Below are 72,089 nucleotides of genomic sequence, written 5' to 3'. Positions count from 1 at the left end.
GAAAACGGTCACCAAAAGGTGGGCTTCCAACCCAAAACATTTTATTCAATCCCCCAAATGTGCCAAAAGCTATGCTCACTTATGCCAATATGCAAGGCATAGCATTGAATGGCTATGTGTAGCATTCAAGCATTCATAATGCATAAAGAGCAGCATGAATGGCCATGATTAAAGTCCAATTTCTGAAAATTAGGGCTTTATGTGTAATAAAACCCTAATTCACTCCATAGCTTGAAAGAATGCTTCAAAATTGTAAGGAAGTGATGGAGCAACTCACCAATGTCACCCGGGAAGCCTTAATGCTTGAATTTGTTGAAGGAGATGAAGATTAGGGTCACTTTGGTGAAAAACGTGGGCAGCTTTGGTAGTGATTTTCAGTCACATTGGGAGCCCCATTGCTCATGGAAAATAGGTGAAATACTTCATAAAACATTGCTAGATACATGAGAGACTCAATGCCCTTTGCTCATGTTGAGATTCCATGGCTAGGGTTTGCAAGAAAGCTCCCAAATAGAAAAACGTTTTTGATTAACAACTGCTAATCAAGATTAGTGAATTTTTCCCAATTTGGTCCACTCATTCAAAAAAAATTAGGTCCATGTGCTCAGATTTGAACCACAAACTCTACCTTAGCCATATCCCCTTCCCCCATGAATCAAATGAAGCAGAAATTTCACGAAATGAGAAGAAGAAAAGAAAATTAAAAATCATGGATCAAAAGCCATGCTCTGATACCAATGAAAGAAAGTAACAGGGGTGGGTTAGTCCCTCACCAAGGGAGTGGCTCATGAAGGAGTCACCACTTAGCATCTCACGGGAGAAGCTCACCATTGATTCTTGGAACAAGTAACATTATCATGAATGAGCCATAATCCCATTTACATTGGTATTTATACTCCACCCAAGAGTTCACACCTACTTACTAGTTGTCCATGGCCTTGGGCCCATAATGCTTTCTTACAAGTGTGACTTTTATCATAATTGAATTTCATACATAGAGATATGCATAAAAGTTGATTATTTTATTGTAAGAGTGTTACTTTTATCATATTGGATTTCATGCATAGAGGTATGCATAAAAGATATTTTTTTTATACTAAAAGTGTGATTTTCATCATAAATGGATTTTATGCATAACTTAGATGCATAAGAGAAATTCTTTTATTCTAAAAGTGTAATTCCTACCAAATTGAATTTATGCATAAGAAGATGCATAAAAGTTTGATTCTTAATTCTAAGTGTCATTCTCATCTAAATTGAATTTATGCATAGGAAGATGCATAAAAGAATAAGATTTCAAATTCAAAAGCGTTATTCTCATCCAAATTGAATTTATGCATAGGAAGATGCATAAAAGATGGATTTTTAATTCAAAAATGTCAATTCTCATCCAAATTGAATTTATGCATAGGAAGATGCATAAAAGATTGAATTTTAATTCAAAAGTGTCATTTTCATTTAAAATGAAATTATGCATAGGAAGATGCATAAAGGATTGATTTTAATTCGAAAGTGTTAGTCTCCTTAAATGGAATTTATGCATAAATAAAAATGTAGAGAAATCTTATATCAAATATAAGAATTCTCTTGTATTCTATAAAAAGATATAAAATGTGATAAGACGTGATAAGAGGTGTATGAGATGTGATAATATGTGATAACATGCGTATGGGAAGTGATAAGATGTGATAAGAGGTGTATGAGATGTGATAAGATGTGTATGAGATGTGATAGGATATGATAAGATGTATATGGAATGTGTAGGGCGAGAATGGATGTAATATGGATGTATGGATGTAGATACGGATATGTATGTATGAATGTGAATGTGGATGTGGATGTGTATGTATGAATGTGAATAGCCTCTAACCCTTTACAACAAATGGCTCCACAACCTTGCAAGTTGACTAAATTCTTTCAAATCCTCTCCAAATTTTTTTAAAATAGCAAAAGTTAAAGTTTAAATAGTCAAATTTTTTGTACTTCATGTTATATCAGCTTGACCAACAGTCAAAAAGCACCCAATTGTTCTTAATGGGATAAAAATCACATGGGAAGTAAAGCAAGTCTACTCAACACAAAACCCCCTCAAATCCTACAAGAGACACGTTAACCAACAAGGTGTGTGCATAAGGGCTTTCTTGTTAATGCTTCTCCAGACCTCTACCTCTCGTAGAATTGCTGCTAACCTCAATAAACATTGTAACCTTGCATGTGATTTCCAATCAAAACAAAAGGAGGAAAAACAAACCACAAGAAGAAATCACAAGTAATGGCCCCCAACCCCAGTAAGGATCCCATATGTTATTAACTTTTTTATTTACTAACTAGCTACTTTATCCCTCTGGAGGATCAAAGAAAAACCATCTATTTATCAACACTAAGGATACATCTACCCCTCGATAAAGTTTTCAATCTGATTACAAGGACACAATCATAGCAAAAGAGGGAAATATTAACCCCATTTTAGGGTTAATAATATTTTCCACACCCAATTATATGCTAAAGTTTGATTAATCTACATAAAATGTCAAGGATGGATACACCAAACTCATGTACAAACAAGCCATGCAAACAAGCCATGCAGCAATGGTGTCCAAATCTCAAATTTGGATGGGTGCCCTCTGTAAAGGTCCAATGGATAAATTAAGGGTGTTTTCCACCGCTCCAAGAGCATGTGGTAGTGAGCTAGAATGCGCTCCCTAATGTTATAATGCATCAATGTATTATGAGGTGAAGCAATATTGTATAACCAATCAACCATCTGCCCTACCAGCCACAATTTAATTGTAGGTGAACAACTTTTGGTTTGAGTGTTCAGAGCATATGGAGGTGTCATCTTGACACAAAGGAGTGAGTGTTTGCCACACATGAGTTGGTTGTGTAAGTCTTGAAAAAATAACCATTCAAAAGCAGTTGTGGAATAGTTGTGGTCAACAGAGGACTTTTAAAGTGATATCCTTTCTTGGTGAGGTCAGCAAAATTAGAGGGCCTCAGAGAGTTTGTGGACACCTGAGAAAAAAAAAATTGTAAAGATTTCGAAAGCAAAAATCTGAGGCAAAATTTAATGACAAAACTCGTATTGATCCAATCAAAAGAGGGATCAAAGGAGGGTTGGCAGAGGCTCCACAAAGGTTCTAGGGATGTGTCTGTGAGATCAGCTCACACTAGAGGATAGCAGAGGAGGCCATGAGGACTTTGAAGGCAAAAATAGATGGTTGAGAACAGTTGAAGAGGACAGTTGGAGTTGGTCATAGTAGAGGACTTTGAAGGAAAAAATAGATGGTTGAGAAGGTTTTGGTCAGCGGTGCTGCTAGTCAATTGTGGTCAGGAGGGGCTCTAAGGAGAATAATCCAAGGTACTAGAGGTGTGTGCTGGCTGAAGAGGACAGTTGGAGTTGCTGATTGGTTCAGAAAGGGATGTGGGGAGGGTTTTGAAGGGTCAAGTAAGTCATCATGAGCTAAGAGAACAGTTGCTAGGTTGTTTGGATCCCTTGGAGCTGGGATTCTAGGGTCCCCTAGTTTTGATTCCACTGTGCTTCTTCCTTGTGTGCCTACTGGTGGTGTATAAAGGCCATCATCTAGAGACCACACATTGTTTTGGTGCCCCCATTGAGGATCAGAAGGCTTATATTTAGGGCTTTGCTCAGCAGTTTTGAACCCATTTGCTGGACAACTCAAGGCCTATGATTTTGGATATGAGGTGTTCAGAGGACACAGAGGGGTGAGGATGTCACTTAGTTTCTGAGAAGAATTGAACTAGTAGCTTTGAAGGCCAATAGGGATGAAAATTCCTACAAGCTAAAGACACTGAGCCTATTGTTGGAGGATGCTACCATGGAGTGGTTCAAATATCAGGCTACAAATGTTGAAAGAGCAAGCTAGGATGGCTTGAGAGAATCCTTGAGGAGAAGTTATGGGAAGGTGGACACTCAAAATTCCTGTGGAGAGAGATGACTAGGCTGACTCAAGGAGAGGATGAAGAGGTGTCAGATTTTGCTGATAGATTTGAAGCTACTTGGATAAAGATGCTAAAGACCATGAGAGGGGGTCACGCTCCTCCTGTTTTTTTTTTAAGATAGAATTTTTGAAGGGCTGTATGGAACAATTAGAGAGAAGGTGGAGGTGACATTAGGTTGTTGCATATCAGGAAAGGAAACTTAGACAGAGAGCGGGCTTGAAGATACCACCCACTAGGATGGGTAGGACTGTTGCATTTGATTTGTTTGATGTGAGTCATGTTGGGAGAAAAATGCTTGTACCACATATATTCATGTCAAATCACATCATTTTTCATCACATCACATTTCTTCGCATACACATCCACATCACATTTTTTTATTCACATCCATTCTTTCACATACATCCACTCACATCCCATATCATTCAATTCTCGTCCATCATATTCAATTACATCACATCCATTTACACCCATCACATCTCATTCATTCATATCCATCACATTCGTTCATTCATACCACCACATACATTCTTATAACCAACCCATCACATACATTCTATCCACAGTATATCACCACTTCTATCCACACATATATCATTCATACACATCCATCCAATCGTTCACCTGTACGACTACCCACATACTCATTCATACACATCCATCCAATCGTTCACCTATACGACTACCCACATCTATTCATACATTCATATCTATCACTTCACATCCACATATATTCATGTCACATCACATCATTTTTCATCACATCACATTTCTTCGCATACACATCCACATCACATTTTTTTATTCACATCCATTCTTTCAAATACATCCACTCACATCCCATATCATTCATTTACATCCTGATTCACATGACATTACATCTCATCACATCTGTTTATCTCACATCTCTTCACCCCTATTCACATCACATCTATCCATCCATTCATGCACATCTATCTGATTCACATCACACATCTCATCACATCTATTCACCTCACATCTCATCACCTCTATTCTCATCACATCTATCCATCCCTTCATTCACATCTATCTGATTCACATCACACATCTCTTCACATCTATTTACCTCACATCTCATCACCTCTATTCTCATCACATCTATCCATCCCTTTATTCACATCTATCTGATTCACATCACACATCTATTTACCTCACATCTCATCACCTCTATTCACATCTCATCACCTCTATTCACATCACATCTATGCATCCCTTCATTTACATCTATCTGATTCACATTACACATCTCATCACTTCTATTTACTTCACGTCTCTTTTTCTTCCTGAATTATCTTTCTCGAAAAGGGGGTGATATTTTAATTACTAATTTACTGAATTTTATTCATTGAATATTCACTTAACTGATTTCTAAATTAATCACGAATTTTGATGAGAAATAAATTAATCATTTATCTGAATATTTCGACTTCGATAGATTTCTTGAATTTTCTCTTCACAAACAGAGTGAATATGAAACGATAGAATTTTCCCTCTCAGAGTATTTACTTATTCATTTATCAAATATTCATGGAAATTAAACATAGAATTAAAGAGAATCTAATTTTGATATAAAAGTTCTTTATGCATCTATTTATGCATAAAATCAATTTGATAGGAATAACACTTTTAAAATAAATAAAAAATTCAATATGCATCTTTCTATGCATAAAAACTGAATCTAATGAAAATAACACTTTTATAATAAAAATATTTCTATTATGCATCTTTTCGTGCATAGAAATTGAATCTCGTGAAAATGACACTTTTGTAATAAAAATATTTCTATTATGCATCTTTCCATGCTTAGAAATTGAATCTAATGAAAATGACACTTTTATAATAAAAATTTTCAATGTGCATCTTTCTATGCATAGAAATTGAATCTAATGAAAATAACACTTTTATAATAGAAATATTTCTATCATGCATCTTTCCATGCATAGAAATTGAATCTGATGAAAATGACACTTTTATTTTAAAAAAATCCAATATGCATCTTTCTGTGTATAGAAATTGAGTCTAATGAAAATATTACTTTTATAATAAAAATATTTCTATTATGCATCTTTCCATGCATAGAAATTGAATCTGATTAAAATGACACTTTTATGATAAAAATTTTCAATATGTATTTCTATGCATAGAAATTGAATCTAATGAAAATAACACTTTTATAATAAAAATATTTCTATTATGCATCTTTCCATGCAGAGAAATTGAACTTGATGAGAATGACACTTTTATAATAAAAATTTCCAATATGCATCTTTCTATGCATAGAAATTGAATCTAATGAAAATAACACTTTTATAATAAAAAAATATCCATTATGCATCTTTCTATGCATAGAAATTGAATCTAATAAAAATAACACTTTTATAATAAATAAAATCCTTTTATACATCTATTTATGCATAAAATAGGAATAACACTTTTAAAATAAAAAGAATTTCTTTTAGAATGCACGAACGGTGGGGATTGTTCTTTTTGAATAACATAAAGATAAAACTTATTTCAACAAAATTTAAGAAAATTTTGCCATAACCTCCTTTGTATGGTTGACCATTTCTCAATTTTTACATTCTAAATTTACTTTAAAATTTATCCCAAGATGAAATAAAGCACTCTAATCTAATCAATTTTTCACTTCTATAAAGAGTAATCATTATAGGCAAAGTTTAACTCAATTTATTTGTTACTCATTTTAGGATAAAGAAAGGCTGAAATTCTTTATGAAGAGAAGGGGGAAGCCTTTTCATCAAGGCTTATAATTTATAATCACATTAAAAAGCAAAGAATTAAGAAAACCATAGATTAGAATTTTAAAAAAAGTAGAATTAATAACTTACATGGAGTTTTGTGAGCTTTCCTTTGGCTTGAGGGATTGAGGGTTCTACTCTTGTTTGGATCAAGAGTGGCCACCAATTCTTTGTAGAGGAATAAGTAAAAAACAAGTGAATTCAATGTTTTTAGCTCTAGGGAGGAGTAGAGTAACAGTGTATAAACACTATTAAGCTTTTACAAAGCGGGAGGCTTCTATTTATAGGAAAAAGTGAGCCTCAAACCAAGCAAACTGATTCTAGAATTTTCCAGATTAGTTTGGATAATTTTTGACTATTTTTGGGTCAGTTCAGCTTACTTTTTGGAACTAGACTTGAATTAGGAGAGAGGAGAGATGAAATATCTCATTTTATTGATTTAAAATGGAAAGCAATGATGAGAAAAAAGGTGCCTGCATCATGAGGGGGAATCCCCATTTTAAGGTGTCAAATATCAATTTTTTAACTATTTCCTTCGTCCTTAGTCCACTCTTCATCTTATGTGAGTATTTACTCATTTTTGGGGGGTTTTTCCTTATTTCTTCAATTTGTCTCCTCCCTACATTAGCGTTACTGCCTTGGAAGTGGACGGCCGATTTGGAAATATCTCTCTTTGCCTTCCCCTATTCTGAGGCGGACGTCTTGCATTACTTTGGATTGAGACTGCGGGTTGGTTAGAGGGTCTACCTCTAGCATTTTCTTGATTTTGGCAGAAAGAAACCTGATTACTCTGGAAGGAAGGAGCTAGAGTCTGGAATCTTGATCCCTGATTTTCCTATCCCAAAAGCCTTGATCCAAAAGGTGTTGCGCAATCCATACTGTGATGTCTGAATCCTTGACAGTTATAGCATTTCACTCCCTTGTTCAAGGGTGGAACTTTTGAAGTTGAATTCCAAGGGATTGAGTTTCGGGAAAAGGAAATTTCTTCCATTCTGGAACTTTCCATATCCTGGGCTTTGACCCTGATATCTTTTAGGCGGCGGAAGGTTAGAACCACCTTCTGGAATTAAAAACCTTTTGAAAGGTGGTGGTGCTGGCTTCGGCGGGACTTTGACATCAAAGGCCTTTGTGAAATCCTTCGCCATCCGCACACGCTTCAGCCATGGAAACTGGCTTGGCATTCTTCACCAGGATATTCAAAGGTTCGTTCAGTCCTCGAATGAACCTGGCCATCAGCTGTTCTTCATCCAGCGGTGGCGAGAATTTGAGGAGGAGAGCGAATGCTTGGTGATATAATTCAATAGTTCTACTCCCCTGGGTTAACTTTAAGAATTCGTTCATCTTTGTTTCCAAAAAGCCACGAGGACAAAACCTTGTCCTTAGGTAATTTATGAGATCATTCCATGTCTGGGTATTTCGATCCAGACGGTTTGTCTCGCAGTGGTTTCTCCATGCCACTCTGGCTGTTTCTACTATCTTAAGTCTTGCAAGAGCCATTTTGCTCTTCTCATTGTACCCGGTGACATCAAAGTACTCTTCCATTACTTTGATCCACTTTTCCACATCCTCACCCAAGTTTTCCCCTTCACCCTTGAAAGGCCGAGGCTGCTGCGATCTATGAAGAGTTTTACAAACATCCAAGTTGAGCTCTTCCTCGTCGAGTTGGGGGTTATCATTTCTACCATGATGACCTCGATCCATGCTCCTATCATTACGAAAATTCTTGTTAAGTCCCTTTATTTATGAATCAAATCCGATTTTAGATTCAACTGATTTTAGGGTTCTTTAGATTGGTCAGTTCCTCACAGAATCATGGGATAAAGATATTCATATAGAACTCATTATCGGATAATAATTCATTCAAAACATCTCATTCATATCTTTAACACAATAATGGTCCATTAGACCAAAATTTTTGTCTGAACACTCCTGCATGGGGATTTCAATTATACAGATTTTTAATTTGTCATCCCTTAACTTGATCCACTGGGTCAAGTGTTAACAGTAGCAATTTGTCAGCATAATCCACTAATCTCATAGTGATTTGCTGAAGTCATTATCGTCATTCTAGTTTTATGAACATTATCACAGGGACTCTTCCCATTCATCCTCATTGTGGTTTTGTTCAGCTTATTACATTTCAACCAAAATTCAGGAATCATCATTTTTCAACCAGAATCCAAATCAACTCATCAGTTCTCAACCAGAATTTTAAAATCATATCAACCACATTCGAATTCATTATCTGGATACCACTTTTGCTTATAATTTCAAGATCTTAGATTTACTCGTATTATATACTGCCAGAGTAAAGAGCTGTAGTTATACCCTCGGTATATACATGTAGTCACGGTCCTTACAATTATAAGGTAAATACCATCATTTCTAGTCAACATCACATCTATTCACCTCACATCTCTTCACCCCTATTCACATCACATCTATCCATCCATTCATGCACATCTATCTGATTCACATCACACATCTCATCACATCTATTCACCTCACATCTCATCACCTCTATTCTCATCACATTTATCCATCGCTTCATTCACATCTATCTGATTCACATCACACATCTCTTCACATCTATTTACCTCACACCTCACATCTATCTGATTCACATCACACATCTCTTCACATCTATTTACCTCACATCTCATCACCTCGATTCTCATCACATCTATCCATCCCTTCATTCATATCTATCTGATTCACATCACACATTGCTTCACATCTATTTACCTCACATCTCATCACCTCTATTCACATCACATCAATGCATCCCTTCATTCACATCTATCTGATTCACATCACACATCTCATCACTTCTATTTACTTCACATCTCTTTTTCTTCCTGAATTATCTTTCTCGAAAAGGGGGTGATATTTCAATTACTAATTTACTGAATTTTATTCATTGAATATTCACTTAACTGATTTCTAAATTAATCACGAATTTTGATGAGGAATAAATTAATCATTTATCTGAATATTTCGACTTCGATAGATTTCTTGAATTTTCTCTTTACAAATGGAGTAAATATGGAACAATAAAATTTTCCCTCTCAGAGTATTTACTTATTCATTTATCAAATATTCATGGAAATTAAACATAGAATTAAAGAGAATCTAATTTTGATATAAAAATTCTTTATGCATCTATTTATGCATAAAATCAATTTAATAGGAATAACACTTTTAAAATAAAAAGATTTTCAATATGCATCTTTCTATGCATAGAAATTGAATCTAATGAAAATAACACTTTTATAATAAAAATATTTCTATTATGCATCTTTCCATGCATAGAAATTGAATCTAGTGAAAATGACACTTTTGTAATAAAAATATTTCTATTATGCATCTTTCCATGCATAGAAATTGAATCTGATGAAAATGACACTTTTATAATAAAAATTTCTAATGTGCATCTTTCTATGCATAGAAATTGAATCTAATGAAAATAACACTTTTACAATAAAAATATTTCTATTATGCATCTTTCCATGCATAGAAATTGAATCTGATGAAAATGAAACTTTTATTTAAAAAAATTCAATATGCATCTTTCTACGCATAGAAATTGAATCTAATGAAAATCACACTTTTATAATAAAAATATTTCTATTATGCATCTTTCCATGCATAGAAATTGAATCTGATGAAAATGACACTTTTATAATAAAAATTTCCAATATGCATCTTTCAATTGAATCTAATGAAAATGACACTTTTATAATAAAAAGATGTCCAATATGCATCTTTCAATGCATAGAAATTGAATCTAATGAAAATAACACTTTTATAATAAAAAAATATCCAATATGCATCTTTCTATGCATAGAAATTGAATCTAATGAAAATAACACTTTTATAATAAATAAAATTCTTTTATACATCTATTTATGCATAAAATAGGAATAACACTTTTAAAATAAAAAGAATTTCGTTTAGAATGCACAAACGGTGGGGATTATTGTTTTTGAATAACATTAAGATAAAACTTATTTTCACAAAATTTAAGAAAATTTTACCATAACCTTCTTTGTATGGCTGACCATTTCTCAATTTTTACATTCTAAATTTACTTTAAAATTTATCCCAAGATGAAATAAAGCACTCTAATCTAATCAAATTTTCACTTCTAAAGAGTGATCAATAGGAAAAGTTTAACTCAATTTATTTGTTACTCATTTTAGGATAATGAAAGGCTGAAATTCTTACTGTGAAGAGAAGGGGGAAGCCTTTTCATCAAGGCTTATAATCCATAATCACATTAAAAAGCAAAGAAGTCAGAAAACCATAGATTAGAATTTAAAAAATAGTAGAATTTATAACTTACATGGAGTTTTGTGAGCTTTCCTTTGGCTTGAGGGATTGAGGGTTCTACTCTTGTTTGGATCAAGAGTGGCCACCAATTCTTTGTAGAGAAATAAGAAAAAAACAAGTGAATTATCAAGTGAATTTAATGTTTTAAGCTCTGGGGAGGAGTAGAGTAATAGTGCATAAACACTATTAAGCTTTTACAAAGGGAGAGGCTTCTATTTATAGGAAAAAGTGAGCCTCAAACCAAGCAAACTAATTCTAAAATTTTTCAGATCAGTTTGGTCAATTTTTGACTATTTTTGGGTCAGTTCAACTTACTTTTTGGAACTAGACTTGAATTAGGAGAGAGGAGAGATGAAATATCTCATTTTATTGATTTAAAATGGAAAGCAATGACGAGAAAAAAGGCACCTCCTTCATAAGGGGGACTCCCCATTTTGAGGTGTCAAAAATCAGTTTTTTAACTATTTTCCTTGGTCCTTAGTCCACTCTTCATCTTATGTTAGTATTTACTCATTTTTGGGGGGTTTTTCTTTATTTATTCAATTTATCTTCTCCCTACATTTGGATTAATCTAATTGGTCCCTCAGAACCTTAATCCAAAACTTTCAAAAAAATCTGGACCCTTAGGCTAAGGCCTTTTGAGCAAATTATAACTTATTTTTAATGCACCTTAGGAAATTCTTTTTAAACTTCTATTTCGGGGGGAAATTTAGTTTAATAAGAAAGGATATTTTTCCATCCAAAGATATCTAAAAACTGAGTTATCTCTCTCTAGAATATTTTCTCTCTCTAGACCGCCAAAGCAAGTAGAAACAAGATCTTTTATTATTCTGAAAAGGGGATTAATTTACAGGGGAAGAAACTAGACATCTTGAGGGGCTGGGGAGGAATCTTACATTCTCTCCCACTTGAAAAACGCGAGATATCCTCATCTCGCAGGTGGAGTATGATCTCTTTCATCATCTTGTTCTTCTTCAATTACTTCGAGCGTTACTGCCTTGGAAGTGGACGGCCGATTTGGAAATATCTCTCTTTGCCTTCCCCTATTTTGAGGCAGAGGTCTCGCATTACTTTGGATTGAGACTGCGGGTTGGTTAGAGGGTCTACCTCTGGGATTTTCTTGATTTTGGCGGAAAGAAACCTGATTACTCTAGAAGGAAGGAGCTGGAGTCTCGAATCTTGATCCTTGATTTCCCTGCCCCGAAAACCTTGATCCAAAAGGTGAGAAGGGTGAGGATGTGACTCAATTTCTGAGAAGTATTGAATTGGTAGTCTTGACGAACAACATGGATAAGGGTTCCTACAAGCTAGAAGATGCAACCAAAGAGTGGTTTGAATATAAGGCCACAGTTCATGAGAGAGAAAGCTATGACACTTTTAAAGAAGCCCTGAAGAGGAGATATGGAAAGATGGATACTCCAGAGGACATGTGGAGGAAGCTGACCAAGTTGAGCCAAAAAGAGGATGAAGAGGTGCCAGACTTTGTTGACAGGTTTGAAGCTGCCTGGAGGAGGATGCTAAAGATCTTGGGAGGGAGTTAGGTTCCTCCCAACTTTTAAAAAAAAAGATAAATTTGTTGAATTGAAGATTAGAGAGAGGGTGGAGCTAAAGGACCCACTCACCTTTGCTAAAGTAGTGAAGATTGTTGTCTATCACGAGAGAAAGATGAGAAGGAAGGCTGGCCTGTACATGCCACCCACTAGGCCAGTTAGAGTGGTTACATGTGTGTCTATCACGAGAGAAAGATGAGAAGGAAGGCTGGCCTGTACATGCCACCCACTAGGCCAGTTAGAGTGGTTACATGTGTGTCCTGCTAGGGATAGTGTACAAGTTGTAGATCCCTATGTGAATGCTTTGACAGAGTGTGCAAGGGAAATGGAGCAACATGTTTGTGAAACTCTAGAGAGTGCAGGCTACTTGTCTTTGGACCCAAGGATGGAAATAGTAGATACCGGTGAAGTGATGGAGGACTACACAATGGTCGGCAAGTCTGTTATGGAAGAGCAAGTGGTCCCTAGTGCATCGGAGATATCACAGGTGATTGAGCTGAGGAGTGCTTCATCAGAGGATGCCATGATGGAGTTGGTAGGTTTGTTTGATGATGCAGTGGAGTATGAGAGAGAGGGTTTGTCAGAAATGCCCTTCTGTGATTCAGGTGATGGTGATGGCATATGGACCAACAGCCATGTGTGCTTGAAAATGTAAATTGTAACGTGGATAGTGATGTGGATGCCATGATGGATGACGCCTTGGAGGGTGTCGGTGTTTTTTTTGAAGAACCTATGATTATAGGTGATGTAAAGGAGGTTGATCCCTGTGTGGACGCTACAATATATATCAACAATGATAAGGTTTTAGATGCAGTAAGCAGGTTGTGGGATGAAGAGATTGAGGATGCAGACCAAGAGGTGCAGCAGATTGTTGACATGGGTTGTTTGGAAAAAAGTGTTCACAAGATGTAGCCAGGACATTTTTTTATAAGGAATGAAACATATGAATGTGTTTCATCCAACGTACACACTCACGCCAACACACGTCCCGCCGCATCCTTGTAGAGCGCACATGCACCCACATTCCTAGTTGCACGTGGACACACCTTTGCACATCATCTTGCTCGTGCTAGCACATGTATGCACATTTACACCTTCACACCCCCATTTGCACCGTGCCTGCACATCATTTACACTTTCCCCCCATGCACACACTTTCATATGTGCGCCTGCCCACCCGCGCATTTGCGTGCACAATGCCCCTGCCCCCTCCCTCCCCCCCAAAAGTTTTTATTTTATTTTCAACCCTCCTCTTCTTTTAATTTTCTCTTATTTTATTTCTTTATTTTCTTTTCTTTTCTTTAAAAAAACCACACACCCCCTATTTTTTCTTCTTTCCTTTTATTATCTCAAAGAGAAAAAAGAAACAAGAAAAAAAAACCCTTCTTTTTATTATTTTTCCCCTATTTTTTACTTTATTTTATTTTTAAAAAAACCCAAAAAAATAAAAAAACAAAAGAAAGAAAGAAAAAGAGCCCACTTCTTTGTAAATTGTTCTCTTTTTAACCTTTTTTATTATTTTATTTTATTTTATTAATCTAATTATTCTTTTTTTTCCCCTCTCCTTTTCTTTTCTCTTTTTTCTCTTTACTTATTTTCTTTTTTGCTTTTTTATTATTTTATAATTATAATTATTTATTTATTTTTAAATATTTTTTCTTTTTTTTCCACTTCATGTAACTTTTTCTTTTTTAGTTTTAATTTTTTTAAAACAAACACACATAAGAACAATAACTCCTTTTCTTTTTATATTTACATTTACTTTCAAATAAATAAAACTACATAAAAATACATAAAATAAAAAAAGCGTGCCTTATAAGGTTGCCATTGGTCGGGTTTACTCATTCGGCCACGTTTACCCCATTCAACGTCGCTTTTTCGCTTCAGCACCCGCTGACCCATTCGCACCCGCTGACCCATTCGCTCCACGTCAGCTTCCTACCTGCTACTGCCATGTCAGCTTTTAACCTGCATTAGCTTTTAACCTGCTGATTCTGCATTAGATTTTGCACCTACCGATTCTGAGATCGTTGTTTTCACCTGTAGCTTCCAACTTGCAGATTGCTGACATGCCGCACAACTCAGCTTGTTGACCAGAGGAGAGCCTGTCTGGGACACCGCCATTACCGACAGTCCTTGGTAGAGAGAGAGCGGAGGTCTATACTTAATGAAAACATCTGCCTCAGACTCGACATATGTGGAGAATGCATTCAAGCAATGCACAGGCTTAAAGTCAGCGAGAAGGCCCTTGCCATTGGGGCAGCAGCTAAGAAAACTGGGCGTTGTTCAGCATAAATATGCTCTGGGATGGCTATCCCAGATGGCTTCTTTTCTGTAGAATCCCAAGAGAAAGAGCCCAGTAAACACCGCGGACCACACCAAGCCACCCTGCTATCGACACATTCAAAGCACGGACCATAACCCAGCAAAGTCACAAACCATCCCTCGGTGAGACGACCGAGCCACGTACAACCAACCTCAACGTCGGCATGAATCAAGCAACACCATCGTGGGCACGAAGCAATCGGCAACAAGCAGAACACCCTCATTCAGTCAGACGACCGAGCCACCAACGCACCAACCTCAACGTTGGCAATCAGGCTGTTAACACCATCGTGGGCACGAGGCAGCCGGCAAGCAAACACCCTCATTGGTCGCTATCGGCATTCAGGCAAGCAAGGATAAATGCAACACCAGTGTTCACGCCTTCCCGACCAACCTATAAGTTCAGGTACCGCTTATTTTGGCTTCCCTAGCAATTTTTTGTCACGGGCACTTACACACATAAGCTCAGATAGTCCTCTCTATCTTGTGTTCTTTTCGGCACCAATCCACACACCCATGCCTTGTGTCGATCTCACCCAGTGGTTTAAACCGTACCTTATCAAGGCACTCCAACAACTAATCCCATTCTTTCATGTAACATCCAGGCCCCATGCCAACACATGGCATGTTTGCCTTCAATCCAATCGTCTCGTTGGGTCTTTTCCTCTTCATTGAGTTTTGTTCTTGCTTAGTCTAGCCTTCTTTGCATTCATGAAGCACAATTTCGGTGTCAGCTCATTCATAAGTGTTACTAGCCTTCCATTCTACATGGCATGCTTGGACTTCATGAAGATGCCACTACAGACTCCTCCATCTTGCCCAATCAAAGGGGCATCTTAATTGTGGTCTATGGAGCCATTGGATCCATGCACGCAAACAGAGATCTCCACACAATCCCTCAAATGTGCTCTACATCTGCCTCTCCCAGGCACCAAACTTGCCTACATCTATGCTACTCAAGCGAGATAGAGCTGCCCAAAAAGGTCAAAGCAACATTGCATGCCCAAGATCAATATTGTCTCGCAATCCCACATTACAACCTGACTTGCAGAAGCTATGTAATACTTTAAAAAGAGGCTCGAGAATACCCCGACTCCATTTGGTCAGCAAGCCACCCATCATTCGCGACTTACCAATGTCCTTGCTAGGATGGATGACCTAAATTCTTTCATTCTTATGGACAACCCAACCTCCTTCACACTCGCCTTATCGGTAGCGGCCAGCCTCATTACACATCAACTACCACTTCCCTATGTCAAATCGTGTGTAAGAGTAAAAGAAAGCAGAAAAATAAGTGTAAAGAAAGTAGTGTTAGAGTTTTCACCAAAAGAAGCTTCAACATGGGCCCACCTTTTGCCCAATTCATGCCACCTATAATATCCACAAGCTCTACATGTAATAGACACTTAGGCATTATTCTTTTATAAACTTGCATTGAGCCTCACAAATAGTCGTACTAGTATATTTTTGGATGGGGGCCCACATGGTGAGCGTAAGCCTGGTACATGGTATGACCCATCACCTACACCTTACCCAAAGTAACAAGAATCTTCTATGGCCTCATCTTTGACCACACACCAACTATTCAACCCACTATGCTTCTATCCCAAATGCTTAATAACGCCAAATCCCTCGAGCCATAGAGATTGCTCAGCTCCATCGCAACTATGGGCACAACCTTGCGCAAAGCATGTTCCCATGCCTTAAACAAAGTAATAACCTTAACTCCCCAAGACAAGGGCTATTAAGTAAATGTCAATGAAACCAACTAAGAGAGTTGAAGAAAACAGTTGTGTTGGAGAAGTTTTTATTTGGAGGAGTGTACACACATGGACACACCTTTCGCACATTAACCATGCACGTCACCTGCATATTTCACGACAACAGGCTTCATAATTAATTATTTTTTCACTTCTCGCAGCTAAGGATGTACAAAAACATATGCACCTATAACTAATCTCGTCAACACCAACCCTCCAAGTACATCTCTAAATGGGGGGACCATGGCTGGCCCATGGTATGAGCCATTGCCTAGAGAACCCTCAACCTTGTAGGTATCTCCAAAGAGCTTTAAGACATATAACCCCTCCAACCCAATACTAACAACACCTCGCCCCCCGATCCTAACGTATTCTCGCCGATGAAGATGCCCAATCTCTAAGCATCACGCTATAAGATCCAAGCATCATACCTTGTTGTGCCACGATGTCCTGGACCTACATCTACCCATGCTAACCATTCCATGGGATCCATGCCCTTATTCCAATAAACATAGGGTGCAGACCACTTTAACTACCTCATGTTGAAGGGTCCACACCCAACCCAGGCCCAGCATATTGTACCTCTACATTGCATACCACAATTAATCCCCAATTTATGCATTATTTGGCACATTTATGGGCACACATTTTTAGCATTTTGGCTATTAAATCATATTATTTTATAAGATTGGCAATGTAAATTGTCATGGATTATTTAGTGGGTCAGTAATTTATTAAAATCCATGGTCAAATCAATATGTGTGTGTGTGTGTGTTCACATTTCAAAAGAAAGGGATAGGAGAACACTTTTTCAAATTTGAATGGTTTATATACCATTAAAAAACTCAAATGTATTGAACTTTACGTTTTAATAAAATCAAGAAATAAAGAGGTGGAATTGGTTGACGAAGTTATGTATGACTCCTTTATACACACGCTTCTTCCTCTTTCTTCTCTCTCTTGGTTGGCACAACTCTTGCTCTCTTCTTGGTGTTTCTTGTTCTTATACTAATGGAAGAAGAAGGAGAGAGTGAGGATGGTGAGGAGGAGGATATTTTCTATGTGACCAAGTTCTTGTGAGCAAGTGGGCTATTTTCTACGTTATGAGAGAGCAATTTGCAGGTTTCATAGTGAGGGCTAAGCCCTAAGCAAAGATTTTGCTACCTTAGTGCCCTGGTTTTGTGTTTATTTTGAGAGATGGGATAATAAACATAAAACCAGGGTACTAAGGTAGCAAAATCTATGCTTAGGGCCTTGTCCTGGCAACATAATAAAAATGAACTACTCTGAGAGATGGGTGAGAGCAATTCATTTTTTTAATGTGTGTTGCCAGCAAAACAAGACAAGGCTAGCCATGGGATCTGCAAAAAGAAGGAAGTGAAGAGGACAAGGCGTTTGCCCTTAAAGCATCAAATTGGGCACATTGCTTGATGAAGAAGCTTGAGTCTGAAATAAGGAGGAGCTCAAGCACAAAGAAACAAAGGGGAGCTTTATATTGATGAAGAAGAAGCAGCGGGAATATCATGTAGCAAATGAAGGCCTAGGTCAAACATTTACAAAACCCACTGATAGAGAAGGTGAAGAGCAAGGCAATGCTCCAGCAGGGGAAGAACTAAAAAAAACTAGCATTGAGTGAAGGGGAAGAACTCCATGTCGATGCAGAGTAGGGGAAAAAAACAAAACGTCAGCTTAAACTCTTGCAAAGTGGGATGCCCATTACACTATTCAAAGAGCAACAACAATCGCCCAACGCATTGCTTAAGAAGCAAACCAAGACACCCATCAAGCTGTTCAAAGAGCAGCTGTTGCAACTGGAGAAGAAGAGGAAAAAGAAGGCGCTCTGATCATGATGATGAAGAAGGTGATGGCGGGCTTTTCACAGTGCATCTAGGCCTGCTTCCACGTGTCGCTGATGTGGGCCCCATATCTGATCACGGCCATAAGATAAGGCTTAATTTTTTTCTATTGTTTTTCCATGGTTTTCAGGGTGCTTCATGGATGGTGGTTTCATGCCTTTCTTTGCAATGTGTGGACATATTTGTGTGCATTTTGGAGGGATGTCTCACCTTGCTCTTTTAAAATCTAAGTGCAAAATTCTTTAGAGGTGTTGGTGTAAAGAAGAAAGTGAAGTTGAGATGTGAGGTGTGAAGAGTGGAAGTATGTGAAGAAGTGTTGGAGTTTTGGATGAGTACCAATTCAGGTGGTCTAATGTGAAGTATTTGTGGTTTCTTTCATCGACATGTTTGAGGTGCTTATTGTTGAGATATCGAGCTCATCTAGTGAGGCGGTGGACACTGATGACCCGCTTGGGGGATAGGCCCCACACTTACACCACTGGCATGGTTGGTGAGATCATGGGTGATGCGGCCACCAGTGGGATGACAGGCTGTGTGATAACCATTCTAGAGACTGGCATAGTTATAGCGCCAGCTCATTTAGTTGGGTTAAATCTTGTTATAATATAATGGTAACATTTAAGGGAGTAATATGTTATAAAGTTTTTATTCAACTTTGTAAGAAAAAAAATATTTTTTAAATGTTGCTTTCTTTTTTTTAGTGTACTAAACTTTTCTCATGGCTCCTCTCACCATGGTGGCTGCGGTTTATAGTCCTCCTTTTCACACGACAAAAGAAAACCTGAGAGACATCTAACTCTCCTTCTCCGATGTCTTAGCAACTTTTCAAAAAATACAGGTGTGCATGGGTGGCATGCTCAAGTCCCAAGCATATTCTAATGAGCTCCACCACACACACTTCTATTCCATGATGAATATTTATACATACAATACAACATGACTAGAGCTATAATTGACCAAAAAGCATAAAGAGAGAGAGAGAGAGAGAGAGAGAGAGAGAGAGAGAGGGAGATATATATATATATTATAGTGGTAAGAAATTTAATGACCTTAATGACACATTGAAATGCTTGAATAAGGGTATCCCTCTCTGTGTACTTGGTTCCGATTTGTTGGCAGCAGCAGTAGCCAGCAGATCAATGGTATGGCCAGTACATGAATCCACTTCTCACAAAAGTCCGTAGGAGGGCGGGATGCATATATCCTATCATCTTCTATTTTATCTCTATTTCCAATACTAGTTGTTAAATGGGGTTAATTAATAATTTATTAGAGGATTAATACATAGAGTTAGGGATAAAATTTCAAGGTACTTTTGAAAGATTAAATGCTTATTTTTGTCCTAGGGTTGAAGTTTTCCCCCTTGGGCATGTAAGAAAAAAAAAATAGAAAATAAAAGACATCTTTTTTGGATTATGTAATCATTACCAAAATTTTGAATTAAGAAAAATCTTTTATTTCATAAGAATCATGAGGCAAGCTTACAACATTATACCCATGATAAATTCACTAGATAACGATGTAAAAAGTTCTCCATAGATCTTAACTTGGACCCTTAAAAGGTGCAAGAAACAGCCTCGAAGAGATAACATTAAACTGGATAGACTCTATGAATAAGTACTTTGATATTATATGGTATAATGATAGGAGTAAGATGACCCTTGTTAGATTAAAGATTACTTGTATGGCCCAAAAATTTGGAGGAATTATCTTGAATCTAATCATCTTAACTAGGACCAACTGAGATGGAAGGAATTATCTAATCATCTTAATTAGGACCAACTGAGATGGGTGAATATAAATAATTACCTTCATCAAGGATTTTTCCCCATTGGGTTTCAAGAAGATAAAATGAACGAATTCTTTTAGAGCTCTCCCATGCTGGCAAACCTATCAAGGACTATCACAAGTCTTATGTGAGCCTTTTTAGATACGCATCAGCGATGGATAATGAGAACCTTCTCCATCAATTTGTAAGAAGATTGGATCCTCCTTTGGACAATTGGTGAAGAATGCAACGCCTTCTATAGCTAAAGCAGTCAGGATGGCAAAATATTTTGCGCAAACCTTTCCCAAAGAGACGGCCCAATAGAAACCCTTATTTTCTCCTCCTTTGAAGTGAGCTCCTTTGAATTTTGGTATGCCCAAATTAAAGAGGAATAGGGGTTAGGATCAAAGCCAAGTGTCTAAAGCTAGTGGGCCTAGAGCTCAGGACTCTTTCTCCCCGGATGTCAACAGATTCGCAGTCCTAAGCCCAAAAGAAAGTGTAAGTGCTTTAGATGCTAGCAACTAGGAAACTTAATGAATGATTGCCTGAATTCACCAGTTGATGTCACCTATCCAACTCCCTCTACTTTAGGATCTCATTTCTAAAGACCTATTGTTTTCGCCTATCCCATATCGTGAATTTGGGTCTTCAAATTAAATATATATATATAATGTAATAAGGGCCCTTCCCCTTCATCCCTCCAACACCCTTTACAAGTTTGTGGACTCTAGGGATCAGGAACATGTGGGGGCCCTTAAGCCATGTCTAATACGTCCTTTGTGGGTGTTTGATGTGCTAAACTCTAACCCAACATTGGTATCAGAGCAAGGGAGGGTCTTGCACTTTCCTTGCATGGATTTTGGATGGTTGTTGACATTGTTGCCCTTGCTTCTTGGGTTGCAGCTGCAAGCGCTAGTGTGTCAAGTGGATGTCATGGATGGTAGGTATAAAAAGTCTGGCTACCGATGGTGGAGGCCATGGCTGGTAGGCGAGAAGAGGAACTGGCTACCAGTGTGTCACACTGTTAAGTGCAGGCATGGTCTCGTGAGCTTGCCGTCTCGAGGGAAGGTATTAGAGCAGTGCCATCAAGCATGCTCCACGTGGATGGCAATGTGTTACTATTGGTTGATATATCCCGCATCGTGAATTTGGGACTTCAAATTAAATATATATGTAATGTAATAGGGGACCTTCCCCTTCATCCTTGTTAATCCAATTCTAGGATTAACAAGAGCTACCGCCATTATCTTACATCAAGGAGTCACGGTAGATACACCAAAGGGTCATACATTCAAGATATGAAGCAATAGTGTCCAAAACTACAACTTGGACGGGGGCCCGTAATGGTGTGATGGAATACCTATGGTGATTCCCACTTCAAGAGCGAGTGGTAGCAAGATAGGATGAAGTCCTAAGTGATGTACTTCATGGATATATTATGAGAGTAGTCATTGTAATGCCTCTTATGAGCCTAAAGTGCCCGGCCAGCCACAGTTTAAGTGAGTGTGAACACTTATGGCCATGTATATAAGTGAATTTCTCTCATAATACAACATACTCTCCCATTGTGCAATTGAGTCTTGCTCTTGCTCATCCTCTTGCTAATCTCTCTCCCTAATGCATGCTAGTGAGTGTGTGTGAGTGAAGTGAAGTGAGAGGAGGGACGAGGATCCATAGTGCAACGCGGGCGGTGTGTGAATTAATTAGAGATTAATGGTTAATTGAAGTCCTTGATTAGTATAAAAGAGGGAAAGATTAGTGAAAGAATTAATCTTAGATTAATCCTTAATCACTTTTTTACATAACTCATTATAAGGCTAATGTGCATTCAATGAGTAGATGCTCATGAGTTGTCAAAATTATCCATTTTGGGGGTCATTTATGAAGGGGGTAAGGGGTAAGGGGTAAGGGGTGTCATTAAAAGGTTGACTTTTTTTATTCCCACCTACTTTTTTGGGTAAATGTCCATACCTCTTTCATTTTAAATTCAAAAATATCTCCCCCCCAAAAAGGGAAATTCGTATTTCCCACTAGACTAAAAAAAAAGGCCGTGAAAAACCAGGCCGTAAAAGGTCCGACGTGAAAAGGTCCGGCGTGAAAGTGCAGACCGTGAAAGTCAAGCCGTGAAAAACCAGGTTGTGAAAGTTCGGGCCGTGAAAAGGTCCAGCGTGAAAGTGCAGGCCAACCTCTTCCTCAATGTAGCACTCAGAGGCCAAGGAAAAAGAAAAGTACTCCACAACACCGTCCACAAAAGCCTATGCAAGTGCCTCAAAGAACTCCACCAATGCAACAAGTGTGGATACCAAAAACACTGCTACAAGCACAAGGGTACTACCAAAGAAATACCAAAGCTTGGGTCCCCAAGCGCATCACAAAGTCCCCTAAGCTTGCACAAAAAAGAAAGCCTCAACACCAAGCACATCGGCCACCAAATTACAGTGTTCATCAAAGATGGGTGCCTATGCATGTACTTCAACAACAAGGATACTATGATGGTAGTTCCATCATATGGTTGCCAAAATCAAACAATGTGAAGAAAACCTCACCACCGACTTCAACCCGAACAACTTCACCTAAAGCTCGACAAGACTGGAGGCCCAAGCAACAGCAAGAAAATCACTCAACCACTCTCGTGCATTCAGCACCAACACAAGAGCTTGTCTATTCAAGAAAACAATCAGTAGTCTTCTCTACTTCCTCGACATCATTTCAACAACAAATTCAAGAATTAATACGGAGACTTAGGAGCACATCAAGAACAAAATAACAATGCTCTTGTCACCCCTCTGAAAGTGAGAAATGAGCGCACAAGAAGCTGTTGCTTGCAAATCATGACCTGATGACCCATAAAATCAAAAAAAAAAACCTCGAGGTCAAAACCTACAACATCACTGAATTAGGCCATCTCACGAAATAACCCCTCACGGCCAAAATCTTGCAATCTCACGAGTTCAGGTTTCTCAAGAAATACAATCTCACGTCTTAAGAACCAGCACTGTCACGATTTAAACCTCATCACACGGATTAAGCCATATCACGCAATAGCCACTATCTAATTGTTAAGCTTATTGCTTACTATTCTTTTAGCTCAATTAATGTAGCAGCTACTCTATGAGTACGTATCCATACTCATGCACTGGAGAAAATTTGCACTAAAGCCTCACCATCAATGGCTCACCCTAACCCTCCTTGAAACACATCCAAAAAGAGATTACCTAGTGAACCGCAACTGTCGTGTGAGGATCTTTCCAATGGTGGCTGAGCTCGTAACCCTTGAGGTCTCCAACCTCTACAACTCCTTGAGAAGCAATTCCACCGCGTCTCCCACGAGCGTTGTCACACTGCCGCGTTGCACTATGGGTCCTCGTCCCTCCTCTCACCTCACTTCACTCACACTCACTCACTAGCTTGCATTAGGGAGAGAGATTATCAAGAGGATTAGCAAGAGCAAGACTCAATTGCACAATGGGAGAGTATGTTGTATTATGAGAGAAATTTACTTATATACATGGCCATAAGTGTTCACACTCACTTAAATTGTGGCCGGCTGGGCACTTTAGGCTCATGAGAGGCTTGATGCTATTACAATGACTACTCTCATAATATATCCATGAAGTACATCACTTAGGACTTCATCCTATCTTGCTACCACTCACTCTTAAAGCGGGAATCGCCCCCATAAATACTCCGTCACACCATTACGGTTGCCCGTCCAAGTTGTACTTTTGGACACTATTGCTTCATATCTTGAATGTATGACCCTTTGGTGTATCTACCGTGACTCCTTGATGTAAGATAATGGCGGCAGCTCTTGTTAATCCTAGAATTGGATCAATCCCTCCAACACCATTTACAGGTGTGTGGACTCTAGGGATGAGGGTGGGGGCGGGGGGCTTAAGCCGTGTCTGAGGCATCCTTTGCGGGTGTTTGCTCAACTTTGACCCAACAAACCTGACTGAATGTAAATTTAGGGTCTTTCCCTTAGGTGTTTGTGATGGGATTATTCATATAAATTCGCTCACGTCGTAGAACTAAGCTGATATTAATTATTAGAAAGGAACCAATTCCTTGAAGGATCTTCATGGAAACAAGGTGCAAGGAATTGGAGTTACTGGAGCTTCACGAGAACAAGGTGTAATGGATTGGAGTAACTCGCTTCTTCCCTCCAACTTGTTAAGACATCAAAGTTAATGAAGGGACTTAGGAAGAAGCAGGAAATTTATGTTGTGAAGGGACTTAGGAAGAAGTAGGAAATTTATGTTGTGAAGCTCAATCCTGTAGGCAAAGAATCAGATACAAAGGAACCAGAATGGTTGAGTGAGTGTTATGATATATTTCTTGAAGAATTAACTGAATTGTTGCTGACTCGTAAAGTTGACACAAACTTAATACTTGGAGCTCAACCAACTGTGAAAAGAGCTTACAAGAAGGTCGTTCTAGAAGTAATCAAGCTCAAGGAATAGTTGAGACAAATATTAGAGTAAGGATTTGTTTGGCCGAGTGTATCTCCTTAGGGTAAATCAATTCTTTTCTATAAGAAGAAGAATAGTACTAAGATATAGGCCTTGGAGCCTTAGTGAACAAGGGTGTAGAAGGTGTGTGGGTGTAGAAGGTGTGTGGGTGTGAATGGTTCTTAGGGCCACCTAACCCTAGGAGATATGTCCAATACCACCCATTCCAAGCACATTTTTTCATGGCTGGTATTGAGGGGGGTATTAAGATATAGGCCTTGGAGCCTTAGTGAACAAGGGTGTAGAGGTGTGTGGGTGTGAATGGTCCTTAGGGCCACCTAACCCTAGGCCACTAGCAAGCCTATTTAAAGGCACATGCCAAAGGCATTTGTATGAAGCATGAAGTATGAAGCCTAGTTGTATTTTAAGCAACTTAATAAGCAAGATTTGTTCTTGTAGTTTGGGTCTCTCTCCTCCACATCTTTTTGATCTAGCATAAGCACCACGTTTTAGCAAATAGAGCTCTCAAATTATGCATTGATTATTATGGGTTGAATTAGCTTACTATCAAGAATAAGTATTCTTCCTATTCCTAAGATAGATGAGTTGTTATAACATTTGCATGGATCCTAGTTATTTATGAAGATTGACTTAAAGTTGGGATAGTATCAGATGGGGATTAAGGAGTAGGATATTCCTAAGAAGGATTTTAATACCCAATTATAAGTTCACGGTAATGCCATTCAGATTAACGTGAACGCTCGTGCTACCTTTAATTGATTAATTCAAAAAATATTCAGAGATCATTTGGATGATTTTGTTTTAGTCTTCTTTAATGGTATTCTGGTTTACTCCAAGAATGTTGCTGAGAAGCATGTGTATAAAGTCTTGGAAACTCTTAGAAAGCACAAACTTTTTGCTAAGAAGAGTAAGTGTACCTTCTTTTCTACTCAAGAGATGGCATATCACAGCTGACCCCAAAGGTGCAAGTTGTCATCAATTGGCCATGATAATCAAATATGGTAAAAGAAGTCAGGGAATTCCTAGGATTGAACCAGTGGTATCGGATCTTTATTCCTTGATCAATATGGTAAAAGAAGTCAGGGAATTCCTAGGATTGAACCAGTGGTATCGGATCTTTATTCCTTGATCAATATGCTAAGATAGCTTCTCCATTGACATCCCCTATCATCTAGAGGCTGATGGAGACAGTAAACTAGGTAATCGAAGACATTCTTTGAGAACTTTTTGGATGAGATCCCAAGAGATCGATGAACTATCTTCATTTGCTGTTGGTAAAATTTTCTTGTAATGCATAACATCATCGAAGGCATAGGGACAAGTCTAGGCACATTATGGACAAGATTTTGTACCACCATTTAATTGGTCCAAGCCACCATTGATTACAATGACATAAGATTTTAGATAAAATGGATTATCAAGAGGCGGTCGATAAAGAAAGATATCAAAGTTGCTCAAGGCAGACAGAAGCAATATGCCAGTCTGAAGAGGACTTCCAATAGAGGGTTTGAAGAAGGTGATATGGTCTTATCCAAGATAAGTTCATTTTCCCTTAGAAAGCACAAAAAACTATCACCAAAATATTGTGTACCATATGTAATCATAAGGAAAATTGGAGACCAAGCTATCACCTAGATATTGTGGACCATATGTAATCACAAGCAAAATTGGAGAAGATCAAGCTTATGAGCTTTTTCTTCCTCCATACTTAAAGATTTACAATCTCTTTCACGTGACCTTATTAAAGAATTATGTTCCAGATCCAAGACATATATTGGATGATGAGTAGGTTGTCTTTCTGGATCAAGGATAAGTGGAAGCAGTTTTGATGCCAAAGAAAAGCCCCCCAAGGAATAGAATCTTGAGGGAATATCTGATCAAATGGAAGTTCTTCCCAATTGAGGATGACACGTGGGAAAAGGAAGAGCATATAGTAACAGATTATCCCTAATAATCTGATATTATAACGTCTTACCTTGTTATTTTGCAAACTTTCCTTATGGTAAAAAGACCATTGGTACGAAGTGAGTTTATAAGCTAAAGCGTAAAGCTAATGGTAGCATTGATCACTACTATTACAATGCAAGGCTTGTTGCAAAGGGTTATGCTCAAGAGAAAGGCATAGATTATGATAAGACCTTTGTACCCACGTCTCATATGACTACGATTGTATAATTGTGATCAAGTGTATTATTACGTTGGTAGCACATCATGGTTGGAATGTACATTAGTTGGATATATCAAGACTATCTTCTTAAATGGTGACTTGCATAAGGAGGTTTATGTATCTCAGCCTCATGTCTTTGTTGAGAAGGGGCAAGACTTTAAAGCATGCACGTTAAGAAAAGCTTTATATGGCCTTAAGCAGGCTTCCAAAAGCATGGTATGAGAAGATAAATACATACTTGGTTGCAAATGGTTTTTGCAACAGCTCAAAAGGAAGGACTCTCTATGTAAAGAGGATTAAATATTGTTCTCTGGTCATCGTTTTATACGTTGATGATACGCATAGGCCCTAATGAGGAGAAGATTTTTAAGATGATAGATTGTTGCATTATTATTTGGGCATATAGTTTATACAGCATGATGATGGAATTGTGTTGTTGTAGTCAAAGTGCATGCTGCTTACACAGTTTGGTCTTGAAGATTGTAAGCCTGTTACTACACCGATAGAGACAGGTACTAGGCTTAGTCTCCAGGATATACGTGAACCATTTAATGCATCACTTTATCAAGTAACCTATTGGATGTCTATGTAATATACAAGGCTGGACATTCAGTTTGGGGTCTCCCAATTGAGCAGTTTTATGCACACCCAGAAGCCAAGCGAGTATTCAGATAGTTAAGGGCACTCATTCCCTTGGCTTATTATAAGCTAAGGGGGATGATGTTTAGTTCATGCTTATAGTGATTCCAATTGGGCTGGATGTTATGACACACGAGTGTCCACTAGTGGCCGTTTCTTTCACCTTGGTGATTCATGTATATCATGGCTCAGCAAGAAGCAACCACCAATGGTAGCCACTTCGAGCTGTGAAGTAGAGTACATGGAAGCTTTTATAGCGTGACTATAGAGTGTGTATGGCTCTAACAGCTAGAGTGCATTAGCTGTTGTTTGCGAGAAACCTAGTGTTTCATGCTAGCACAAAGCACATTGAGGTGCATTATCATTATGCTAGGGAGAGCACGAAGACTCTTTCACATGAGAAGTTTGAAGCATTTCGCAAAGCTTTGGTCTTATTTTCATTTGGGAACTGATCAACCACATGATCCCTATACATCATCACTACAGGGGGATTAGTAGTGGGGTGTGGATGTAGGCTAATAATGGGCCGAGGTAATTTTTCCCTCTTTAGGAGGTTTTTTTCCCAAGCATATGATGTAGACACTCTTAAAAGTGTATAAGTGACCTTATCGTGTCACTTCACTCATTCTCATCAATCTACTTTGAGTGTTGTGCTTCCATCTCTCTCTCCTCGCTTGCTACATCTATGTGTGTGTTGTTACATTGATCTCAACTCCAACGATGAGGGTGCTTAAGGTTTAAATTGGTTTAAAGAAATGGTATGAGTTTAAAAGGAAAGTCTATTATATTTATTTTTGTACAGAAGTTGTCAAAAAGGAAAACTTCCAACGGGCATGTCTTTATGAGGAGGGAGGATAGCAAGTTACCTTTCTATTTTTTTTTAAATCATCACTATAGCCTATAAGTAACCTCAAATTGATTTTTTTCCAATTTCGATCTGTGATCAGAGGGTTAAATTTTTTGGGGAGGAGAGCCGTAAAGCTAACCACAGCCAACGAGGTCAAAGTCAACCAGTCTTGATCGATGACGTTGGAGGCTTGACCAGGCAGACCAGAGGCCTGCGTTGCGTAGCAACAGAAAATGTCGCGGGCAAATCACCATTACGCCCTTCTACCTTTTATAATTAGAAAGAAGAAGTGGCCACGACTCTATGTGGGATAAAACCCCACGCCCTCCCCTCATTCTGCTCATTCTGCTTGCAAGGGGAAAAAACAAAAAGAGAGAGTAATTAGGGTAGCTTCTTAAAGCCATATCTTAGTCATGGAAGTAGATTTATCCATGCTTATTTTTGTGTGTTGAAAACCCATAATTCAAGTATTTATATCATGCTTTGTAGCCTTTAATCTTCGTGCAATTAATAAGGTAAATATGGATTAGTTTAGGCCATTCTAGCTGGTAAATATAGCAAAATAACATTAAAATGGGATCATATCTCCCAACTAGATTTGTACATGGTCTTCCCTTTTGTTTTTGGGGATTGTTGATTCTTCTCAAGAGGAGGTCTGGGATAGATGAAACCCTGCTTTAACCACATCGTTGCACTTAGAATTGGAGATTTAAAGTTGAGAATGAAAGAGGTTTTCATGTAGGACCTTGTTCACATGCGGTGTTTAGATGTTTTAAGTTGCCATTGTTTTTCTAAAATATTATTATCAATTCTTCATGTCTCATATTGACTTATAATGCCCATTAATTTTTAGATCTGAAGACATGTTGAGCCATAATTGATACACTAACTTACATGCTAATAATGATGGTGTGGATATCATTTACATCCTTTTTACATCCCTTTTCTTCCAAGAAAAACAAGATCAATAGCAAGTAATACTAGACTTTGGTGCATCCACTATTGGTGGTGCATGAACATAACGTACCGATGTTGATGTCCCAAGGCTCATAGGAGAATATAATAGCCTTCATTTTGAATTTTAGGTTGTTTTGTTGTGTTGAGTTGTCCAACATCATTAATTATGGTGGGCAAGGATTTCAAGAAACATTTTTCTCCAAACGTCCTAATAAGCTAACAAAGAAGAAGTTGTTTCTCCAAATGTCCTATTAGTTAGCAACTAACAAAGAAACTTCATTTCAATACAAACCTCTAACACAATATATGAGGATGGAACACTCACAAGAAGAGGGATCTTTCATAGCACAATCTTATACTCAAATTGCATAATAATTGAGCTAGAGAACAAAATTGTATGCTAATTTGATACCATGGATCACTTGTATGCGCTTGTGAAAGGATCTTCAATAGGTGATGTAGGACTATTGAAACATGAGGTTGTATGCTAATAGAAGGTAGGGTGAAATCGGCAGTAAGGTTGATAACAAGTGAGTGGATAAGTTGGATTGTGGTTAAACCATATTGAGTCTAGGTGGACCTCTATGGTCATCATGTGCTAGGTGTAGACTCGTTGATATGATGATTCTACAACCATTGCCCAATTATGCTTGAAGACATTCATTCATGCATGTTGTAGCTCTTAGGCTCATTTGGAGCCATCAAATATATAAATAATGGTCCATACAAGTATGTAGCCTATTTGCATCTTTTTAAGGCCCCTGAGCATTGTTTGACCTCTTAGGTAACCAATTCATGTAGATATGGGGACATTGACCACTTGGGGTGCTCAATCAAAGATACTCCCCATTGCTTACATGAGCTAGCATATACCCATACATTATAAGCACATCATTGATATCCAAAAGTAGCCAAATGTAAAGAGTGAAAATGACAAGGATATGGGTTGAGGTGATGATGCAATCTCCATGTCCTTGATGCTGTGGCTTGACTCCACTCACCATGACAAAGGCCATTACACTAGTGTCCCTAAAGAAACGGCCTCTGTGGTCTTCTTAAGATGTACTATGCTCACTTACACCCTCCAAAATTACTCTACAAGCAATTCAAGAATACATGGAAACTATATACATTGAACCTACAAAATTTTCATTTTCAACTGAAGTTTTGTTTTTCTTGATTCCAAAAAATCACAAAATTCAATACTTTTAGTTGTGTTTTGGCTCAAAAATCTGTAAAATGATAAAACCTAACAAAGAGTTTGAAGCTATATGTTTTATGGTCCTTATGGTAAATATGCTCAGTTGTACCAAGGCAAGAAAATGCCGAGTTTGTTGATGAAGTGGAGGCCTAAGATTTCCAAAAATTGTGAGAATTTGATTTCATCATGGTATTGAACATGTTCCCACTGAAGCTTCTCATTCAAGATCTTGATGGTTGGCTCCCTATGTTTGAAAGGAATTGTGTAGTAAATCAAGGGTTTCCAAGTTCCTTTCAAAAGAAAAAACAATCTCACTTTTTAAAGTCCCACTTTGCCCCTGATCATAAGTAATGTATATCGAATGATTATCTTTCATCGCACTCAATAGAGCCCCTAAGACCAATCAAGCCAAAGATGCATACACTTCAGCCTAAGAAGCTAGTTAAACATACAAACAGTCATAACCAGGGAATGTCCTTGAGCCTCCACACAGATAATTGTCTATATAAAGGCCAAGCAATTGCAAAGACAAAAAAAATTGGACCGTCCACAATTTAAGTGACATTTCGACGAGTAGGGCATCCTTGGCGAGATGCCTGAGATTTCAGAAGTATTTCTAAAAGAATATTCTGTATATCTGAGGTCCAAAAAAGTTTGCTTGTGAGTGGCATTTTTGGAACACTCTAGGCCATTCTCAATTCATGCAAGCTCTTTACTAGCATGCCAAGGGTATGGGTGCACAACAGCCTTCTTCCATATCTTTCCTCTAAAATGATAGATCATTATGTAGAAGCCCAAATGTGTATCCACCTTCAAGCACAGTCATATGCTGGAACCTCTGTTTCTACCTCGAAACATTGATCAATGCTAGTTGCACTAGCCATGGAGTCCAAACACACTGCAAATTATTGGTATCCTTGTTTGAAATGAGCCTCGGTTGTTGCATTTGTCAGCCAAACCCAATACAAGCAAGCAGCTCCAGCAACTGCTACCATTGACAGGCAAGCAAGAGCACCGAAATGTGATACATCATTCGCTACAATGGCCACCGCTAGCATTAACAACTCCGCAAAGCTCGCTAAAGACATCTCAGCAGCACTCACTAAGTTGGCCTTTGATTGTGGAACTGCAGTCTGAAAGATCTGTGCAATCACCATGTCATATGCCCAATGGCCTAGCCGCGATAGAACCTACAGGTAAAGTTCAAGAAAAAAAGTTGAAACCAAGACGACTTCTTCCATTCATCATTCCTGCACCTGTATCTAAAAAGAGTTCATTTACCAACCAGAGCAGATTGACGTGATAAAATCTCAGGAGAGCAGACTTACTACAAAACTCAAGAAAACAAATAGTGTTGTATGCTTCTCGATTGGGCCAACAGAGTAAAGCAACACAGCCAAGAACAGTAGAAAGGCTTGATATGTTAAGGAAAAAGCTCCAGCCTGATAAAACAAGTAAAGATATAAGCTGAGCAAGTAAACATATCACAACCCCTTTTTCACTTGAGCAAAAAAGCAGCAGCTTCCTAGCTGGAGCTACCTTAATGGTCCCTAACTTTCCAATGAGACTTGAACCCAAAAAAGTAGCCAGGAAACCCATCACAGCACACAATCCACGGTATGAACCGATCACAGCAGGATTCAAGCCTGTGTAGTCGATATGTTACATTTGTTAGCATACACAATTGCTCCATGTTAGAAATATATTCTTGAAGTCACAATTTTCAAGCATGTACGGCTTACCACGCTGCGTGAGGAAAGTAGTCATAAGTCCACTCGGAGCAAGAACGGCATTGAAAGATAGGAGAACATACGCAATACTGGCCGGTAATATAGGTTGCCTCAAATACTGTAACCAGCCTTGGGTAAAAATTTCTAGACCTGCAAACGGTGCACAAAGTACTTCAGTCTAGAAGCCTGTTTCAAAAGGTCCCTTCAACTCTTTCTGATAGGAAAGGTGGTTTCCAACTAAAGCAACCTAAAGAAAAATTCAGATTTTGATGAGTCAACTGATTTGGCCTGTCGAGAACTCCCTTGGATAGGTTGTAGGTGCGCTGGACCAGTAGAATCTGCCGAAACAAAGAGAGTTTAGCAAAAAGAACAGTTTCAAGTTCGGAGGCCGTCGACGACAAGAGTCTTACTAGGATAGGGAGTGACACAACAGCAGTTGCACATGACATCAACACGCACGTTGCCGGTTTGTACTTCGACAAAGCAAGTCCAAATAGAAAAGGACCAATAATCTGCAAAGATTCTTTAAAAAATAAGCTTCATCATTGAACCCAATGTTAGTACACGGACTAGCTCTATAATACTAAACATGCAAGTTCTAACTGGACAGAAGAGCAGCCAAGGTCCTGAAAATCTCACTTCACAAACCAAATCAACCCGTCGTAGCATGGCATTGGCCTTCGCTAAGGCTACAGTGTGTGTCTGCCCTGCAAGCTTTAAAATAGACATAGCAGAAGTTACCATTAGATGCTTATATTGAGATGGAGAATGCAAGACAGAAAAATTGGTCCTCAAGCTCCAATCTTACCAAGACCACCCAATCACGCTCGAAGGCTATGCCTGTTGCTAAGCCGGTGATACGATCCACAGCACTAGCAAATACGAGGACCATAAACCATGGCTGTAGAGCAAAGGAAAGGGCTGAAGGACCTAGTACCACTCCACTGTTGATGGCGTGTAGAACCATAGCTGCCGAAACGAGTATAGACCCTGTCTAGCATCAAATCAACTACACATAATGAGCTTGATTATCTCATGCCAAGCCAACATATTAATTAAAACATCCCAAAACTCAAAAAGTAAAATCTCTACCTGCGCGACACTCAAAAACGTGAAAGCAAACACTCTGGGCATCGAGTCCATTAAAGCACCAACCAAAGGACCCCCTGTGAATACAACTAGCTGCAATGCACAAAATTTTAGAGCATAAAAATACCTAAAATTACCTTGCTTGGCCAGATATCATCAAGAAAGCTACCATTTTTTTTCTGATTACCTGGCTTACAAAGCTATTAAGAGCTACAGGTAAAAGGTTGTCAGATAGCAATGCCACCAATGCAGGCAAAGCAAAGCGCCAAGCTCGCTCCCCAAGGCAAGATGCCACGTAGGTCCAATAAAGAGCTAGAGGAGAAATCCAATATCATGAGTCAAATTATTAGTGAGGAGATACTGGTTATGTATTCGCCCAAATTTTCCTTCAATACTTACAGTAGGAGGCACACCTTAAACAGATTTCACCTCGGACTTTAGGGTACTTTTACCTTGTAGGGCTTCGGGATAGTCAGGAGTCACTGCCCATGTCATCTTCTCATCCAACGGTTGTTCCTAAGATCCCACCTCACTATTTATACATAATGCACTTTCATCCAAGATACATGCTAAATGTTTACTTGGAACCAAACTAATATCAATACCTTAGATATACAAAAGATTTCTTGGCATGGATCATAATATTCTTTGTGATTTGACCATTTTTTAAGACTGAAAGTAGTTTCATCCAGTCCTTTTCTCTTAATGTGAAGACTTTCTCCATTGTCTTTCATAAAGCTGAAGCATTTTCCAAGATCTCTGCAAAAAAGTAGACAAATGAGCACAATCTCATTACACTTGAATCACTAATAACATTAAACAGGATAGCTTATGACACAGCAACAAGTAAAGTTAACACAACTGAACAAAGCAAATACACTGCTGAAAATGGCGACGCATGCACTGGGCCGGAATGGGCCGACCCCCCCCCCTCAATAATGATATATTATTGAGTATTTGATTATACAAGCTTCACGGGCACCTTGTATCAGATTCAGGTACCAACAGTGGCTCGGTGTTGATGAAGACTTGATATCCACCTCCAAGGAACAGCCCTGCATTGACCACCTTCCAGCGTCACGCCGTTCCCATACTACCCTCCACTGCTCTCCAAGCAAAGCACGTGAGCATTAGGACTGAGCCGTAGCACACCAGAGTGCGTGCACGCAGTTGGCAACCGGAGTGCTCTAGACACGTCTTCTTCTTCACAGATATGTGTCAAGGCTGGCCAAAGGCAAGGGAAACTCCACTATGTGGGTGAGACTGAGGGCCGACACAGGCAGATTCCTGTATATTGCCATATGCTATTTTGCTCCTAGTACATCGACATATGCAGCACCTAGAGGGCAGTCTCCTTTCTCTGTGCTAGATGATGACATATGGGAGTTCTCTAGGGATGGAGACATCATCCTGTTAGGGGACTTTAATGCCCGGACGGGCAACCGCCAAACAGCCTTTTATGATACCTCGGAGGAGATGCTGAGAGAGCTGGATGTTGGGGTAAAGGCGTTATGCCCACCCTTATAGTGTGTACAAGCCCATAAGTTATAGTACATAGTACACTTAGTACTTTTAATGTACTAAGTGCACTATGTGTACTAGTGCAATATACATGTGTGATAGGGGAGTCACACACTCATGCCTCATGAGTTGACTTATCCCCACAACTCTCTCTCTCTCTCTCTCTCCCTTGCTTCTCTGTGTATGTCTCCCACATAACTCTTAACCCTAATTCCCACATCAACTGGTATCAGAGCTTCTGTGATGCAGAGGATTGAAAGCATTTGGGTACATTCACAGCTGACATGCAGTAAGGTTTACTTCACGAAGTAGGGGAGGTCCAGGACGTAGAGGAGAAAATACGCCCATGCAACGCCTGAGAGGCCACCGAAAAAGAATCCTCCGGCGAAGCTTGCCCACCCTTCCGCAGTCTGCAGCTTGTCAACCTCCTTCTTCCGCCCCCTCAGAGTCAGCGACGGCGCAATGGATGGCGCCCCCTCTGCCAAAGGTATGAGCCTCTTTCTCGCAAGCTTTCCTTGATATGCTTGGCGCTGGTTGGCCAACCGGACAGAGAGAAGGGAGTGTCGTGTTTTCTGGCCACTCGCTGTGGTCTTCACCAAGTATCGTCCCTGTGCTCGCTTCCCAGACACCACTGCCTTTCACTCTCCGAGCCGAGTTGGAAGTTCATCCTGCCGCGCAAGCTGCCCATTACCAAATCTCTAGCATACAAACACGGGCTAAGATGGAACCCTTTATCATCAAGATTAATCTTGCGTGCATCAAGCACTGATTTTGGAGCTGATAATCGCAACAGTCAACAGGAGAAGTTCCAGGTGGAGAAACAGTGGAATACTGATGAGCAGTGAAGCAGCATCTCTCTTTGCCCATGTCTTGGGCTGCTCTCTTTGAGGATACTCATGCCTGAGGAGTCCCTCATCTGCATCAGATTTCTGCAGCAACACCAAATTTGCACAAAATTCAGCCTGCAAATTGAAGAAAAATCAGAAATTACAAGGTATTTTCCTCAATTTTTTTTTGGGATTTGCAATTGAGCAAGTACAATCAACAATTGAGCAGGTACAGGTGCCCAATTGCTCAATTTTTGAGCAAAATTGGCAAAATTGGGTGACATTGGTCACAATCAGGATAAATTTGCAGGAAATTGGTCAAATCAGGATCAATTTGCAGGAAATTGAATGTCAAAATTTGGGGCTTTTGATGTAATTGTGCAATTAAGCACTCATACATGTTGTATGATGTGAAAAATCGCACATTTGGGCAAAATTGCAGCAAATTGCAGTGCAAATCAAGGGGCTTTTGTGCCGATTTGGTTGATTTGCATGCAGGCAATCGCATTTGATGCTGTGGATAATGTGCTGATGCCTTACAAGCACTCAATGTGCCTGTAAGTCAAGGGGCTTTCATGTATTGGATGTATATGTGGCCAGGGGGAAGCATCGTGAACACTCTGGATGCCTTCATGTGCGTCAATGTACCATGTATGATCAGAAATTGATCTTAAATCAAGGGGCTTTTCAAGTTTGAATGCTTGTTGAGCTTGGCAAAGCAGCAGGCAAGACATTTATGCCTTGAATCCTCAAAAATCAGCTTGCAGTCAAGGGGCTTTTGCCCAATTTCTGTTCGGGACTGTTTTATGCAGTGTTCGGGACTGTAAAAGTCTGATTTTTACTCATTTGGACAGCCAGGAGAGCATTTATTGCTACTGTACCTCCTGGTACAGATTTGGCACATCTTTGTGCATGTTTTGGCATGGCTGTACACTGTTTTGAGTGACCAAAAGGTTCAATTTCAGCTGCTGAACTTGCCGGTACAGGTTTGGTACATCATTGGTGAGCACTTGGTACTGCTGTACAGTACTTTGGAAGGGCAAAAGAGCACATTTAAGGTGCTGTCCAAAATCTGCAGCAACCAGATTTTGGTGATTTCATCACAAAAAGTGGGAGAAAAGTTGCATTCTTGCTTCCGCAGTGGGAGATAAACTTTGGGAGAACAACTGTGAGCACTTTGTGTGCTTTTGGTGCAGTGTTTGCACATTTGCAGGGAGTCAGGCATTAAAGGTTGCATTTTGCTATGGCAACCACAGGTGAGAGCTCTTCATTGCTTCACATCAAGAAGCTTGAAGGCTCGCATAATTATGATATTTGGCAAACCCAGTGCTACAATGTGTTGCTCTAGAAAAAGCAGCACAAGCCTATCAAAGAAAGGGGTGTAATGCCCGCTTCTCTTACTGCTGAAGAGTGGGAAGATATGGATGAGCTGGCAAGATCTACTATCATGTTGTCTGTGTCAGATTCATTACTTTTCAGCATTCGTGAAGAGAAGACAGCTTGGGGAATGTGGCAAGAGATTGCAGGACTTGTATGCCCAACAAAGTGCCTCAAGCAAAGTGTATTGGTTGAAGAAACTCATAGGCCTTCAGATGAAGGAAGGGGCTTCTATGACAGCCCATCTAAATGAGTTTAATGGTATTGTCAGCCAGGTCATAAATCAAAAGTTGGCAATGGACGATGAGTTCAAAGCCACCTTTTTGTTATGCACTTTGCCAGAGAGTTGGGACACATTTAGGACAGCCACTAGCAATTCGAATGCTATGCTGTCATATGCAGATGTTGAGGGTGCTCTTCTTCAAGAAGAGATGAACAGGAAAAACAACTCTGTTGGAAAGTCCAATGCAATGAATGCACGTGGGAGATCCCAGCAAAGGGGAAAAAGCCAAGAAAGGGGAAGGAGCAAGTCTCGCTCCAAAAAGGATTTGGAATGCCATTATTGTGGCAAAAAGGGACACATTAAAAAGCAATGCTACAAATGGAAAAATGATCAAAAAGAAAAGGGAAAAGGCAAAGACAAAGAGAAGGATGAAGCCAAAGATGTAAAGCCAAAAAGCAAAAGTGGAGTCAAGATTGAAGAAATCAATGTGTCACATGCAGGTGGCAGTGAGGATGAGGTCCTATTTACTTCTTCACTTGATGCCCATTCACTTCTTACAGGTGGTCATGGTATGCACTCATGGATCATTGATTCAGGTGCCTCCTTTCATGTCACAGGTTGCAGAGACTTGTTTGTCAGGTATACTGCTGGCAATGAAGGAGTGGTTTATTTGGGTGATAACCATGCATGCAAGATTCTTGGCAGAGGTGATGTGAGGCTTGTGTTTTCAGATGGCTCACAGCTTATGCTCCATGATGTCAGGCATGTGCCTGAGATCAAGAAGAACCTGCTTTCTACTGGACAGCTTGATGATGCTGATTATGTTACCACATTTGGTAGTGGAAAGTGGAAGATTAGTAAGGGCTCACTGGTTGTTGCCAGAGGCTCTAAGGTGGACACTCTTTACTTTATGCATGCAGGTGTTTGTCACCATGCTAATGTAAATGCAACCGAGCTGCTGGAAATTTCTATGTGGCATAGCCGGTTGGGACACATGAGTGTCAAGGGAATGGAGCAATTGTCTCGTTTGGGTTACTTGCCTTCTCTAAAGTTTTCAAGTTTTCAGTTTTGTGAGCATTGTATATATGGTAGGCAACTACAGTGCCCCCACAAGAAAGCTCTTGGACAGAAAGATGCTCAGTTAGAGCTTGTGCATACAGATGTATGTGAGATGCCTCAGCTTTCTTTGGGAGGGGCAAAATACTTTGTGTCTTTTATTGATGATGCCACACGCAAGGTGTGGGTCTATCCTCTTCGTTTGAAGAGTGATACATTCTCAGTGTTCCAGAAGTTTGTTGCTCATGTTGAGAATCAAACTGGTAAAACACTGAAAGCTTTGCGTTCCGACAATGGTGGAGAGTATATGTCCAAACAGTTTCAGGATTTTTGTGATGCTAAAGGCATCAAGAGGGAGCTCTCTACTCCTTATGATCCTCCACAAAACGGGACAGCAGAGAGGATGAACAGGACCATTCAGGAGAAGGTCCGTTCTATGTTGTCACATGCTGCATTACCTCATGGTTTTTGGGCTGAAGCTGTTATGACAGCCGTTCACCTTATAAACAGGTCACCTAACACGAGGCTTGGTGGGAAAGTGCCAGAAGAAGTATGGACAGGGAAGCCTCCGTCATACAAGCACTTGAGAGTGTTTGGTTGCGTTGCGTACGTGCACATACGCAGGGAAATGCGCACCAAACTTGATCCTAAGTCTCACAAATGCATATTCCTAGGATATGGTGACAGAGGTGAAATGGGGTATAGACTTTGGGATCCCATGAATAGAAAGATCATACGCAGCAATGATGTCATTTTTGATGAAACATGCATGTATAAGGAGCCTGCAAGGCAACAGGAGCCTGGCAGAGTCATCTTTGATGATGATGGACATCATGGACAACAACAAAGGGCTGTAAATCAGCCATTACAGCAGGAAAACCAGCCCTTAAATGGTGCTGAAAATGGTCCAAATGGACAGCCAGATATGGCAGAAGATATCCCTATGGATATACCACAGTTAGAGGAGATACCGGGCATGATATTTCAGCCTTATGGCATGGAACAGGAGCCACCAATGGGTGATATGCAGGCTGGACAGCAACCTGCAAATGATGGTCATTGGGTACGGAGGTCCACTAGACCCTCCAGAGCCCCTGACAGGTTTGTTCCAGGGGTTGACTACTTGATGCTCACTGACTGTGGGGAGCCCTCATGTTATAAGGAGGCTTTACAGAGGGCAGACAAGGCTCTTTGGGAGCGTGCCATGAAGTCAGAGATGGATTCTCTGCATAAAAATGGAACTTGGAAGTTGGTGCATTTGCCTGCAGGCAAGAAGGTTTTGCCATGCAAATGGGTTTACAGGCTCAAAGTTGCACCAGATGCAAAGCCAAGATACAAAGCCAGGTTAGTGGCTAAGGGCTTCAAGCAGGAATATGGTGTGGACTTTGATGAGATCTTCTCTCCAGTGGTCAAAATGACCACACTTAGAGCTGTGTTGGCTTTGGTTGCGCATGATGATCTGGACTTGATTCAGATGGATGTGAAGACTGCTTTTCTTCATGGTGATCTCCATGAGGAGATATATATGCAGCAGCCAGAGGGTTATGCAGTGAGTGGAAAGGAGAAGCTTGTATGCAAGCTGAAAAAGAGTCTTTATGGGCTCAAACAGGCACCAAGAGAATGGTATCATAAATTTGATACATTCATGAAATCTCAGAAATTCAGGAGAAGTGACATAGATCACTGCTTGTACACCAAGAAAGCTTTGGATGGCAGTCTATTGATCCTCATCTTGTATGTTGATATGTTGATTGCCGGGAAATCTCGTAAGGAGATGGATGCCTTGAAGCAGAGGCTGCATCAAACCTTTGATATGAAGGATTTGGGTGATGCAAATCACATCTTGGGTATGCGGATACTTCGGGACAGAAATCAGCATGTGTTGTATTTGTCTCAGAAGGAATACATTGGCAAAGTCTTGCAGAGGTTCAATATGGACGGGGGGAAGAAGACTAGTACTCCTTTACCTCCATATGTGAAACTCAGTGCTATGGACAGCCCACAGTCGGATAGAGACAGGGCTGATATGGCCAAGATTCCGTATGCTTCAGCATGTGGCAGTCTCATGTATGCCATGGTTGCTACTAGGCCGGACATTGCATTTGCAGTGGGAGTGGTTTCTAGATACATGGCCAACCCTGGCAAGAAGCATTGGGAAGCAGTGAAAGGTGTCATGAGATACCTGAAGGGCACACAGGATTTGTGCATTTGCTTTGGCAAACAAGATGCATTAGTGCATGGTTACACGGATTCGGATTATGCCGGTCATCCAGATAACCGGAAGTCTACTACCGGTTATGTATTTACATTCACAGGAGGTGCTGTGTCATGGATATCCAGGATGCAGAAGTGCACTGCCTTATCTACTACAGAGGCCGAGTATATTGCAGCCACAGAGGCTTGCAAGGAGGCATTATGGCTATCTCGGTTAGTGGTTGATTTGGGCTATACAGGGGATATTCCATTGTTGCATTGTGACAGTCAGAGTGCCATCCAGTTGGCAAAGAACCCTGTCTTTCATGCAAAGACGAAGCATGTGGATGTGAAGTATCACTTCATCAGAGAGGTGATAGAGAACAAGCAAATTCAGCTTGTTAAGATTCATACGGATGACAACCCGGCTGATCTGTTGACAAAGAGTTTGCCTCCGGAGCGGTTTGCTCATTGCAGACACTTGATGGGCATTGGATGAGGCCATTTTCAGCCTTGATATGGCCTTGTATATTATCATGTACATGCTGATTTTTTCTTTACCTTTACTTAAGGGCACTTTGCCTTTAAGTGGGAGGTTGTTGGGGTAAAGGCGTTATGCCCACCCTTATAGTGTGTACAAGCCCATAAGTTATAGTACATAGTACACTTAGTACTTTTAATGTACTAAGTGCACTATGTGTACTAGTGCAATATACATGTGTGATAGGGGAGTCACACACTCATGCCTCATGAGTTGACTTATCCCCACAACTCTCTCTCTCTCTCTCTCTCCCTTGCTTCTCTGTGTATGTCTCCCACATAACTCTCTGTGAAGAGTGGGAAGATATGGATGAGCTGGCAAGATCTACTATCATGTTGTCTGTGTCAGATTCATTACTTTTCAGCATTCGTGAAGAGAAGACAGCTTGGGGAATGTGGCAGAGATTGCAGGACTTGTATGCCCTGGACACTCTGGATATGGGATTAGACAGACGCTCACAGGATGTGGAGTGCACAGAGTATGGGAGATATTTGGTAGATATGGGGACTGCACATGGGTTAGCCATACTTAATGGCTTGCAGAGGTTTCCGTCAGCAGCTCGATTTACTTGCTTTCCACATAGACATGGTGCTAGCACAGTGGATTATGTTATGGCTATGCCCAGCTTTGTTTCATGCATTGAGGACTTCACAGTTGGATCTCGGCCCATTGGGGTAGTAGTGGATCATGCATTGTTGACATTGACTATCTCTTTTCACTTTACCACAGCTCAGAGGACACGAGGGGCAAATCACACTCGATATACTTTTACCTCAGAGACTGATGCTGTCTACACAGATGGGATTTATAGACGTCTGTACACAGAGGAGCCAGGGAGACCTTTGGAGGAGTTGACCCATATACTGACAGAGACTTTACATGATGCAGCGAGAGAGGCATATCCACATACTCAGCCTGGACAGAGACAGCGTTCTAGATGTATGCCCCAGAACAGCTGGTATGATGAGGAGTGCAGAGAGACCAGAGCCCGACTGCAGCGGGAGGTTGCTTTGGGAGTCACTACTCACCGACAGTCACGTATTGCCTTCCGACGCCTTGTGCGAAGGAAGAAGCGGGCCTTCCTTGCTCAGCTAGAGCAAGAATTATACCAGCTGTTCTTGAGCCAGGATTCGAGGGAGGCTTGGCGTCTGTTTCATGAGTCCTCCCCTGCTTTGGCCATCACTTCTACAGAGGTCTGGGGTAGTTATGCAGCATCTCTATATACAGTTCCTGGACAGACATCTTTTCCTGACCCACCAGCACCATGCCCACAGACATGTACTTTCTTTACCGCAGAGATGGTAAGGAAGGCCATTGATAGGATGAAGACTGGGAGAGCATATGATCATGATGGATTGGTCGCTGAGCACTTTATTCATGCGAGAGACATGCTGGCAGAGCTTCTAGCAGTGATGTTCAATCGTGCTATGTGCGAAGGCTTACCCGAGACTTGGAGTAGGTCCACCATCGTGCCTATCTTCAAGTCAGGGGACCCTATGGAGCCAGGGAATTATCGCACTATTATGATTGGTCACACACTAGCACGATTGTATGCATCCATTCTTGAGCAGCAGTTGAGTAGATGGGCAAAGAGAGTTGGCATTCGAGCAGAGGGACAGGCAGGGTTCAGGAGAGGTTTCTCTACTCTTGACCACATCTTGACTCTGCGGGCCATTATTGAGGAGGGCAGGTCGCATGGGCGACGGATTTATTGTAGCTTTGTGGACTTCCGCAAAGCATTTGATACAGTGCCCAGAGCCAGATTGATGAGGCGATTACAGGAGATGGGGGTACCCACAGAGCTCATATGGGGGATTATGGCTTTATATAGATCAGTTGCAGGACAGGTACGCACCCCAGAGGGGGTTTCTACTTTGGTTCACTCCACTATAGGAGTGAAGCAAGGTTGCCCGTTATCTCCTTCATTGTTTGGTATGTATGTGGATGAGGCTTCTGACTACATTGAGAGATTGGGGGACAGAGGAGCCCAGCTAGCAGGTACATGGATCCCACTATTGTTATATGCTGATGATATTGTGTTGATCTCTGACTCCCCTGAGGGTATGCAGCGTCATCTGGATGCTTTACATGAGTTTGCACATGATAGTGGATTGTCTGTCAACCTTGGCAAAACCAAGGTTATGGTGTTTAACAGCACGCCACGGTGGGTTAGGCGATCAGCTTCCACATTTACATATGGGCAAGAGATTGTGGAGTATACAGATGCATATACATATCTTGGGGTAGTATTCAGTGGGCCAGTGTTTTCGATGAGGAGAGCAGCAGAGACTAGATTGACTAGAGCACATGCAGCCCTGGGTGGTTTGGAGAGGATGTGTTCGCAGGTTCAGTTTCAGGAACCTCGAACGAAACTTTGGCTTTTTGACACTCTAGTGACATCAGCTATTCTTTATGGAGTGCAGATATGGGGACCTTCAGTGGGCCATCACAGCGCAGGCGGGTGGAGAGGTATGGAGAGGCCTTTGGTATCTATGATTGCTAGGATTATTAGAGCCAAGGCCGTGGTACCTCATGAGATTATTCGAGCAGAGCTGGCGGCTGCCCCTCTGGTGATTGAGGCTCTTACGAGATCAGTCTCCTACATACATGGCTTGTGGGATCTCCCCCGAGACAGATATGCACGCCTCGCCTTGGAGTCCTCCCGACAGTTAGCTTTACAGGGAGACACGGCTTGTTGGTATGGACAGATGACATCTTGGTTCCAGGCACATGGTTTTAGCATGGACACATTGCCTCCCTTCCAGTATTCTCTGGAGGCACCCTCTCTCACTCTCACACGGACAGAGATTACCAGACTCATCCGTCAGGATTTAGTTCAGCTGGACATTAGGAGGACATGGATACAGCCGACTGAGGAGCTGGGCACGAAGATGGCTTTCTACAGAGAGCATTTTCTTCAGCTCACAGCAGATGGTTTTGTGATCAGACCCAGTTACATGGATGTACACTTGTCTCATGCAGTACGATGTGCTATTGGTCAGATTCGCACATCCTCACACCAGCTTGAGATTGAGATTGGCCGATATAGAGGTATACCAGCTGAGGCCAGGATATGCCGAGTATGCCATGGGGAGCCAGAGACAGAGCTGCATTATATATGCCATTGTACTGCATACTATGAGATACGTGGTCGTTTCCACTGTTTATTCAAAGAGGGTTTTGGACCACTTTCCAGAGTCATGGGGTACCAGGACCAAAGGTGTTTGGGATTGTTCTTGCTTGAGCTGCGGAGACATAGAGATAGCCTGCTTAGGCGCACAGAGAGCCAGACTCAGAGGCACATTACAGACTTCTTTAGTCCAGCCATCACTGCGCCAGATGGACCACAGCAGCAGCAGGACATGGATACCGCCCACACCAGGGGTACACTGATTGATCGTGCGATTGAGCTTGGGTGGTCCAGACGCCCACGACTACGGAGGAGGGCATCCCAGCATAGACGGAGGTTGCAGCGGCGGATTCGGATTATTCTTGCGAGGCATGCGGGACACCCAGTCAGGGTGCTGACCACAGAGGATATTGAGGAGATCCGCCAGTGTCCGATGCGGCACATATTATGAGATGGAGGCACCTCCATAGTGTACCCCTCCGTCCCACATGATATTGTATCCCCTCACTATATTCCACTCACCTCCATAGCGTACCCCCCCTCACTATATTCACACCCTATAAGGGTTTCTGTTTACCTTCCAGTTCCAGTTTCATTTTCTAGGTGCCAGTAGTATCATCTTTATTTTTCATTTTCTGGGTTTTTTTATCCAGACATTGTATCAGTTCCACCATGATGTAACTTTTGGTCTCATAGGTCATTATGGCCTTTTGAAGACGTTAATATAACATTTCATTTCATTTCTCTCTCTCTCTCTCTCTCTCTCTCTCTCTCTCTCTCTCTCTCTCTCTCTCTCTCTCGTCACCGGAAACAGCAATTTGAGCAGAAACTAAAAAGGTTATGAGCCTCTCTATTGTGTGCAACCCACCAAACAGGAGCACCTTAGAGCAATGGAGAATCACTGTGAGCACACCACAAGAGGCAATTTCTGTATAGGTCTCCTGTATGACCAGGGTAAGCACCGGAAGCAGATACAACTGGCACGTGTGTGTACAGCATCCTAGGAAGATGCAGGTACAGCTGTATGGAGTGTAACGTGCAGAAGCTCACAAGCAAGATTATACTTCAGATAATGAATATTCAGCACCTTGGTTCCCAAACGATTGCACAACGTAGCGGGGGGAGAGAGAGAGAGAGAGAGAGAGAGAGAGAGAGAGAAGAGAAGAGGCAGTAAGGCACAGTACACGCAATTTTGGGTCCCAAATACCCTCTGCAGGGCCCCCACCAGGATGGTGTACTTGCTTTATTGAATGATGAGAAAAAGACTCAGTTCTGTAGATCTTCTCTTGGCTGTAGACTTTCAGCCTGCAGATGATCTGATTCTTGACCCCTTCAATCTTCACATTTTCTTGAGGAGTTCCCTTGGCTATCCTACTAGCCCTTGAATACCTTTAGCACTTTGTGAATTTGTCACATGCACTCTGCACTCATATGGTAGATGCGCCTGCAGCCGCTTCAGCCGACAGCTCTGTCATGCAGCCGACAGTGCATCCTAGTCCTTCTCCAAGTCCACACTAGCTAATTTGCACTCTATGCTCCATAATCTTGGTTCTATTTGGTTCTCATACTCTTTATCTGGCTGCCTCTTCTAGACCAGCATCTGAGAATGTCCATGGCATTTTTCATGCACATGACAAAAGGAGTCATTCAAAACAGCTTGAACTAAGGCAAATACTGTTTCCACTTACCTTGCTAGTCGTGAACATAACACTTTAGCACGTCTAACACCAATTGATAGTAAATCTCTGTCTAGCCGTCCGTCTGTGGGTGGAATGCCCGGAAAAGTTCGACTTAGTTCCAAAGTTATCACTCCAGAAATGAATGGTAAACTTGGCATCTCCATCTGACACAATGGTCCTAGTAGGTATGCCACCTATGAGGTACCAATGCCTAATAAACAACCTAGCAACATCTTTAGCAGTTACATTAGCCCTACAAGGAATAAGCATAACAAATTTGCTAAAACGATCAGCAATCGTTAAACACTAAGTATTACGCTTACCCGGACTGGGAGACAAGTTCGTCACCATCGAAATGTCTTGAAAAGGTCCTTCGGGAATGGGTAAAGGCTGTAACAACTCTATCTTCTTCCCACGAGGAGCTTTCACCTTTTGACAAACCAGACATTGGTACACATGAGTGAACACATCTCACCTCATTCTTGGCCAATAAAACTGCCGCTCTAACTTCTCCAGAGTCAAGTTCATGCACCTATGACCACCAGTGATAGCATTATGGGCATCGTGGAGAAGAGTTGCTTGGAATTGTTTCAACACACAAAATCGACCTTTGTATAAAAACCAACGATCGTATATCAAGAAATGGCATGGTCCTGTGGCATCCAATGCATGTTCCCACTCAGTACCAAATTTCACGGAATGCGCGTACTAGTGCTTCATGTCATCTATTCATGTACCAGCAAATTCTAGTCGAGTGGACTGGATGTGGGACACAATTCCTTTCCTACTCAAGCCACTGGGTTGGCCTTGCCCGGAAGATACTCGATCATATCACCAAACTGTTGGAGCGGTGCTGACGGTCACTCCAATTTGCGCTTGGCATCATCTGAAGCCAACACAGAACCTGGTGATCTCTGCGAACCTCAAAGTCGCACCCAAAAAGAAAATATTTCCAATGCGTGAGGGCCTATATCACCGTGAGGAGTTCCCGGTCATAAACCAAGTAGTTCTTCTCTACAGGGATCAACTTGCAGGACATGTAAGCTATGTGAGAGGGCAGCGGAAAGATGTAAACGAATGACAAAAAATGTTGAAGCTCCAAGTGAGAGATGAGAGAAAACAGCGAAAAGCTGAGGTACTAATCCTCAAGAAAAAGATGGACACAACAAGCCCGTAGGCGAGGAGTGGTCTCCGTAGGCGAGGAGTGGTCTCCATAGGCAGAGGGTTGAAGGTGCTCACCAAAAGACCAAAAGCGATAATGAAATTGAGGAGAAAGGTGATGGGGAGAAAACTGAATTAGGGTTAGGTTAGAGTTCATTCATGGGAGACATACACAGAGAAGCAAGGGAGAGAGAGAGAGAGAGAGAGTTGTGGGGATAAGTCAACTCATGAGGCATGAGTGTGTGACTCCCCTATCACACATGTATATTGCACTAGTACACATAGTGCACTTAGTACATTAAAAGTACTAAGTGTACTATGTACTATAACTTATGGGCTTGTACACACTATAAGGGTGGGCATAACGCCTTTACCCCAACAACCTCCCACTTAAAGGCAAAGTGCCCTTAAGTAAAGGAAAAGAAAAAATCAGCATGTACATGATAATATACAAGGCCATATCAAGGCTGAAAGTGGCCTCATCCAATGCCCATCAAGTGTCTGCAATGAGCAAACCGCTCCGGAGGCAAACTCTTTGTCAACAGATCAGCCGGGTTGTCATCCGTATGAATCTTAACAAGTTGAATTTGCTTGTTCTCTATCACCTCTCTGATGAAGTGATACTTCACATCCACATGCTTCGTCTTTGCATGAAAGACAGGGTTCTTTGCCAACTGGATGGCACTCTGACTGTCACAATGCAACAATGGAATATCCCCTGTATAGCCCAAATCAACCACTAACCGAGATAGCCATAATGCCTCCTTGCAAGCCTCTGTGGCTGCAATATACTCGGCCTCTGTAGTAGATAAGGCAGTGCACTTCTGCATCCTGGATATCCATGACACAGCACCTCCTGTGAATGTAAATACATAACCGGTAGTAGACTTCCGGTTATCTGGATGACCGGCATAATCCGAATCCGTGTAACCATGCACTAATGCATCCTGTTTGCCAAAGCAAATGCACAAATCCTGTGTGCCCTTCAGGTATCTCATGACACCTTTCACTGCTTCCCAATGCTTCTTGCCAGGGTTGGCCATGTATCTAGAAACCACTCCCACTGCAAATGCAATGTCTGGCCTAGTAGCAACCATGGCATACATGAGACTGCCACAAGCTGAAGCATACGGAATCTTGGCCATATCAGCCCTGTCTCTATCTGACTGTGGGCTGTCCATAGCACTGAGTTTCACATATGGAGGCAAAGGAGTACTAGCTTTTTTCCCCCCGTCCATATTGAACCTCTGCAAGACTTTGCCAATGTATTCCTTCTGAGACAAATACAACACATGCTGATTTCTGTCCCGAAGTATCCGCATACCCAAGATGTGATTAGCATCACCCAAATCCTTCATATCAAAGGTTTGATGCAGCCTCTGCTTCAAAGCATCCATCTCTTTACGAGATTTCCCGGCAATCAACATATCATCCACATACAAAATGAGAATCAATAAACTGCCATCCAAAGCTTTCTTGGTGTACAAGCAGTGATCAATGTCACTTCTCCTGAATTTCTGAGATTTCATGAATGTATCAAATTTATGATACCATTCTCTTGGTGCCTGTTTGAGCCCATAAAGACTCTTTTTCAGCTTGCATACAAGCTTCTCCTTTCCACTTACTGCATAACCCTCTGGCTGCTGCATATATATCTCCTCATGGAGATCACCGTGAAGAAAAGCAGTCTTCACATCCATCTGAATCAAGTCCAGATCATCATGTGCAACCAAAGCTAACACAGCTCTAAGTGTGGTCATTTTGACCACTGGAGAGAAGATCTCATCAAAGTCCACACCATATTCTTGCTTGAAGCCCTTAGCCACTAACCTGGCTTTGTATCTTGGCTTTGCATCTGGTGCAACTTTAAGCCTGTATACCCACTTGCATGGCAAAACCTTCTTGCCTGCAGGCAAAGACACCAACTTCCAAGTTCCATTTTTATGCAGAGAATCCATCTCTGACTTCATGGCACGCTCCCATAGAGCCTTGTCTGCCCTCTGTAAAGCCTCTTTATAACATGAGGGCTCTCCACAGTCAGTAAGCATCAAATAGTCAACCCCTGGAACAAACCTGTCAGGGGCTCTAGAGGGTCTAGTGGACCTCCGTACCCAATGACCATCATTTGCAGGTTGCTGTCCAGCCTGCATATCACCCATTGGTGGCTCCTGTTCCATGCCATAAGGCTGAAAAATCATGCCCGGTATATCCTCTAACTGTGGTATATCCATAGGGATATCTTCTGCCATATCTGGCTGTCCATTTGGACCATTTTCAGCACCATTTAAGGGCTGGTTTTCCTGCTGTAATGGCTGATTTACAGCCCTTTGTTGTTGTCCATGATGTCCATCATCATCAAAGATGACTCTGCCAGGCTCCTGTTGCCTTGCAGGCTCCTTATACATGCATGTTTCATCAAAAATGACATCATTGCTGCGTATGATCTTTTTATTCATGGGATCCCAAAGTCTATACCCCATTTCACCTCTGTCACCATATCCTAGGAATATGCATTTGTGAGACTTTGGATCAAGTTTGGTGCACATTTCCCTGCGTATGTGCACGTACGCAACGCAACCAAACACTCTCAAGTGCTTGTATGACGGAGGCTTTCCTGTCCATACTTCTTCTGGCACTTTCCCACCAAGCCTCGTGTTAGGTGACCTGTTTATAAGGTGAACAGCTGTCATAACAGCTTCAGCCCAAAAACCATGAGGTAATGCAGCATGTGACAACATAGAACGGACCTTCTCCTGAATGGTCCTGTTCATCCTCTCTGCTGTCCCGTTTTGTGGAGGATCATAAGGAGTAGAGAGCTCCCTCTTGATGCCTTTAGCATCACAAAAGTCCTGAAACTGTTTGGACATGTACTCTCCACCATTGTCGGAACGCAAAGCCTTCAGTGTTTTGCCAGTTTGATTCTCAACAAGAGCAACAAACTTCTCAAACACTGAGAATGTATCACTCTTCAAACGAAGAGGATAAACCCACACCTTGCGTGTGGCATCATCAATAAAAGACACAAAATATTTTGCCCCTCCCAAAGAAAGCTGAGGCATCTCACATACATCTGTATGCACAAGCTCTAACTGAGCATCTTTCTGTCCAAGAGCTTTCTTGTGGGGGCACTGTAGTTGCCTACCATATATACAATGCTCACAAAATTGAAAACTTGAAAACTTTAGAGAAGGCAAGTAACCCAAACGAGACAATTGCTCCATTCCTTTGACACTCATGTGTCCCAACCGGCTATGCCACATAGAGATTTCCGGCAGCTCGGTTGCATTTACATTAGCATGGTGACAAACACCTGCATGCATGAAATAAAGAGTGTCCACCTTAGAGCCTCTGGCAACAACCAGTGAGCCCTTACTAATTTTCCACTTTCCACTACCAAATGTGGTAACATAATCAGCATCATCAAGCTGTCCAGTAGAAAGCAGATTCTTCTTGATCTCAGGCACATGCCTGACATCATGGAGCATAAGCTGTGAGCCATCTGAAAATACAAGCCTCACATCACCTCTGCCAAGAATTTTGCATGCATGGTTATCACCCAAATAAACCACTCCTTCATTGCCAGCAGTGTACCTGACAAACAAGTCTCTGCAACCTGTGACATGAAAGGAGGCACCTGAATCAATGATCCATGAGTGCATACCATGACCACCTGTAAGAAGTGAATGGGCATCAAGTGAAGAAGTAAATAGGACCTCATCCTCACTGCCACCTGCATGTGACACATTGATTTCTTCAATCTTGACTCCACTTTTGCCCTTTGGCTTTACATCTTTGGCTTCATCTTTCTCTTTGTCTTTGCCTTTTCCCTTTTCCTTTTGATCATTTTTCCATTTGTAGCATTGCTTTTTGATGTGTCCCTTCTTGCCACAATAATGGCATTCCAAATCCTTTTTGGAGCGAGACTTGCTCCTTCCCCTTTCTTGGCTTTTCCCCCTTTGCTGGGATCTCCCACGTGCATTCATTGCATTGGACTTTCCAACAGAGTTGTTTTTCCTGTTCATCTCTTCTTGAAGAAGAGCACCCTCAACATCTGCATATGACAGCATAGCATGCGAATTGCTAGTGGCTGTCCTAAATGTATCCCAACTCTCTGGCAAAGTGCATAACAGAAAAGTGGCTTTGAACTCATCGTCCATTGCCAACTTTTGATTAATGACCTGGCTGACAATACCATTAAACTCATTTAGATGGGCTGTCATAGAAGCCCCTTCCTTCATCTGAAGGCCTATGAGTTTCTTCAACCAATACACTTTGCTTGAGGCACTTTGTTGGGCATACAAGTCCTGCAATCTCTGCCACATTCCCCAAGCTGTCTTCTCTTCACGAATGCTGAAAAGTAATGAGTCTGACACAGACAACATGATAGTAGATCTTGCCAGCTCATCCATATCTTCCCACTCTTCAGCTGTAAGAGAAGCGGGCATCACACCCCTTTCTTTGATAGGCTTGTGCTGCTTTTTCTGGAGCAACACATTGTAGCACTGGGTTTGCCAAATATCATAATTATGCGAGCCTTCAAGCTTCTTGATGTGAAGCAATGAAGAGCTCTCACCTGTGGTTGCCATAGCAATATGCAACCTTTAATGCCTGACTCCCTGCAAATGTGCAAACACTGCACCCAAGATGTGCAAACACTGCACCCAAAGCACACAAAGTGCTCACAAATGTTCTCCCAAGCTTTATCTCCCACTGCGGAAGCAAGAATGCAACTTTTCTCCCACTTTATGTGATGAAAACACCAAAATCTGGTTGCTGCAGATTTTGGACAGCACCTCAAATGTGCTCTTTTGCCCTTCGAAAGTACTGTACAGCAGTACCAAGTGCTCACCAATGATGTACCAAACCTGTACCGGCAATTTCAGCAGCTGAAATTGAACCTTTTGGTCACTCAAAACAGTGTACAGCCATGCCAAAACATGCACAAAGATGTGCCAAATCTGTACCAACAGGTACAGTAGCAATAAATGCTCTCCTGGCTGTCCAAAAGAGTGAAAATCAGACTTTTACAGTCCTGTACACTGCATAAAACAGTTCCGAACAGAAATTGGGCAAAAGCCACTTGACTGCAAGCTGATTTTTGAGGATTCAAGGCATAAATGTCTTGCCTGCTGCTTTGCCAAGCTCAACAAGCATACAAACTTGAAAAGCTCCTTGATTTAAGATCAATTTCTGATCATACATGGTACATTGGCGCACATGAAGGCATCCAGAGTGTTCACGATGCTTCCCCCTGGCCACATATACATCAAATACATGAAAGCCCCTTGATTTACAGGCACATTGAGTGCTTGTAAGGCATCAACACATTATCCACAGCATCAAATGCGATCGCCTGCATGCAAATCAACTCAATCGGCACAAAAGCCCCTTGATTTGCACTGCAATTTGCTGCAATTTTGCCCAAATGTGCGATTTTTCACATCATACAGCATGTATGAGTGCTTAATTGCACAATTACATCAAAAGCCCCAAATTTCGACATCCAATTTCCTGCAAATTGATCCTGATTTGACCAATTTCCTGCAAATTGATCCTGATTGTGACCAATGTCACCCAATTTTGCCAATTTTGCTCAAAATTGAGCAATTTGGGCACCTGTTCCTGCTCAATTGCTTGAATTGATAAGAAATTCGCAAAAAATTGAAGGCAAATACCTCTGAAATTTCTGATTTTTCTGAGTTTCTTGACTTGCAGGTTGAGACGGAGGCGGTGGTGGCGGCGACTTCGATGCTGGGCAGTTGCTGAAGCAGCTGGGCAGCCCCACCTGGCTGTGGGCAGCCAGTTGCTTGCTGGTTGGGCAGCCTGGGCAGCCACGTAGTTGTTCTGGGCAGCCAAGGTCAAGGGCGAAAGGGCCTAAGGAGGGGGGCTACGCTTCCGATGGAACGGAGCCTTCGCTCGACTGCCTCCCCTACGCACTACGAGTGCTCGCGCTGCTTACGCTTACGTCGGATATGTTTCGTGTGGCGCCGGTGACTTCGCTAGCTGCTCACGCTGAAGGGCCACCCGCTTGCGTTTCGATTGCCACACTCGCCTGGCTATGCGCCTTCGCTTCACTCGCCTAGCGCCTATACGCCCAGCGCTAATGCGCTTTGCAGCCCGCCTATCTTCTTCGCTCGCTTATGAGCGCAACCTGCTTTGGCTGCTGCGACTGTTGGGCAGCGTAGACTACCTGCTGGTTCTTCTCCTGTTGGGCGCAGCCTGTGTGGTGCTCCTGTCTTGTCCTTGCGACCAGTTGATGTAGGCGCCTCACCACATTCACACGAGCAAGCCTGCTTGCACAGAGATTCGAAGGGCACCGGCTCTGATACCAGTTGATGGGGAGAAAACTGAATTAGGGTTAGGTTAGAGTTCATTCATGGGAGACATACACAGAGAAGCAAGGGAGAGAGAGAGAGAGAGAGTTGTGGGGATAAGTCAACTCATGAGGCATGAGTGTGTGACTCCCCTATCACACATGTATATTGCACTAGTACACATAGTGCACTTAGTACATTAAAAGTACTAAGTGTACTATGTACTATAACTTATGGGCTTGTACACACTATAAGGGTGGGCATAACGCCTTTACCCCAACAAAAGGGAAGCAAATATATACTCTCCATATGAGCTGGCCAACTCCCTTGTAAACTCCTACACGACCTGAAAAATGGGAAAAATAGGCATAAAAAGCCATAAAAAGAGTGGGCAGCCACCGACGAAAGATGATATATGCTAACACCACCTCTCAGGTCCTCGGGGGGGCCCAAGGCCCAAGGAGTTGCCATGAATGCCAATAGTTGATTGAGATAATTCTTTCGTGAATAAGTCTACAATGTTGTCCTCGGTAGGACAATATTCAAGGATAATGTCTCCCTCCTAGATCCGCTCCCGCACAGAGCGGTACTCGATCTCTTTAGGCTTGGTCCGCGCGTGAAATACCGGATTCTTAGCAATAGCCAAGCAACTCTGGTTGTCGCATGAGATAAGGGTAGGCTGCTGCTGTCAAAAATCGATCTCCTCAAGTAGCTGCCGCAACCAACTCACCTCACAAGCAGCCGAACAAGCCACTCGATACTCCACCTCAATCGATGAAAGTGCCACCGTAGGCTACTCGTCCATGAAATTGCTCCTGATCTAAGAGTAAAGCCATACCCTATATGTTGGAAACAGGATTGCAAGAATGCGCGCACACACACACATAGTGGAGAAGCTCAAGGGAGCACACAATGAAATGATAGATAGATAATGAATGTGTGTTATACAAAGAAGATAAGTATACCCCAAGATGGATGTATACTAGCACAGGGGAAAAAACATCCTAAAGAGGGAAATAGGGTTGCAAGAATGCACGCGCGCATACACACACAAAGTGGAGAAGCTCAAGGGAACACACAATGACATGATAGATAGATAATGAATGTGTGTTGTACAAAGAAGATATGAGTGTATACTAGCACGGGAGAAAATACCTCGCAGAAAGAGAAAACGTGTCCCAGCTGGTACTAGTGTGTTCACACACACCACTACCAAATATGTCTACAAATCTCCCTTGGGAGTGATGATGTTAACAAGGAGTAAGTTTGCACTAGAAGTACAGAGATGTGCCAGGCTCTTTGGACTGTGATAGGGAGCCCAGACTAGTCCCCAAAGGGAAGTAAGTTTAAAGCTTTGCGAAACGCTTCAAACTTCTCTCATGGGAGAGCCTTCGTGAACAAATCTGCCAAGTTGTCCTATGTTGGCACATAAGCCAAGCTGATTTCCCCTGCGGAGCATCTTTCCCTGACATAATGATAGTGCACCTCAATATGCTTTGTGAGAGCATGAAAAACTGGATTCCTCGCAACCACCATAGCGCTCTGACTATCAGTGACAATGGTAGTGGCTGAGGACTCGCCAACACCCAAATCAGCAATAAGACACCTCAACCAAACACACTCGACTATAGCTGTAAACGTTGCCCTGTACTCAGCTTCATAGCTAGAAGTGGCCACAATGGCTTGCTTCTTGCTGAGCCATGATATACATGAATTCCACATGAATCACCAAGGCGAAAGCAAAAACCACTCATGGACACTCGTGTGTAACAACATCCAGTCCAGTCTGAGTGTGTAATGCATGTAGCTGTGATTTACCCTCCTTGGGATAAAATAACCCAAAGTGCTTGGTGCCCTTTAGATAACGGAACACCCGTTTGACAGACTACCAATGCTTTGTGCTTGAGCTATGCATAAATCTATTGAATATTGAGACCACATACTGAATGTCAAGCTTGGTGTTACACAAAAAGATAAGGCATCCAACAGCTTCTTGATACAAGCCAGCATCAAAAGAGTCACCTGCATCTTCAAGACTTAGTCATGACCTGGCTCCATAGGTGTAGCCACAGGTTTACACTCTTCAAGATTGAACCTCTTCAACAATATATCTATGTATTTCCTCTCCAGCATAACAATACCATCATTATGCTACCAAAACTCAATGTCCAAATAATAGTGCAACGGTCCAAGATCTGACATCTCAAAAGACTTCTCTAAATCAACTATAAAAACTGAAATATGATCATTATTAGGAACAGTGAGCAGTATGTCATCAACGTGTAACACGATGACCAATAAAACATCCTTAGTCCCCTTAATATAGAGAGTACTGTCGGTTGGGTTGTTGTAAAAACCCTGTGCAACCAAGTATGCATGTATTTTTCATACCATGCTCTGGAAGCCTGCTTAAGACCATATAAAGCTTTCTTCAATCTGCATGCTTTTGATTCTTGACTTTTCTGAACAAAACTACGAGGCTGAGATCATAGACCTCCTCATGCAAATCTCCATGCAAGAAAGCAGTTTTGATATCCAACTGCCGTACATTCCAACCTTTATGTGCTGCAAATGCAATGATAGTCCGCATGATAGTCATATGACATGTGGGCGCAAAGGTTTCACCATAGTCAATGTCTTTCTCTTGTGCATAACCCTTTACAACAAGCCTAGCTTTGTATCGCTCAACACTACCATCCGCTTTACATTTGAGCTTATAAACCCATTTCGTACCAATGGCCTTCCTACCAAGAGACAAGTCTACCAAATCCCAAGTATCATTTTTTTGTATAAAATCATACTCAGATCTTATGGCTCTGCCAAGGGTCGACAGTTCATAATCCTTTTTGACATGGGCAGTCCTGAGGACGCCATCTCTCCCCAGTTGGCTACCAACATGAGCTGTACCTTAGTGCCCTATCATTTGGAGGTAGATGGGTTTACACCTGGTCTCCGCACCCACATCTCTCAGAAGGCGCAGCAGTTTTCTTTTCAAGTTCAAAAGGCCTCCTTCCAGCGAGAATTCATTCTCTCTCCTCTTTTGGGATGTGACATGATCTTAGGAATCCAGTGGTTTCGTCAGTATGAACCTATTCCCAATTGGGGGCAGGACACCTTTATTATCTCTAAAGGTTTTCCTGAGCCTGTCATGATTCGGGGGGAAAGGAGCATTCTTGGCGTTCCTATGATTTCTCATCTCCAGGCCCGACGAGCTATGTGCAAGGGAGCAAAAGGAGCATTAATTTATGCTCAGACAGCTTCTATCTCATCAATAACCACTGTCTCATCATCTTCAGTCCCTCAGTTAGCAGATCTCCTTTCTCATTCAGACATTTTTAAGGATAATCTCCTTTCTCATTCAGACATTTTTAAGGATGATCTCCTACCCAGTATCCCACAGTTAGCAGAACCTCCTAGCAAGTTTCCCTCTTGTCTTTCCAAGACTTTCAAGGGCAAGCTAGAACAACAGTCAGTTCTCAAACATTTGATACATGTTCCTTATGGACACATTTTCACAGTCACCACAGACCACCAAGCACTTAAGTGGCTCCCGACGATGCCAAGTGCCCAGTGGAGTGCTCAGCACACTAGACAGGGTCAGCTCTTCCAACAAGTTGGAGGAATGATTAAGTACATCCCTGGTCAGCATAACCCAGTAGCAGATGTTCTTAGTAGAAAGACCAGCATCCCGACTAGTCAGGAGTCTACCATTCTCAACATCTCTGAAAAAGACTTAGAAGATCAGTATGTCGATTCCGCAGAGTTTGGTACTCAACCCAGTTTGACTCTCAATTTTGAGCCTGGCCATCATTCAGTTCACAGACAGGCTGTAAGTTTAGACGAGATATCCACTTCAAGGAAGGGGATGGGATCTCTCAGTGCATCATGAAACAAAGATTGAAACAAGTGGGCAAACATTGTCCCAAGCTTTCATTCCGTAGTTTTGGCCCTTTTCCAATAGTCAAAAAGTTAAGTGATGTCTCCATGAGGTTAAAATTGCCTACCAGTTGGACAATGCATGATGTTTTCCATGTTTCTTGGCTAAAACCATATGTTGGTCCAGAAGTGTTTGATGTTTCAGATGAACAACAGCCAGACGTGGTAGACGAAGCAGAAATTATTGAGCCTGAGCAGATCCTTCTTCATCGATGGAAGCATGGTTCCGGTCGACGGATACGTCAATTCTATACGAAATTCCGAGATCGAGGCACCCACGAAGCCGTATGGCTCGACGAGGAATTCTTCCAGGAGTACCCCCAGTTGTTGGCGGACTACTTGGAAGCCATGAACCTGCCGCCAAGCTAAGCAGGAGGGAATGTCACATGCACTCTGCACTCAGTGCATGGTGACAAGATGGCTCATCATCAGCAGTGCAACAGTTGTACAGTATTAGAACCCAGTAGGATAATATTTGTCATACGCCGTGACCCCATTGTACATCCTCAGTCCAGGATAAGTCAGGCACGAGCTACGTAGGTCATTCCTCAGCCTTAGCGGGTCAGTCAGTCAGTCAAGTCCCTTAACCCACTTGGAGAGAATCATTCATGCATGTAAAGTCAGTAGAAGCCTTAGGGTTTGCATCAAAAAGCACTCTGCATCCTGCATAATATGCATTCATATGCCTGTGCATCATTTAGAACATCCTAGAAGCCTTAGGGAATTTAGTAGGATTAATCTGGTATTTTTTTCATATTTTTTGGTATTTATTTAGCATTTATTGTCATTTATAAATATAAACTTTATTAAATAAATGACCAGCCAACTTGACCAGCCTCTAGTTAGTATAAATAGGCTTGCATAGGGCTTAGTTTCTCATTGAGTCTTCAGTGTGCTAAGAGCTTTCCTCCTCAGCCCTAGGAGTTCCCTTGCCTTCAGCACTAGACTAGTCTCATCCAGCCCTTGGAGTGCTTGAGTTTGCTTCAGCCAACCTTGGTTCTCCAACGCATGCATCTTCAGCAGCCCTACAGCCATAAGTGCATCACATCAGCCCCAAATCAGCATAAGATACCTGCGTTTTCTGCATGTGAACAGTCGCCTACTTTCAGCATCTATTCAAGCCAGAATTCAGTCTACAGCCCTGCGTTTTCTGTCCAGCATCAGCATTCAGCTTGCGTTTTCTGTCCAGCATCAGCATTCAGCCTGCGTTTCAGTCCAGCATCATCCCTACAGGTCTGCGTTTCAGTCTACAGCAGTTCTCAGCCCTGAATCATCAGTTTACATTAGTATCTAGCCTTCAGTACATCATCCAGTCATACACCAGCCCTCTGCTGAAGGTAACACAACATTCATAAGCATTTACAGCATTCTAACATAGCTTAGAGCAGTCCACCATCTCCTTTTCTCAGCCTCAGGTGTGCAGCCCTTCCTCATGTCCTTGGGAAGAGTGCATAGGCTCGAGATCAAATCATCGAGGTGTTTCTACAGCCATGTAAAGCTCAGCCAAGCTTCTGATCCTCCGAGATCTTGCGTTTGGCTTATCTACAATCCACGGTCATTCTCTCTAAAGAAATAAAGCAAATACTATCTCGTTATCGGGATAGGGGGCCCTTCAGTGGGTAATTCGGGACCCAATCTGGTGTACAGTTCTCATATCCCTCTCTCTCATATCTCTTTAAAGTTTGAAGTATTAAAGTGGATTGCTAAACTCACGAAACTCAAGATAGAGAAGACGGTGTGAGCATTTGTGTGACAGGATCTTCCAATACAAAGACTTCCGCTGCATATCACAACAGTCCCAGAATTCACCACAACAACAACACGCAGGTGGAAGAGGCCAATTCAGAGGCAGGGGGAGTCAAAGAGGTTGTAGAAATTAGCAAAGGCAGTATAATGATACACGTGGATGCTTTTACTGTGGTAAGCCTGGATATGTGCATGCAGATATAAGAAGCACACTGACATGCAAAATGGAAAATTGCAGCAAAACAACTATGCATCCTCGAGCAAAAACAATGAGGATAATGAAAGGTTGTTTGTTATGCAGCATGTCGTTAATGCCATGTCTGAAAATGTTGAAGCAGCACATAAAGATGATGTATGGTACGTTGATTCAGGTGCTTCGAACCACATGACAAGTCATGGAGAGTGGTTCAAGGAGATGAAAAACCTTGAAAGACCAGGTTTTGTGGAAACAGGGGATGACACTGCTCATCCAATTGCCCATGTTGGAGATGTGCCATTGTCTATGCAGGATGGCAAAGTGAAGTACCTTACAGATGTACTTCATGTTCCGCACATAACAAAGAGTCTGGTTTCAGTTGGCCAGATGATTAAGCAAGGTTTGCAGGTTCGGTTTAACCCTGATGGTTGTTATGTTGAAGACTTTAAAGACAAGTGCAGGTTGGTTGCAAAAGGTAACAGAGTGGGCAGAATGTTTACATTGAATGTAAACATGCCTGAAGTGAGTGCTGCGATATTTGCAAATGATTCCAAATGGTTCAGGAATTGTTACAGACACAGACATTTGGCATAAAAGAATTGGACATGTAAATGTGCAGAGAATGAAGTCTATGCAAACTAAAGGAATTGTGACAAGACTGCCAAAGTTTAAAGTTGAAGGTATGCAGAAAATATGTGAAGCATGCCAATTTGGAAAGCAAACAAAGCATGTATTTCCACGTGACAGAAATGTGAGCAGAAATGCACTAGATGTTGTGCATTCAGATGTATGGGGTCCTACGAAGACCATGTCTATGGGAGGCTGCAGGTATTATGTGACATTTATTGATGACCACACAAGGAAAGTGTGGGTATACTTCATGAAGGAGAAGGGTGAGGTGTTCACTCATTTTCAGAATTTCAGAGTTATGGTTGAAAAGCAAACAGGGAAATATGTAAAGTGCCTAAGGTCAGATGGAGGGAGAGAGTACTTCTCCAATGAGTTCTCTGAATTTTTGAAGAAGAATGATATTCGGAGAAAGTTTACATGCAGCTACACTCCGCAGCAAAATGGAGTTGCTGAGCGGAAAAACAGGCACATTGCTGAGATTGCGCGAGCATTGATGGGAGAGAAGAATATGCCGCATAGCTATTGAACCGAGGCTGTTTTTACAGCACACATCATGAACAGGACAACTGCAGCCATACATGATGTAACTCCAAACGAGAGGTTTACTGGCAGAAAACTTGATTTGTCTCATCTAAAAGTGGATGCATTGCATATGTGCATGTGCCAGATGAGCTGAGAACTAAGCTGGATCCAAAAGCTGAAAAATGTGTGTTTATTGGGTATTCCCTTGAGCAAAAGGGATACAGGTGTTATAACCCTGCTACACGTGAGTTGAGGGTAAGCAGGGATGTTTTTTTTTATGAGATGAGCAGCTGGTATGCTGCTAAAAAAGAAACTGTTGGGGCTGATGTGAGTGGAAATGTGGTTGCACAGAATGCAAGTCAGCAATCACAGTCTTTGAGTGGACCAGGAGAGTCCTCATCTAGTGATTCAGTTGATAGATCATGGAGTGGCAGGCTGCGTCATAATACCAGTCCTACAAATGTGATTAGTACATCACATAAAGGCAAAGAGAAAGTGGTTGAGCCCCTTAGTATGCCTGACATTTTTGCAGGGCATTCTCATGTTGATGGAGAGTCTCGTGGCTCAGAGATGAGCCTTGATGAGGATCTTGGGATACCAACTATGAGAACACCTGGTGTAAAGAAGGCTATGGAAGCCATGAATGCAAAGCTACGAAGATCTGGGAGAGTGAAGAATCCTGTGCAGAGGTTTACCTATGATGGTTATGTGGCACATCACTGTGCATACATGGCAAAAGTTGTACAGGTTGTAGAGTCCACATGCATTGATGAGGTTGTTGGAAATGTGTGTTGGGAGAAAGCTATGGATGAGGAGATGGATGCACTATATGGAAATGAGACTTGGGATTTAGTGCAATTGCCTGAAGGCAAGAAAGCCATTGGATGCAAGTGGGTGTACAAAGTAAAACATAACAGTGATGGAAGCATAAGCAGGTACAAGGCTAGATTGGTAGCCAAAGGATATGCACAGACATATGGCATTGATTATGAGGAAACTTTTAGCCCAGTTGCCAAGATGGCAACAGTGAGAGTTATGATAGCAGTGGCTGCGTCAAAGCAATGGTCTTTACATCAAATGGATGTAAAGAATGCATTCTTGCATGGGGATTTGCAGGAAGAGATGTATATGTTACAGCTACCTGGTTATGAGGATGTGAGTCACCCCGAGCATGTTTGCAGGTTGAAGAAAGCCTTGTATGGCTTAAAACAAGCACCAAGAGCATGGTCTAACAAGATTTCTGAATATCTTGTCACTATTGGCTTTCATGTAGCCAATGCAGATTTCTCGCTGTATATGAGACACAGTGATAGAGGGGTTGTGCTTGTTGTCATCTATGTAGATGACCTGATCATTACGGGGGACCATGATGCAGTGATCTTTGATGTAAAGATCTTGCTTAGATAGAAGTTTGAGATGAAGGATCTTGGGGAGCTCAGATATTTCTTGGGCATTGAGGTGATTAGGTCACCACATGGTATTGGATTACTGCAGAGACAGTATGGCTTGGACATGTTGTCCAAGTATGGTATGACAGGCTGTAAGCCTATCGCAGTGCCATTGGATCAGAATGGCAAGTTGAGTGCAGATTCAGGAGACATTTTGGAGGATCCTACTATGTATAGGCGCATAGTAGGAAGCTTGATCTACATGACGATCACCAAGCCAGATTTGAGCTATGCTGTTGGGTTGGTGAGTCAGTTTATGCAGGTTCCTCGGAAGCCGCATTTGGATGCATTGAGACGCATACTGAGGTATGTGAGGTCTACTTTGCATTGTGGACTATTTTATGAAACTGGGACAGAGATATGTGTACATGGGTACACAGATGCTAATTGGGCTGGTAGTATCTCAGATAGAAGATCTACTAGTGGCTTCATGTTTTCTTTGGGGAGTGCTGCTGTGACTTGGAGCAGCAAGAAGCAGCCTACGGTTGCTCTATCCAGTTCAGAGGCCGAGTACAGAGATGCTGCTATGGCAGCATGTGAGGTAGCTTGGTTGAGAAAGCTACTTACACATTTGGGTCTATCAGTGGATAGACAAGTTGTCATTTTCTGTGACAACATTAGCAGTATACAGTTGGCCAGGAACCCAGTTTTTCATGCTCACACGAGGCATATAGAGGTCCACTACCATTTTGTCAGAGAGAAGGTTTTGGCAGGAGTCGTTGACCTTGTTTATGTCAGCACACAGGATCAGGTCGCTAACATCTTTACCAAAGCATTGGGTACAGAGAAGCTCCGCAGATTCACGGCTTTGCTTTGTGTACATGAGATAGAGTTGAGCTCGAGGGGGAGTGTTGAGATATCGAGCTCATCTAGTGAGGCGGTGGACACTCATGACCCGCCTGGGGGATAGGCCCCACACTTACACCACTGGCATGGTTGGTGAGATCATGGGTGATATGCGGCCAGTGGGATGACAGGCTGTGTGACGGCCATTCTAGAGACTGGCATAGTTATAGCGCCAGCTCATTTAGTTGGGTTCACACTATAGAGAACCCTAGTATGTATTTGGTTGAGTACCTTTTCATATCGTGTGTACTCTTATCTTTGTATATGGTGTGTTGAGTGTTGTGTGAAGAAGAAGAAGATTTTCAACAACTCACCTGTGTTCTCTTTTAGGGTTTTGTGAGTGTGTGTGTGCTTGCAAGAGCTCAAGCTCTCTTCTCCCCTGCATCTTTTCATGTTCCATGAGTAGAATCAGATCCCAAGAATCAGCAATAGATAAAAGATCCATGTGAAAGGATCAGACTGCAAAGGGCAAAACACCCTCCTTGTTCTGCAAATACTGCAAAGAACACAAGCTCGGACAAAATAAACTCTGCTCAGGATCTCTGAAAAGATCACTGCTCTCCTCTAGAAAACTGGAAACTCCTGTCACAGAAGAAAGTCTCCACAAATACAAAACAGCTCCCGAAACTGATCCTCAAGTGAAGTAGCTGGAGAAAGGCCCCCTCTGAGTGTAGAAAACTCTTGTGGGAAGCAAAACGCAGCCAAAACACTGCTATCCACCAAAAATAGCACTCCACCGCCAAAAGAAGGCAAGGAACATGAAGAAACCGGGAAACCGTGTAGGCCAGGAACAAAACACAGGTATAGATGCTCCAAAATCAGCAAAATGCTGGCTGAAATCTGAAATTCAGAATCCTCCTCAAGTACCAAACTGCCTCCAAAGCCATAATCCAAACAAGAAACCCCGTTTGCAAGTGATCTATGTCCACTAGAGAAGAAAACGCAGCCAAACAAGGGCTACAAACCTGAAAATTCAGGTCAACTAGTGTCCACACCTCCTATGAGGAAAAACGCTGAAGAGAAGGTACCTTCGGGTCCAACAGATGAAGCCCAAGTGAAGGAAGAGCTACCAGCAAAATCGGTTCAGAAAAACGCAACAACCATGGCTGCAAATCTGAAAACGCAGGGGCTGAATATGGAAATGCTGAAGCCTCAGATCAAGAACTGCTGCAGAGAACAATCAGGGGGTGGGAGGGATGGCACAAGATAACCAGAAAGGATAGATAGGCAAAAGGGAGCCCAGAGAGCTCCAAGATCAGGGCTGGGAAAGCAAGCCCAAACAGGCCAAAAACCGCAGCCTATTTGGGACAGCTATGTTGCTATCCAGTCCTGAAAAAAAACACCTGAGAACCCCTGGAAGGTGCCACCAAGATGGGCAGGTATGCTGTCCAGAAAAAAAAACACCCTTGTCAGGCTGCCAAGAAGCTGCAAACTGATGCCCTGAAGAGAGGAAACTACAGCCCACTGAATGGGTATCAATCAGCCCTTGAAGAAACGCAAGCTTCAACGCATGAACACAAAAACACATATCTGTCCATGGGCGGAAAAACGCAGATATGAAGAGGTAGAGGAGGGAGCATCCAACGGTGAAAATCACCGGCGCTCTGATACCATGATAGAATGTGCAGCGGAAGAAGGGAAAGTGGAAACACATGAGAGAGAGAGAGAGAGAGAGAGAGAGAGAGAGAGAGAGAAAGATGGAGAGGAAACACAGGTGAGAACCTGCTCTCAATATCATCACCAAAAGGAATACATGTCCCGAGCAAGAGGGGAGAACCTCGTAAGTGAGGGACTGCAGCTAGACAAGCTAGGCAAGCAATGAATATGTGAGGAAGGCATGCTGCCTATATATACTACTACATGTAGGCAGTTGACTGGAGCAAAAGACCTCCACGACTGGGAAAAATACCCAGGACAATAATGGGGAATAAATATGGGTAAAATATGAGTGAGGGGTGACCAGCCCCTCTGACTAACATGGTCAGCCCTAGAGGCTAAAATAGGACACCAAATAGGAAGCCAGCAAGTAGGGGATAATGTCTAACAATGACACATCCCAAAAAAAAAAAATTTGATCATGAAAAACTCCACCTTTTGAGGGTGAAGCCGCAAATTATGGGCATCAATCAACCGCAAGGCCGTCCCCACATGCTCATCTTTAGTCTTGCTAAAGACCAAGATATCATCCAAGAAGATCCAAGAAGACAATGATCAATATCCCAAGGAAAGGCTGGAAGATCCGGCACATCATCCTACTGAAGATAGTTGGGGCATTCGTTAACAAAAATGGCATCACAAGAAACTCGAACAAACCAAACAAAGTCCAAAAAGATATTTTTTGAATATCATTCCGATGTATGTGAACTTGATGGTATCCAGATTTCAGTTCCAACTTGCTAAACCACTTCGCTCCTGCGAGCTTGTCCAACAAGTCATCAATGCAGGGCAGCAGGAGCTTGTTTTTAACAATGAGCTTGTTGAGCGCACGGTGCTCCACACACAAATGCATAATCCTGTCCTTCTTGACCAAGAGGACTGGAGCTCCAAATGGCAAGGAGCTCAGACGGACCAAGCCTTTGGCCAACATTTCCTCCAGTAGTTGAAGCCATCTCACAGGTCCAGTTGGTTACGACTTCTCTATCGATCTTCCCGTTGAATTGGGAGGCTTCGGAAGCTTCATTAATTGAGCTCGTTCCTCACGAGGCATGGAAGAAGAACTCGGCAAACCAGTAGTCCCCCCAACGTCGAGCCGGTAAAGGAAAGCGGGAACTATCCGAAGAATGTAGTGGTGATGGAGAATGATGACTTCTAGATTGGGAACAAAGCTCATCCAGTACATCCTTGCTTACATCCAAAGGAGTGAAGAATCCTCATCCATAAAGTTTTGCCACTTCGTCCTCCTATCGACTATGGGTAGGTGTAGAATGATGACTTCTAGATTGGGAGCGAAGCTCATCCAATACATCCTTGCCTGCATCCAAAGGAGTGAAAAATCCTCATCCCAAATGTTTTTGCCACTTAGTCCTCAAAATCGTCGACAACACTTGCTCTAAAGCACGGGCCCTTGTAGATTCCAAATTTGGAATACTAGGTGCTCGAGTTGCCGACTCCATCCCATCGAGATGAGCAGATATAGCCTCTAATTTAGCCACATGCATGTCCATGGATGCCTTCATGCCAAGAAGCAAATCAGTGAGTTGTGAATCCATGACAAATATCTAGTGATCAAGGACCAGGTGAGGGATTTCACCCCTGTGCAATGACGTAAGGGTTTGGTGGGGTAGGAAAGCACAATATATCTTAAAAATAACCCAGGTACAATGAGGAGAACCCAAATATTCACTTTTTCCAAACATGAACGCACATGGGTGCCACAAAAGAAAAGAAATTTGCAGGTTTCCTAGGTTTACCAACTGTAGAACACTTGCGCCTATGTGCTAGGGTTTTCCAGCTATAGAAAGAAGAGGTCCATGGAATCACACATACAGCACACAACAGTCCTAAACTATTGCTTTGTATTAGATATAAAAGGAAGTAATACAACTCAAATTCAAGTACAAAATGTGGCTGAGGATGAAGATGTCAAATCCAGCCCTATGACCTACTGTTCACTCTTGGCTAGCACTTCGCCTACAGAGAAATGCTCCATGAAGTAAAGCGCTAAGGAAAGCAAATATATATATGCACCAATGCTCCTAGTCGGCCACCATTACTGTTGTCGGCTATGTAGGAATTATGGAGGATAAGCATGAGATCCATTCATGATTATCAAGAGAAGGAAAGAGAGAACACAGACAACACGCATTATCAAATGAGAGGAGTACATGGCCTTTTTATAGGAGTTTAGGGAGGAGAAATGGCATAAGCAATGATGTCAGAGACCACCAAATCAAATAATATCCACCTCCTACATCTTCTCCACGTTTTTATGCTTTATGGCTACTTTTTGACCTCATAGATACATGTGTATACATGTACATACCATGATTTTTGACCTTGGCTTTGTACCATAAAATATATGTGACATTTCAAGCTAAGGTAGGGACAAGAGAAGGCTTAGTAAATGTGCTTCACCAAAGAGCACTTACAACAAGGATAAACAGTAGAAATAACCATAGGAAAATAGCTCATGTTTGGGACATTATTTCTAACAGGCCACCTATACCCGATTGCCATGTCATCACTATCATATCATCATTGCCATGTCATCATCTACGATGTCAGACTCTTCCTGTCAACTACTATTTGATGTCTGGTTGTGCCCCGCATACTCGTAGGTGTGTCACACCCAAACCTCTTCCTTTGGAACATAAGATCATTATTGATCTTATGAGTTTGGATCCCCCTCATGTCCGTCACTAGACGAGATTTACGGCAGCTCTTTAGACTTGTTATGCTTTGACATACCAGCATTCATTGTCCATCGTGTTTTCATAGCACACTTGACAGTTTCCGTGTTTCCGTGTTTCATGTCTTTCAGTTTTCACTTACATTGGCCAAATTGAACATACATGACCTCGAGCCCCGAAGAAATGTTGGGCTGGATCTTGCAGTTTCAGCCAATTTTTCATTTACACAATGGTCTGTTTAGGTATACAAATATTGTATCATCATTGGTCTCATGGGCCGCTTTGCCTTCTGGAGGCTCTAATAAATCTCTCTCTCTCTCTCTCTCTCTCTCTCTCAAGTCAATGGAGTTCTCGTCTTGTAAAAACTCTCTCTCTCTCTCTCTCTCTCTCTCTCTCTCTCTCTCACACACACACACACACCCCTTGACAAAACCAATGCCAGCACAGAAAGAGAGAGCTATGCCACACCTGGAAACGTGTAAAAAATTCCGGAACTTCCGGCGGTTGGACAACTGCAGGTGAAGAGACCACCATCGCTGCTGCTGCCTCCTTGAAGCATAGACGCTTACACTGGCCTTTGAGAAGACAATCTCCATGGCACCACCGACTACCCTTCGCTTGCCTTTCGATGTCTTCTAATGAAATGGCATAGCAGACCAAAGCTGGTTACTGATTATGGAGCGTCCACGTAGTATAGTTACTCGGTGGTGTGCATGAAGACAAGACTCAAGACTAGACATTCTGCAATTGGCTTGCTCTTGGGAGAGGGGGAGTAATTTTTTCTTAGGAGTGATATTTTTATATGTCCAAATTGAATTTAAAAAACAGACAAATAAGACAAATAGTGTATTTTTATCGGCCAGAATTGAATTTCTTAACCCTTATTTTAAAGAATAAATTTTGATACATTTTATTTATAAAAGCAACATCATGTGGTATACAATCTCATAATAGTAGCACTAAAATTAACAAGCAAGTTGTCCTTACTTTGATTGGTTTAAAAATTCTTGCCTTGAATTTTTTGAACATAATTAAATCTTTTATTCAATGATTAATACATAAACTATTTTCATAGATTTGAAAAATATTCAAAAACTCATCAAAGAAAAAGTTGAAAGCACTTAGAGATTAAATCACAAATGTAATTTTATTTTTTAATGTCTCACATCTCAAGATAGAAAAGGTATTCCAAATTTTCAATGTCTCAAGCCAAAGCTCATTCCTCGTTTGTAAAGGAGGGAGGTACACACATAATCCTACACTACAAGAAGACTACAAGAAGACATGCCTAAAAAAACATTATGATTTTTCTCTACACGCACACACACACGTGTGTGTGTGTGTGTGTGTGTGTGTGTGTGTATACACACATACATACATTCATACACACGTACACACACACATATATATATACATGCATACATACATACATACATGTGTGTGTGTGTGTGTGTGTGTGTATAGATATATATATACATATATACACACATATATGTATATATACATTCTACATAAATATATACATAGGTATATATGTACACACACACACACACACAGTGCTCCAAGCACTCCAAATCGTATGCCAAACCCCAAGGATTGTCCCCATTATACACATGCGGATCGACCATGATTGTCCCCACATAGTGCAATCACCCCAATGGAAAAAGCATTAGTTACCACGTCAATGAGCTAAAACTTGTTGAGTATATAAGGACTTATTCATACAGTCTTCCTTGGATGCCATCACAAGGCTTGAAGCTAAGTCGAGGACAATAGTCTCAAGGGAATATCCAAGGTTGTTAATAAGCAGAAAGCTCAAGCTTCCACTTCAAAGCAAGTAGCTAAAGAGCCTAAGACGCAACCCTAAATGTTGTAGTAGTCCCTAAAAAGACTAATGAAGCAGAAGCATAGGTCTAAAAGAAGAAGACGTCGAAGACCACATGGAAATGTAAGGGACAACAACATCGTGAGACTACCGAAAGTGGTTCGAACAAGAGCTCTGAAGACATCTCCCTTGTAGAGTAACAAGTTATCTCCTAGTGAAACATGCTCTTCCTAAAGAAAAGAAACCCATTGATTACAAATGTAACAAAGTGTTCTTAGGGTGCACATGCACATACGATGGGCCTAGGCACATGGGCTTAGGGTCTTGGGACTATAAAAGGCATGTGCTCTAGGAGTATTGTACTTTGGATATACTTTTGATACTCATTACACTTACTTTCCATATTCCTTAGTGCTAATCTCTCTAGCTTTTCCTAATCCAATCTAATCCAAGGCTAATCTAAAAGTTTCTTTCTTTCGTTGGTATCAAAACTCTAGGTTTAGATCTTAATACTTTGATTAGGAGATTAATCATTTTTCGGATTACTGTAAACTCAATTTTCTGAAATGCATTTTCTTGATCAGAATTAGTGTTAATCATTTTTGAAATTGATTTTTACACAATTTTGAGATTTGCTAATTTTTTGTTTTGATAAGATTAACAATGAAACTTGTGTTAATTATTTTTTAATTTGTATTAATCACTAATTTCATAATCGTAATCTACTTTACTGTTTGATTTCTTGAACTTCTTGATCTTCTTGATCTTGCTTTTTCTTGCAATTTTCTTGATTTTCAAAATTAGGATTTGTAGAGATTTTAGTAACCAATATTGAGTTATTTTCTTGCACTATCTTGCTTAGAGAGCCTAAAGTTTCAAATATCAATCCTTAAGGCCTTATTTCTTCAAGATTAAACCCTAGGAAGAAGAATGGGAGGTGAAGCCATGATCACCCCGATGAGCTTTGTCCAAAAAATAGCTCTTGTCGATATACTGAGGCTAGTTACAATTTGATGTCCCATAAAACATGATGTTCCCTTGGGAGACCCTCGCTAAAAGAAACCCCTACCATCATTACCACCACTATAACTGTTGGAATTAGGGTTGCAGGAAAGCACACAAAGCTTGGAGAAGAAGAAGCAAGAATGCACACAACACACAGTGTATTAGATTGTGTCAATGTACAAAGATAAGTTAGCCCTGGAATGATAGGCGTATATACAAGCTGGGGGAAAAAACCTCCTAAGGAGGGAAAAAGTGTCCCGGCGGTCCTAAGTGTGTTCACACACATCACTACCTATATATATGGCAACAAATCTCCCCTGGGAGTGATGGTGTGAACGAGAGCTGGCACTCATGTATAGGGAAGTGCCATGCCCGAAGTAGATCAGTCCACAAAGGGGAGCAAGCCCAAAGCTTTGCGGAAAGCTTCAAACTTCTCACGAGGAAGCGCCTTTGTGAAAAGATTGGCAAGGTTGTCCTGTGTTGGCACATATGCCAAGCTGATCTCTCTTGCTGAGAGTCTCTCCCTGACATAGTGATAATGCACCTCAATGTGCTTTGTGTGAGCATGAAAAACTGGGTTTCTCGCAATTGCCAATGCGCTCTGACTGTTAGTGTAGATAGAGGTGGCAGACTCCTGTCCAACACCCAAGTCAGCCACATAAGCCGTCTGAGCCACACACACTTAACCGTAGCTGTGAAAGCTGCCCTGTACTCAGCTTCACAACTAGAAGTGGCCACAGTAGGTTGCTTCTTGCTCAACCAAGATATGCATGAGCTACCGAGCATGAAACAAAAACCACTTGTGGACACTCTTGTGTCATAGCAACCAACCCAATCTGAGTCCGAAAAAGCATGTAAATCTGGCGGCAATGATCTCCCCTTGGGATAAAACAGCCCAAGATGTATGGTGCCACTCAAGTAGCGAAAGATGTGTTTAACTGCCTTCCAATGCTGAGACCCTGGGCTATGCATAAACCTCCTCACCTGTGAGACTGCAAACTGAATGTCCGGCCTTGTAATGCATACATAAATGAGGCAACCAACAGCTGTCTGATAGAGTGTGACATCAAAGTGATCTCCAACATCATGAAGACTCAACTTCAAACCTATCTCCATTGGAGTAGCAATAGGCTTGCAATCTTCAAGGCCAAATCTCCGCAACAATGTCTCAATATACTTTGTCTGACACAAAGCAATACCTCCATCACACTGCTTAAATTGTATCCCCAAATAATGATGCGAATGCCCCAAATCTGAAATCTCAAAAGAGGCATTCAAACCAGCCTTAAAATCAGCAATATGACTCTCATTTGGTCCTGTGAGCAGCATGTCATCGACATAGAGAGCAATGATTAGATGTACATCATCCACACGTTTAATATACAAAGTGCTTTCTGTTGGACTATTCTGAAAACCATGTGCAGTCAAATATGCATGTATCTTTTCATACCAAGCTCATGGAGCTTGCTTCAAATATGCATGTATCTTTTCATACCAAGCTCATGGAGCTTGCTTTAAACCATATAAAGCCTTTTTCAACCTGCACACTTTGTTTTCCTGCCCTCTTTGAACAAAACCACGAGGCTGCGATACATACACCTCCTCATGCAAATCTCCATTCAAGAACGTAGTCTTTATGTCCAACTGATGTACATTCCAACCATTATGAGCTACCAATGCACAAATGCTACGAATGGTAGTCATACGACAAGTGGAAGCAAAGGTCTCATCAAAATCAATGCCCTTTTCTTGAGCATAACCCTTTGCAACAAGTCTAGCCTTATAGCGATCAACACTGCCATCTGGCTTTCGTTTCAACTTAAAAACCCACTTACATCCAATGACCTTTTTACCAATAGGCAAATCACACAAAGACCATGTACCATTCTTCATTATAGCATCATATTCACTTTGCATTGTAGCCAACCAATTTTCTGATTTTTGTGCCTCATCAAATGAAAGAGGTTCTTCCTCTTCACACATACTAGACACAGCCAAAGCATAACAATATGATGCATAAGAGGCATGCTGAAAACCTGAAGCTGAAAACCTGAACGAGTATGACTAGACACAGGTGCATCAATTTTACTATCACGCAAGGTTTGCACCAGCCATTTAGGCATACCTCTAG

The 72,089-nt window shown here is 41.5% G+C and overlaps 1 protein-coding gene across 2 annotated transcripts; it reads right to left on the bottom strand.

Moving 5' to 3' along the window:
• Positions 1-30,965: 30,965 nt before the first annotated feature.
• Positions 30,966-67,877, bottom strand: IREG3 (iron-regulated protein 3). Of its 2 annotated transcripts, XM_086824150.1 has the most exons (14): positions 67,597-67,877; positions 34,039-34,192; positions 33,886-33,949; positions 33,621-33,745; positions 33,437-33,526; positions 33,153-33,338; positions 32,984-33,058; positions 32,755-32,856; positions 32,592-32,682; positions 32,357-32,494; positions 32,154-32,260; positions 31,943-32,056; positions 31,718-31,804; positions 31,418-31,599 (listed from the first exon to the last, which is right to left on the bottom strand). In XM_086824150.1, exons 1-14 carry the CDS (start codon positions 67,722-67,724, stop codon positions 31,564-31,566), a joined length of 1,497 nt encoding a protein of 498 aa, XP_086680276.1. In that variant the 5' UTR covers positions 67,725-67,877; the 3' UTR covers positions 31,418-31,563. The 2 variants fall into 2 exon arrangements, with proteins under 2 accessions (XP_086680275.1, XP_086680276.1); XM_086824149.1 differs by having other exon boundaries at positions 30,966-31,804.
• Between the last annotated feature and the right edge of the window lie 4,212 nt (positions 67,878-72,089).

Source organism: Cibotium barometz, chromosome 30, assembly GCF_041138505.1.
Source record: "Cibotium barometz isolate CiBa-2024 chromosome 30, ASM4113850v1, whole genome shotgun sequence".
Classification (NCBI taxonomy): domain Eukaryota; kingdom Viridiplantae; phylum Streptophyta; class Polypodiopsida; order Cyatheales; family Cibotiaceae; genus Cibotium; species Cibotium barometz.
Note: the sequence above shows the minus strand (reverse complement) of the source record. Positions and strands in the feature narration are given on the sequence as shown.

Coding starts and splice junctions, on each gene's coding strand:
- IREG3 (XM_086824149.1), bottom strand. CDS start 67,724: ATGGAGATTGTCTTCTCAAAGGCCAGTGTAAGCGTCTATGCTTCAAGG. Junction 33,527..33,620: donor TTAATAGCTTTGTAAGCCAG/GTAATCAGAAAA, acceptor TGTGCATTGCAG/CTAGTTGTATTCACAGGGGG. Junction 32,857..32,983: donor GGGTTGATTTGGTTTGTGAA/GTGAGATTTTCA, acceptor GAATCTTTGCAG/ATTATTGGTCCTTTTCTATT.